This window comes from Ammospiza nelsoni, chromosome 7 (assembly GCF_027579445.1).
Source record: "Ammospiza nelsoni isolate bAmmNel1 chromosome 7, bAmmNel1.pri, whole genome shotgun sequence".
In the NCBI taxonomy this organism is placed as follows: Eukaryota; Metazoa; Chordata; class Aves; order Passeriformes; family Passerellidae; genus Ammospiza; species Ammospiza nelsoni.
In genome coordinates this window covers 19,850,623-19,913,699 of record NC_080639.1, presented here as the reverse complement: position 1 = coordinate 19,913,699, position 63,077 = coordinate 19,850,623, and the positions used below count along the sequence as shown (strand labels likewise).

General features: G+C 43.1%; 3 protein-coding genes across 3 annotated transcripts in view; 2 read left to right on the top strand and 1 right to left on the bottom strand.

Moving 5' to 3' along the window:
* Window positions 1-5,663: 5,663 nt before the first annotated feature.
* On the top strand, window positions 5,664-49,475 carry METAP1D (methionyl aminopeptidase type 1D, mitochondrial). Its single transcript, XM_059476028.1, has 10 exons — window positions 5,664-5,699; window positions 27,636-27,802; window positions 30,324-30,473; window positions 33,836-33,984; window positions 34,653-34,695; window positions 38,423-38,586; window positions 46,912-47,009; window positions 47,700-47,747; window positions 48,630-48,708; window positions 48,844-49,475. Exons 2-10 carry the CDS (start codon window positions 27,773-27,775, stop codon window positions 48,920-48,922), a joined length of 840 nt encoding a protein of 279 aa, XP_059332011.1. The 5' UTR covers window positions 5,664-5,699; window positions 27,636-27,772; the 3' UTR covers window positions 48,923-49,475.
* Window positions 49,476-52,741: 3,266 nt separating this feature from the next.
* On the top strand, window positions 52,742-56,012 carry DLX1 (distal-less homeobox 1). The gene is made up of 3 exons (XM_059476027.1): window positions 52,742-53,227; window positions 53,740-53,939; window positions 54,291-56,012. The coding sequence occupies exons 1-3, from the start codon at window positions 52,915-52,917 to the stop codon at window positions 54,543-54,545; spliced, it is 768 nt and encodes a 255-aa protein (XP_059332010.1). The 5' UTR covers window positions 52,742-52,914; the 3' UTR covers window positions 54,546-56,012.
* Window positions 56,013-62,349: 6,337 nt separating this feature from the next.
* Window positions 62,350-63,077, bottom strand: part of DLX2 (distal-less homeobox 2) — a 1,998-nt gene continuing 1,270 nt past the window's right edge. The window contains exon 3 of the mRNA XM_059476251.1: window positions 62,350-63,077. This exon is cut by the window's right edge and continues 287 nt beyond it. Within this exon, the coding sequence (XP_059332234.1) occupies window positions 63,050-63,077 (28 nt within the window). The 3' untranslated portion in view covers window positions 62,350-63,049.

Sequence of the window (63,077 nt, the reverse complement as noted above, 5' to 3'; positions counted from 1 at the left end):
TTGTATTTCTACATTAACATAACTAAGAACAAGGACCTCCTACTATATTTAAACACTTTGAGGTGTAGAACACAACTAGTGTGGTTTGACTTCAGCGTGCTGAGAAGACCGGTGAGCTCCTAGCAGCTGTTTGTATGGAATTGCAAGTAGGTACTGGAGGGGCTCAATTGTGGATTTGTGAGCTGACAAATTAACACTGAGGCTTGGTAGCAGCTCTTTCACTCTAGGCTGGGGGCATGAGAATTGGATAGCTGAAGCTGAATGCTATTGGTGCCCTCTCCTATTCTGGGCACAATATGATGCTAAAGTAATCCTGGATTAAAAATATTTTTGTTCAAATACTTAATCTATTGTTCTAGGTTACTTTCCCTCTTTTCAGTTATTACTAGCTAACAGAAACTTAAAGCAAACACTAATAATAGTCTTATTAATAATAGGTTTATGTGACTTTTTTTCTGCATTTTGATAAAATCCAGATACTTTAGTCACTTCACTCAAATTTCAAGTGAAACTTTACACAACATACTGGTAAAGCACTTTGGAGATTTTTTTACATTTGAATTTTCAGAATGTTCATAAGATCTCTGAGTATATTTATAAAGTTTTTCTTTGTAGATGCTTCTGGCATCAGGATACTGGTATGCCCTTTCATCACTTAAAAATCCAGCCATGGCAACAGTGAATCTACTTCAAAAAAATTCAGTAAAATAGTGAATTTATTTCAATTGACAGACACAAGTTTTCTTCCAATGTAAAGGTATTGTCAGCAGAGCTAATACAAGATTTTGTCCTAAGAGGTAAATAAAGCTCTGAAAAGTGTTTTATGTTCAGAAACCTAGGTCAAACTGTTCCCTTTCAGGTATTTTGAAACATAAAAGTTACCTACTGCAGATACTAGGAAACAACTTGTTCAACAACTAATAATCCCAAGAAATAGAACAGAATACCTGTAGCTTCAGAACTGAGAAAGCAAACTGCCAGGATCTGCAGGATTTGAAGGACACTAACTGCTGTAGTTGGAGGAATAAAGGTCTGTGTGTTGCTGAAGGAGTGTCTTGGGCAGCAAATGTCTTTGCCTTCTATGAACCAGCACACAAAGCTGCTATGTGGCAGTTTAGGCAATTCAAGACTGACCTATTGTCTCTCTCTGCAACAGCAGCAGGAGGGTAAGCAGCCCATAATGTCTGTATGAAGGATTTGTGTGTGCTTATATAGATTTTTTTCAATTCCTTTTTTTGTCTCTCACTGAGACTTTGTTCTTTATTCTTCTCCTTTATCATATTTTATGCTGTCAGACACTAGAAGGCTTGAAAATCTTATGTTGCATATTTTGCCATTTTATCTTTCCTCACAATGTCAGTTCTGACCTGCTTTCTTCAGTATCAAACTGTTGGAACTAGAAATACCTGTTACATTGGTAAGCCTATCATATAAAATCTTGGAGTTTCAGTTTTCAAATTTAAAATTATTCTGTAATACTACTGCTTTGTAAAACATTGCTTACTAGGATAATTTGGACTTGAAGTTGAAAAAAAGACAGCATAATAAATGTTAACAACCGTATCTCATAAGCAAGTATGTGTTGCAGATATTTCCATTTTCTGGAAAAAAAAAAGCCTAAAGTCATCAAAATATTTTTCCCCAAGCTGTCATTCATGATTTTCAATAATTTCAGCTGGTTTATACTGCTAGCTCTTTTCTCCAATGATCAGAAAGATTTCACTCTAACCCTGGGTTCATTCTATTAAAACATTCCATTTACAAAAGGCAGTTAACTACACCAGTGACAATATTTGAAATTGTGATGCTAAAAATTTAGTGCAGCCAGTAAAAATGTAAGGCTATTACACAAAGCAGTACAAATAGATGCAAGCTTGGCTCAGGCAGGGCATGCTATCTGCCATCATACTGGCTTACAACTGGTGGGAAAATTGTAGGAATGACTTTGCCTCCCTATCACTCATCTTTTTTACAATGTAAAAAGAAAAATATTACAACTATCAATTTCTACTCATAGCTACTTATTTAAATACACATTTACCAGGTTCTTAGTTCCTTGCACTAAAGCCTTCAGTGATACACACTGCAAGAAACAAGATTACACACTGTAGCTGAGCTTCTTTTACATCTAGAATGGTACAAGCTAGGTACAAAGGATCATTAATCTAACAGTTTTCATACTTTCATGTTCAAAATATGTTTAATTCTCCAGAGCAGAGGCAGAGAATAAAGGTTGGAAAAATGTCCTACACTGACTCTTCAAAGTTCATTTCAGATATAAAGCTCCAACCCAAACTGGAGGAATCTCAGGTAATGACACCAAGAAGACAAAGCCTTGGGAAGAGGATTCAGAATTCCCTCTTTGCCTGTACAAAAAAATCTATATAGCAGGAGCAGTACTGTGCACTGGTTTTTTTCTGAGAGTAGCACTAGCTTCTTTCTTCAGTAAATAAAGAACATGTAATGCTGCAAACATTCCTCACACAGGAGGTGTGTGCTCCATTTGTGGTTGTTGCACAGTTTGAGCTGAAGAGATAAAACCTAAAGAAAATCTAGATCAATGGGAAGAGCTTGACATCCCTTTTTTGTTTCTGAATGGTAGGGCAATAAGGGAGATATTCCATGTTCAATAGCTGTTATTTTTAGATGCTTTCCTTTTTTTCTAGATAGGCTTTTCTCTGAGCTGTTATGGGGTGTTCATGTTTTAAAACTTCATAGTTTCATAGTAAAGAGTAAATCTTTGCCTAGAATGAATTTAGTATGATGGGGATCTGTAAATAGGTTATTTTTCTTTCCCTCAAGGTGCAATGTAAATTTTATTTAGTGTAGCTTTACCTGGTTATATATATTTTGTATCACTAATGTGGGAGATTTATGGGTTTTTGCAAGTTCAGGGCTCCAGACTCTCTCACCCTGGATCAGATGAACATCAGTGCTGAAAAAAAGAAAACCTATTTGTGATTAGAGCAGGACCTAAACAGCATCAGTCTCATCAGCAAAAGCTGCTGTGGAACTAAATCATCTTTTAAGACAATCTTAGATAGGAAAATCTAAGCCTAACCTCAGCTTCTGTACTTAAACTAGAAGTGTGTTTCTATATTGCTCTATAAAAGAATTTGTGTGTGCATAAAATACAACTCTGTTGCCTTACAGTCTGTTACAGACTGCTTTGAAACTTGCATGTAAAAACCTAGCTTTATGTCTTCTTTAGCACACTTTTACTTATTTTAATATCAGCCTACCCAATTTTGGGAGGAAATAAAGTTAAGATTCTACATTTAGTGCTTGGTGACTTTCACAGCACAGAACCAATGCAAGTGAGATGGGATGTGAAACATTCTTCAAGGACAGTCTTTCATACATATGTGTTGAATAAACCCTGAGCTGAAAATTAATTTCTCCAAAACTACCTCTCAACCTGACATTCAGGCTGTCTTGAGACATCACTGTCCATCTTAAATATTTCAGGGGGATTTGTCAATTGTAACCAAAAGATAATTATACACATGAAGAAGAAAGTGATGTATTTGCTTTGGGTGACCACTTGAACGTAGTGGAGTATGATTTTTTTCAGGTTTGCTATGTTAGGATCTGGTCTGTCTCTCTTTTCAGAAACACTCACCCCCATTTTACTGCTATAAAGGTCCTAAAAATGATATCTGTTGTTTCTATTTCTTAGCAAAAGGAGAAAACCTGCATCTAAGCATAAATTAGAGACTACTGACTGTTACTGACTGAAGATGCATCCAGAGACTGCAAAAATTACACAGTTTGCTTGAAATGTAATTGATCGTAATTTGATTGATCCCCTCTTATTTTCTGGCATGCAAAAATAATTGGTCCAATCTAACCACTAGTCAGTACCTACAAGTATTTGTGAAATAGCCTGACACTTAAGGACAAGGTAATTACAAAGGTGGTAGCAGCATAACTAGAATTGCCTCCATTTTCTTATGCCATCAACCAATTTTCAGGCTGTTACAATAAAGGAATTTAGGGCTTACAGCTGCAGAAAAAAAGCTAAGCATTCACTTCATTTTCTCTAACAGTGGCCTCGTTCCACTGAGTAGGAAATACTTGCTGACTCAAATAAGAAAGGTGAGACTAGGCTACCTTAGAGGTCTCTGGTTTTTTCCTTTAGTGACAGTTGAGGAAAATGTGGCTAATTACTCATCATACATGGATACTTTCATGTGAAGTGTGCTGTTCTCTTTAAGCACACACAAGGACACCCCCTCAAGAGTATATATTGTTTATATATATATACTATAAGTATGTAGTAATAATAAATAAGCAATTATATATAGTTGCTTAGGCCAAGCAGCAGAATGTGTGATTGCTTTACACTGCACATTGATGTTACAGAACTAGTGGTTGAGTGTCTGGATTCCTAAAGCCTTGCCAAGATACAAAAGAGGATAAAATGATGCTCCTGAAAGACCATACTACATTGTAGAATTAAGAGCAAAGTGAAGACGTGCACATTCGGGCTCTGCAAATGAAATGTGTGCATAGCTGTCACCAGTGAGCAGAGGGTAATGGTGCTCACGAGGTGTAACTGATCAGCCTAGCAATGCTTTCTCTATATTTATTCCTATAGCTTTATTTCTGAAAATCTTATAATTCTCCCCCTACTGAATAATGATGATGAAACATGTCAGTTCATCCAGAATGTGGCTATAAGAAGTGGAATATTTTATTTTTTGGAGGCAGTGTAAGGTATTTGGGCTTTGAGTCTATTCTTAACTAAATCATAGAACTTGTACATGGGAAGTTAAAAATTACTTATGGCTGTACCAGGAGGTAAATAAATCTGGAGCTAAACAGCCTGAGTTCTCATTTGACAATTTACTTACTTATCCCACAATTTACTGCTGCGTGTGTACCCATGAATGTATGTAAGGACACGAAGATCATTACATGTGTGTGAGGATGTAAGAAAGGAATACTTGGTTTATTTCCATATTTTGGAATGCATCCAGGTGAGTTTTGAATGTCTGCAGAGAAGAATGCAGCCCTTCCCGGGGCAGCCTGCTCCAGTGCTCTGCCACCCTCAACGTAAAGCTCTTCCTCCTGCTGAGATGAAACTTGTGTTTTAGTTACGGTCACTGCTCCTCATCCTGTCACTTGGCGCCACAGCAAAAGGTCTGGCACCATCCTCCTGGCACCTGCCTTCCAGGTTTTCCTTTGCATTCATTAGTTCATAAAGAGTAGTTCCTATTTTATTCACAAAAGTACAAGCTGAAGGGAGGGTGGTGGTGTTTGCTTGCTTGGTTGGGGTTTTCTTTATTTTTTAATGGCAAGAAATTATGAGGCAGCTCCAGCCCTCATGGAATAGTACGGCTGCATTCATGCGGGACCGAGTCCCGCTTTCGGCAGTTCTGTCCCGCTGCGGAAGGAGCAGTCACCACTGCAGCTAGGGCCGGTGAGCAGAGCAGCATGGGGCCGTACGGAAGGGCAGCCAGCAGCACCCCGGGGCACAGGGAGCCGCGGCCGGGCGGACCGGACCGGACCACAGACGGGAGCGGAGCGGCGCGCGGCCCCGGCAGGGCGGATCCCGCCCGCCGCCCTCACACCGCGCTCGCGCCGGCCGAGGGCGGGCGGGGGGCGCTCCCGGCCGCCGCCACACGCGGCCACGTGACCGCCTCACATGGGCAGCATGGCGGCGCCCAGAGCCGCCCGCGCGCTGCGCTGCGGAGGTGAGTGCGCGCCGCCGCCGCCGCCGCCGCCGGGGTGAGGCGCGGGCCCGGCCCCGCTCTGCTCTTCCCGCCGCCCGCCGCCGCTCAGTCGGGGCTCGCTCTGAAATCGAGGAGCGAAAGGTCCCGGCGCCGCCGCGCCTGCCGAGGGCCGCGAGAGAGCGCTCCGCCGGGCGGGCGGGGGGCGGCGTGTGGCGGCGGGGCCCCGCAGCGGCGGCCGCAGCTGTCAGGGCTCGGCTCCTGTTCAGGCGAGTTCCCCCGGTGCCGTGCTCGGCCTGGGGCCCACACACGGCACCTCCCGGGGAGCCCGCGGTGCGGGAAGGCGGTGGGAATGTTCTGCTCTGCTTCTGCTCTGGTGACTTTTGCTGCTGAAGTAATGTGACATGAGTGTACGTGTTTCTTTTACCAAGCCGTTCAAGTGCAGATTCCTTACCTGCTGGCGCGCCCGTCTGTGCAATGGCTTGTCAGGGCCCCTTGTCCCCCGTGCCTTGAGGTTCTCTGAGCCCTTTCTCTACCACATAACCCTTCACAAGCCTAAGTCTTGTGCCCATGTCCTACACCCGTCTTCAGCCCCGTGCGCCCTTAAAAGCCCGATGTCCGTCATCCAGTTAAAAGAACCTAGCGAATTACATTTGCTAAGCCTTCCTACCTTCCGTTCAGGCATCAAACCTTGTTCAGCTTCCCTATGGGATATGCTTTTACAGATACTTAAGAAAGTGAAACTGTCATAGTTAAGACAAAACTGATTAAACAAAGTTCAATTTTCCCCGAATGGGACAGTTCAGTATAATTTAATTTGCAAATACCGAAAGACAAAAGTAATTTAAATTATGTTTCTGTTCATCTAAGGCTATCAATTCCATCTTAATTGAACAAAAATTACTTTTTTATAGCCTCTTATTCTTTTTAATGTATCTGATGTTACATTTTTATAAATGATGAAAGTTTTCTTTATTATGGAATTGTTTCTGCATAAGTGCATTTGAGCAGCAGGGATCTTGGAAGCTGTATACTGATTAAATGCTTTATCCACATATCAGAAGGACTTAGGCTAGCCTAAAAAAACCCTTTATTAAAAAATAAAATTGACTGGAAAATACTAGGAAATTAAAAAGTACTTTTCAGTAATCATATAGGGAAGTTATTTGAGTAGTCTCTGCCTTGCTAATGTCAGAATTCAGTCCAAGGAGAGGGCACACAACTCTTTAGGGTGTGAGTGGTTTCCACCAACCTTTGTGAAATTCTGTGTGCTCAAATGCTGCATTTCAGAGTGGACTAGCAGTGGGTTGACCTGCATTTTAGCTGGCACCTTTTCTTGAAGAATATTCAAAAACAATTTTACAGGTGATGCATAGGAGTGGGAATTGAATTTATTATTCTGTACTAGGAAGCACCCAGAGCACAGAGACATCAAGTCACTGTCACAGTTTGTAGTTAGAAATAGTATGGATTGTGTGCTGATTCACTGGCTTGTAAATGGTCTGATTAGATATTATCACAGTTTCAGGTATTATTGTAATTAAATCTGTGCTACTTTATTGGTAATAAAGTAGGACACATGAAAGAGCTGCATTTATATCTACAATTGTATCTTAGATGGTTTAAAGCGTAGTAATCTCTTACAGATCGATTTATTTTATACAGGTGAATTATTGTAGAGTAGAAGCCCCTAATTTCTTATAATGAAATTTCAGGGTTTAGTGCCACAGGGAAATAGTTGATGAGAAGGCATCCCATGTAAATTGAGTTACTTTTGTGTTCCATACTGATATAACTGATTCCTGATCTTGCTCCCCTAACAATGAATCAGAATTCTGTGCTAAGCTGTGTGAATTACTGTGGGCCAGGTTTTTAAAGTCAATTCAGTACAGACTGGTGGGGTGTGATACATCCCTTGCATGTGTAGTTTGTGTTCCCAGGCTGGCTGTTTGCTCAGTAAGGGGCTGGGCTGCCTTGTTCAGCCCCTTGTGGAACTGGGAATTTCCCCACAGGCTCCTCAGTGGGGAACCTGCAAACTGCCCCTGACTGGAACCATGGCTGTCTCCAGCACCACAGAATATGAGATGTTATGGGATCCTTCTTCTTCTGTGACTACAGAGCCTTTCAGAGATGTTTGTTTTCAAAATTCTTCTGAGAATATTACTCTTTCCCCTCTGTTAGTAAAATGAGGAGGAAATGCCTTAAACCTTTTTTATTTTTTATGGAAACAGAGGGACATAGCTGGAGTTGGTACTGTTGCGGTACAGCTTCAGAGCCTCACACTGTCAAGTTTGTCCAGAAGTGCCAAGTCTCATTAGAAATAAGTTGGGGTTTGCTTGGGGTTTTTGATTTCTTTTTCTTTTTTCTTTTTTGGGCTGTATAGGTCACAAGTTTGGTTCACAAGCCTTGTCAGTAATGCATGGTTGAGTATTTTCTATATTTTGTAGTTAGGTTAGCCAAAACTGTGTATAGAAGGAATACTAAACTCTTCTCCAGAAGGGTATTTATATGAAAATCATCAAACTGTCCTGAAGCACTTCACAAGTTACAAACATTAGTTGGACTAATACAGAAGGTGTAGCAAGGAACTGAGGCAGTGTGAAGTGATCTGGTTTATGTGCTCTGGATGGAGTGCAGACAAGTCATTTTACGTAGTTTTTTATTCTGGTCAGACACGGCTTTGACATTTAGGATGGTAAAACTGGTAATGAACTTTTAAATTGCCATTTTATGTTGGACTGTGCATGTTACTGGACAGAAGTGTGCTAAGGGGTCTCCATCTGGGAAGTGATTAAATAAATAAAGTACCTGCTTTACTGACTCTTTTACTGAGCACTGTTTCTGATACAGTTCATTTCTTGCTTTTTTTTAATCTGCAGACCTTGGTAATGCTCATGGTTTTACAAAATTCAAACTTTTCAGTATTTCTAAGAGGAAGTAAAAGGACTCAAAATTAGATTTTTTTTTCCTGAAATCAAAGTATTCATTTCAGATTTTTTTTTTGCTGCCATATGCTACTGAATCAGTCTGTTTCCATCTTTCTGATGGGGCATTTTGAAACAGGAGTTATATTTCTTTTTTTTTAATTGTTATAGCTTGCTCTTTGATAAGCATATTTAATCACAAATTTCAGCATATTAGATACCATTCTCATGTTAAGAATGAATCATAAAAGTCTTCTTAGCACTATTAATATTCAAATGGTAGAACTATCACTTTGTATTTTTCTCACTGTTAAAAAGAAGTTCACAAATGTACAACTCAAACAATTAATACTCACCTACAGTAACTTCCAGTACTTCTAACCTTTTTTTTTTTTTAATTAACCATTGAATGTACAGATAACAGTTTTGGGGAGACTTGACTGTTTCCTGGTATTTCAGACTTACAATTAAATATGTCCTGTAATTCTGATTTTTTTGGCAAATGAGAAAAAATGGTTTAAAACTTGTGCAAGGGAGTTTTCAAGATCTAATCTGCTTGGCTGCGCTGTGCCATATATGCATTGAGCAATTAGCTGGAAGAAAATGTTAATTCACATTTTCCATTAATTTGTAGACAGACTCGTGTCTCCAGAATTTAACATTAGCATTATGAGCTGCAAGTGATGCATGGTGGAAGTTCAAACCATTTGATTGTAGTACACTTTCAACATTTTTTAAGTAATCCTGAGGTAGTTTCATCTCTGTCTCAAAACTAATCAGGCAGGCGAGGAATTATTCCCATTTCAACTGTGCAGCAGCCCTGGGGAAGACATGCACTTTCATGGTTTGAGGCATGAGAGAAAAATATTCCCCTTTCAATAAAGTGTTCAATCGCTCTGTTCTCTCAGTTGAGAGGTAATGTATTGTTGGCAGCACACTGTGGCTTTTTTTCTGCCGAGATCTCTCTCTTCTGGCTGTGGGTGGGTGTGTAGGGTGTGGTTTCTCTGTGAGCTTAGGTTTCTCAGCATTAGCTAGGGTTGCCTTTAAATGAAGGAAAGTCATTAGCAGATGTCCTGGACAGCTGCTGAAAACCAACATTTTCTGCCACATCAACAGCTTTAGTGACCCCCACCTACTCTCATAGCCATGCATTTCAGACTAAGAAGTCGTTTCTCCTTCGTAAGAAGGTGCCCATTGCCCTGGCACCAGAGTGTCACCGTTGTGGTTGCAGCTAAAACCCTCATGGAGACAAAGTTAATGACGCGTTCCTGAGGAGTACTTAGGTTCAGATTTTTGTGAATGCTTTCTCTGCTCTGCATGCCTTACGGCTTGGGTGCCCAGGTCCCAGGTAGTGTCCTGTATCTGCCAGTGTTTAGTCTGTGATAAATGTATTGCACAGGTACATTTTCATATGCCAGAAGTTAAGGAAAGTAAGCCCAGCCATAAGCCTTCAGACAAAATTGACCTTGTGTGAAACTGTATTTTGTCTGTATCACTTTTAATTTTGCAGAATTCTCCTTAAAGCTCACCTGGAGCTTTCTCTAAGCAGAAAAGAGCTACTTCCTCTTTCCATTCCTATGGCAGAGCTCTGAGCTTCTCCACCATCTGCAGAAGCTCACTGCCCTGGTGTGGTGATTTGCTGAAGGGCCATTGTCCACCTTTGTGCATAGGCTGCTGACCCTGAAGGAAAATACCATGAAACTCTGGGAATGACTCTAGAACGAAAGTGGGATGCCCCATTGTAGGGAGTTGTTGCTGCAGTGCTTCCAAAGTGGATTTTCCAGTGCTGTCTTCACAGTGGGACATGGGGATGTCTGGAGTGAGGATTGTTGGCATGCACAACTTCTACACTGCCTGCCAGAGCCTGCTGTCATCTGGCATTTCCTCACCTGCCTGCAGATGTAGAAGCAAAGGCTCAACATAATACCATGTAACAGGGTAGAAAGTCTGAAATGGAAAGTCATGTCTGTGATTTTAATTCAAGATACTCAGTACAGTGCTGCCTCTGGGCAGCAAAGAAGGCAATCTTTGTCTCTCCTTTAGGTGTTGCTTTAGTCTTTTACTCTTCAGGCTCACAAATGCAGTGTTAACCAACACACAAATTCCAGCGTTGTTCTGCAAAGAACCAAATAACTGATTTAACCTCCTGTATACTCATACAGCAAATCAGTGAAATAAAGAATACCACTTCACAATCTTTAGAGATTAAATTCAAGGGAACAAAAATACAGACTCCTAAAATCTATACTGGAAGATGATCCTGCCAAGGCTATGTGCAGGATCAAACTGTGAAGTGTCTGGCTACTTGGTCCTTGCATGTTCTGTTACTTAAAACATCAAGAATAGTGGTAGAGTTTAAGACAGGTCTCTAGGCTTGTTTAGAGTAATATATAGCATTTGAGGAGAAAGAATGAAGGATTGGATCATTCCTGAAGAAATTCTGGACCTCAAATAGTGAATTGCCTTTTATTTTAGAGTAGATAACTTCACTCCCTGAAATCACAGGATCAAATGTCCTGTGAACATATAATAAAACATTTTATTTTGCCTCTGAGAGCTCACAGTGCAGATAGCTAAGCAGACAAAAGGGGCTGAAATCATGAGCACTAGCTGATGGATGGAGAAACTCTAGCACTGAGGGAGTAATTTCTGGAGGGTTTTGTGGCAGCACAGCATCAGCAGGATGAAACAGGGCCTGAGCCTGCCCTGGTGCCTGCTGCTCCCAAGTTACCAGGCAGACTTGCAGTTCAGCAGTGGACATAGGTAAAGTGCTTTCTAGATTTAGATACAGAACTTCCTTCACTCAACTTTTTGCACTGAGTTACCCTGTGTAGACCAGAAGCTGAATTTAAGGTGCACATAAAAACAACATACCACATAGTCTGTAAAATTTGGGGTTTGTGTGTTGTGGGTGTTCTGTAGCTGTGCAGGGGGAACCCTGCTGAGCCAGTTTGGCACACTTCACCTCATTTCTTGTGTGGCTTTCCATGTATAGCTGTAGTCGGAGTGTAAGGTTGAGGATACAAAAAAATATTTCTGTGGTGTTATGGTATTCTCTTTTTTTTTATTCTGAAGATATGTGGATTTTGGCTGAAGTCACCTTGAAGACAAGCTGCTTCTGGTGTTGAACCTGTTTTGATGCTAAAGCTGCAGTGGAGGTCTGTGTCATGAAATCTAAGCTGGTTTTCCTTTCCATGATATTTGGATATATTAGACATGATGTTCTGATTGTGACAGTTATGAATCAAGAGGAAACTTAAACAAAAGCTTAGGAGATGCTTTTGGGCATTCTCCAGTGACAGTCCTGCTGGTCCACTGCAATTTGTGATTTCAAAACTTTATGGAGTACTTGATCATGTATGCAGTCTGAAAAGGCCTTTTCTGTGCTAAGACTACCTTTAGGACACCCAGTTACAATGATCTTACCAACTGGGCATTGGTAATTTTCCTTTTTTGGTTCCTCCTTCCTTCCCCACTCCCAAACAAGCATATTCCTGTAGCACTTCAAAATGCACATCTAGTGAGGGTCTTGCTGCCTCTCCTTCTCTTTTGACAGTTTGACATGATGATGTGCCGTGATGGGTAGCTTGCAGTGCTTCCAGACACCACATCCCAGTGCTGTTGATCTAGCAATACTTATTACCATGAAAATTTAATTTGAAAATATTTTGAAGTAATGTAGTGGGAGGGGGAGTGGGTTACAGGGCAATGACTTCTTTTTAATGTTTGTTCTATTCAAGCTATTTGTATTTGTCACAGTGGTTTCTTTCCTAAGTATTTCTATTTAAAATCAGTGTTTGTTAAAATATGCTTGTCTGCCCAATCCAGCTTTCATATTATCTATGTGAAGAGGCAAAAGACCATATATAAGGAGCAGTCTGTATGTTGTAAACTCTTTGCCTTGCAGTTATTGCATCCTGTAGAAAGAGGCTGATTGGCTACAGCCTTGTTTTAATTTCATTTTTTAGTTTTCAGTTACACATTTCTGGAGTCTCCCCAAGCACTGCTGTTACCTGATGGCGCCTATATTTCATCAAGTTTAGACAAGCAGTCTACCTGGACTTAGGCCCAGAGGAGCTGCCATAGCTGATGAACATGATCCCCTCTGCCTGGGAATTCAAGACCTATAGAACCACGATTCCCAAGGGAATTGAAAGAAAAATGTGTTCAGACCTTGCCTCTTGCTTTTTTATTTTCTTTGTTGTTTTTATGGAGCATTGCCTTGTACTGATGGGTAGCATACTTTACCACAAGTGAAATCTGGTACTGGTTTGCTGATGATTAGGAGAAAAGATTCTTTTTAACCTACCCTGAAAACAGGAGCAGGAAAGAATGGAGCACACAGAGACAGACACGAGTTGCTGTGACATCTCTTCATTACTGCATACAAAGAAAGGGATGAGTTATTAAACAAAATAGCAAAAAATGTTGCGGCATTACGGTTGTGATGTTGGGTGGTTTTTTACTGCATCATCATTGTTAGGCTTCCAGAGTTTAGTGGATACAATTGCAGATTTAAATTTTGTTCTTGCATGCTGCTCTTTAATCTGTTTCCTTCTTTTGGAAAAACTACATTATATAAAGATTGCATATTATTTATAGTGGAGTTTTTAATTTAGAAAATGTTTTTAGAATTTCTTTGTGATTGCAGAATTAATGTTAATGTTCAATGTAATTAAATCCAATTTTATTTCCTGTATGTTATATTTTTAATTTGCTCTTATCTGTCCTTGTTTTCATTGGGAGTTGTAGATTTGACTTCTTTTTTAAAAGCATGATGTTGGCAGTCAGACACAAGCTCACTTTAAATCAATGAAATAATAAGCTTAAAAGTCTTCTAAATGTGGGGAACTTGTCGTTTCTGTTTAATGATCAGGAGTTGTTTCTTCATTTTGTTTTGGATTATGTGGGCTTGTTATTTTTTTTTTCTTGATAAGTTTAAAACACTAAGGTGGGGAAGAGTATTAAAGGCTGCTTCTTTCTTCTTATTTTGCCTTTTATATCTAGTTCAACTGGGCAGGCTGGCTGAGCTCTTTTATCTACATACATTTTTGCCATTCATTTATCTTTTGCTGCTTGTGTTTGCTTATACCTTTAATTGTAGAGAGACTTTTTTCTTCAATATCTTAAGAAAAAGTGGGATTTGTTTTTCTGTTATTGTAACAGTTTGTCTGATTAACCTATATTTTTAAACATGAGTGGTTTACCCTGGGAGGAACTACAGTGGCTGGAGAACTTGCTAAGCCCTGGGCTCACAAATGTGAAGAATGAACAGATAAGGATTGTCAGATTTATATATTTAAATTTAGTGACTAATAAACATTAGAAGTAAATATGTTATTACTAAAAGGTCATTATTCATTTTCTCGGTGTAAGGGCATATAAAGACTGTTGTAGCACAGTATGTGTATTGTATTGTTCACGCTTTCCACGTTTCTCATCTGCTCCAGATTTGACATTCCTGGTATTTCTGAGGTTTAAGAAAAATCATATCTGATACTTTTAAAACTCAGAAAGTTAAAAGTACAATCATGCAGTGCAATCAGGTTCAATTTTTTTTTTCCAGTCACCAACAGGGAAGAGAATTACAATTCTTGAAGGCAAATTTCATTACAAGTTTTTAATAGTTAGAGAACACCAGAGGAGTGAAGCTGTTTTCTTGAATTGTGGCAGTACTCAGAGGCCAGAGACTTCAGGGTTCTGTTGTCTGACTTGTAGGAATCTGCTGCCCTGGAGTCTGTGCAGCAGCTAGAAATAAACAGGGAGAGAGGCAAAGGCTTCTGGCAGTGCAGAGGCTTTTCCAGCTCACTGCTTGATCGTGAATCAGTTTGAGAATCTATATTGTGAGTCTCACTTTAGTGTCTCATGGACTTCCCTCTTCCTGGGGTTGGTGATCCTGGTGGGAGCTTGCAGTCCTTGGGAACTTACCAGCTTTGGGAAAGGGAGGGTCTCCAGCCAGGCCAGCACTCTGCCAGTGCCTCGCAGTAAAAGAAGTTCTCCTGCAGCTCTGTGGCTCAGGAGAAGGTGTGAGCTCAACACACAGTGGGGCTCAGGTCCTTCACTGCACTAGGGGCCAGGAGCTGGGGATATTTGGGGCTGCTAGTGATCATGGCTGTGCATGAGTCAGTGAACTTTCAGTCTTTCTCCACCTACAATGCAGATATTTATCTACCTTGCAGGTGCATTGGTTGAGATTAATGAGTTGTTTGTAAAGCACTCTGAAGATGAAAAGCTCTATCAAAATGCTGAGTATTCTTACGTATGAGCTCTTGAGTGCATAATGGCTGTTTGCCTGCCAGTATTTAAAGCAATTTATAACACACTAAGTATGAAGGCACTGTATGAAGCCAAGTTCTAGTTTCCATTTAAGAAAAGTAATATTTGGTGTTCACTAGTTCAGATCATGCCACTGGCCTTTAGTGTTATCTAGGGTGAAAACAGACTCTAGAAGATTTTTTAAGAGGAACTGTTTCAAAACATTAAAATTGTGTTGTTGTATAATAAGGGTTTCTTCTCAGTTGATCATTTTTTACCCTCTTTGTATGACTTGAAGCAAGGTATGGAAAGTTTGTCCATTGTTCTTTTGGAGATTATGTCCTTTCCAAATCAATAATGTCTTCCCCTTCATAATTTCTGAAGAAAAAGGAGAATGTTAAAACCCAAGTGCTCAACAGGCTGCTCTGCTGCATGAAAGCCTTAGAAGGAAGAATAAAGAGCTCTTCAGAGCTCCTTGGAGGTCTTTTGGCAGACATACTCTCCAGTGTGCAGCCTGAGAAAACTTCCCTGGGTGTTTTTGAAAGTCACACTGTTCTTTTGACTTTAGATTATAAATAACCAGCCACTAACCAGCTCTATAAAGTCTCCAGCTTTCACATTTTAAATATGTTTATGTTCAGGTATTCATTGTTAAAACCTGTTTAAAGTTATGCTTCATTTTAGATCAAGCTTATTTTGAACCATAAAGAGCTATTGCAGTAATAACACAGTCTGAATGTATACATTATTACTTACAGCATATCAGATGTTCTATGTAGAAATTTGTACACTTCTCAGATGATCTGTTTCATGCTTTCTTGTACATAAATTTACATTGCATCCTGCCTTATGCATTTTTTTAAAAAAGAAAGTCAACAAATGTGGCATAACATTGAAAGAAAATGGCAAGTTTGTTTCTCATATAAATTCCAGCTGTTCTGGAAGTCTCAGATTTACTGATAGACACAGGTGAAGATGGAGTTGGGCAGAAGCAAGAGTAAACTTCTAGCTTCCCTCCATGTAAAGTGGACATGCTTTGTGTAAGAAATGGTGCAGTCACTGCAGATCTGCTTGTATTCTGCTTGACTTCTCTGCTCTGGAGTGTGCTTGTAAACTCATCTAGTGCTGTTGAGTTGAGGTCCTTTTCCACTGGACAAAGTGGATAGACATCTCACAGAGACATGCTGGGTTGATACTGAGAGGAGGTGTTGCCCATGGTCATTTGTGATCTGAGCATCAAATCACACTCGTGCCTTGTGCATGAAATGGTAGGTGATGACAAGGCTTAATGTCATTGCCATGTCCTTTTTGAACTCGCTCCTCTGAGGTGGCTAGGCAGGTCTGACCTCTCCAAGCCATTTCTGGTTGTTCTGCACTGATTATTATTATTAACAGAATTCTGTGAGTCATGGTAGAAGTGGGTGTTCTTTAAAGAAGTAAATACAGTAGCGGGTCTTGTCTGGGTTTATAAAAAATTATTCATGCTCTAACACACCCTGCTAAATCAGCAGAGGCTCATCTCATGAGAATAGTTCTCTTCTGGGAAAGCGTAAATCAAAGCTTGCTCCAAAAGATCAGGTTGTACCAGCAAGAATTATTTTACTGGTATAACTGTCCCAGCAGCTCTCTGAGTAGTACCATTATGTTGTCTAAGAGTTTTGAGTTGTAGAGTACTCTCCTTAACTAATACATGTTTTCTGGCAAGAGTGTAATTGCAGAGCAAACCAAAGATTGCTCTGAAGTGGCTGTTTCTAAAATCCCCTTGATAAAGGCAGTCTTGTTTTTGTTCATTTGGAGGTTGTTTTGTCCAAATAACTCTTCTCTAAAAGCTGCTTCACAAAATCAGGTATAGAGTGAGGTAGCTGATGGAAAGACTTCGGCAGAGCTGCTGCAGCAGTATCCCCAGCTGCGGAAACCAGTCGCGTGTTGCAAACAGGTTGGTGGGGTGTTGGGAGCTGGAAATTCGGCCTGATGAAAATAATCTGCTGGAGTGTCTGGGGAAAGGGAGCAGTTCTCTCGTGTCTCCTCCAGTGTGACACGCGGTGACAATGGACTACCAGCCACTGCAGGAGGAGCAAACGTGGCCCAGGCATGGGCATAGCACTTCCAAGGACTGTGCCTTTGCCAGGGGAACAGCCACTGCAGAATCAGCTTCATTGTAGCTCTTTGCCTACCGAATACAGATCTGGAGCCTTGACACTTATGAAATTGTGGCCAGGGCTGTAAGACTCAAATTCACAGTCACATCACTTTTCAATAGGCCATGAGTATAGACTGAGATAGACTTCACATTTTCCATGTGAAAAAAGTATGCAGCAGGATTTTTAGCATGTAATTCACTGAATCCAGAAATTCTGAGTTGAGTTTACAGATTAGTAATTGATTAAGTGGATGTCCCTATAGAGAATTTCATAGATTACTGCCCAGATTTGCACACAAGGTAGTTAAACATGCTCAGGAGAATTGCCTGTCATATTTTGCTGGCAAGTTAGATTATCTTCATCTTGTGGAGAGCAAAACACTTATTATGGATTTACTGTCTGTGCAGAAAAGACTGTGTAAACCCTTTTCAGTCTAGAAAAAGGAGTTTGAGACCTAAATTCTTGCAAAGACTCCTTGCTTACTCCGTCTAGCGTAGAAAATCAGACAGTAGAATAGTCCAATAAACCATACAAAGTGAGTGAATAACCTGGTGAAGATAGCTCAGAAATGAGGGTTTTGGTTTTGTTTTTCTTTTTGTTTGTTTTGGGGTTTTGTTCATTTGTTTGGGGTTTGAGGTTTGTTTGTTTTTTTAAATAAATTAGTCTAAATGTTTAGTACACAATAATTCTTTTCTTTTCTGCCTGTTTTATACTTATGTTCTTCCCCTTTATCATCTATTAGAATAGCTTTCCTTTCTACAGAAGGGCCATGTTAATTATAAATAGCCATTTTATTTGCCATATGCCATATATGAAGTGGGCCGTAGATGGTGGTTACATGGCTTGAGAATAGAACCCTTAATTTTGGTGTGTTTTATAAACAATTGGCAATAAACGGCCTCATCCTGTGTCCTTTGACTCCAGCGGGAGCCCTGGCAAGTGTGTTTGCGCCAGGAGGAGCCGGCTGCCAGTGCAGGGAGCGGGCAGCGCGCCTTTGCTTTCAGCGCAGTTGTGTGTGCCCGTGCCAAGAATGAATTTTGCCGATTCAGATTTGCTCAGTTTGTCAACACACAGCTCCCATTGAACGTGGCGGGACGAGAATCATTCTTGGCACGGGGCCGCGGGCAGCGGGGCCGGCAGCGCCGGGAGCCGAGCGCGCCCAGGGGAGCGGGGCCCGGCCCTGCCGCCCCTTCCCGGGGCTCCCTTCTCCCGGAGCATTGCTTGCTGCTGGTGGAGTGGGGCGAAGAGTCTCTGATAAAAAGGGATTTCCTAGGTTAGTTTTCAAGGCTATTTTTTTTTCTGTGTGGCTGTCTGGATGATTAATGTGAATAGGAAAATACTGTTGACCCATTTAAATCATGTTAGACAACTTCCATTGCTCATCTACATAATGAAATACACACTGAACATTACAGCCTAAGTATAAGAGCCAGTGAACTACAAAAATAATATTTTACTCATTTAGATTATGAAGTAAAATATAGGACATTAGTACTAATGATAGTATTAAATTTTAAGCCATGCAAATTGCAATTGTCAGTGAAAAAGAAGTATAAGTTGAAAAGGCTATTAGCATTTCAGTTTTAACAGTTAATTTCAGTAATTTCTTTATTCTGCTGGTGTGCAGCTTAAAAAAGTCCATGCACAAAACATTTCATAGTAAGTGCAGAAGTGTTTGTTTTATATTGTTATTTAATTTCAGTCATTAAAGAAATGTTAGAAATTAATTTGTGATATTAAAATATATTAACATTTTGTATTACTGAGAGTAAACTGCAATTTTTGCTCAGGTAAAATCAAATATAAAAGGCAAATTATTAGTAACCAGTAAATGAAATCATTTTAGGCATTTATTTAAGCACCAAAGCAAAAACTGAATCCTTTAAAAATACGAATTTTGTCAAATAGAAACAGAATTGTCAGCATTTTAAACTAAATACAAATTTTAAAGTGCTGAATTTAGGCTGACAGGTTTCTATGGTTACCTACCTTTCCAATAGTTTGGTGAGATGTGTAAATAGGCCTGTGAGTCACTAGTAATTATTTGGGTTTTGTTTGTTATAGTTGTAATTCTCTGTTCAGTTTGAGTCTAATACAGTTCATACCACATGCTTTGGTTTATGTATATTTTAGTGTGTATGATTGACAGTGATTGAGCATTTCTTATGGAGTGCTTGGTTTTTTTGTCATAAGTGATGTATGTTGGTACTTCTGAAAATGTAAACAACTTCTTCCTGTATCACTGTTTGAGAAAGAGATTTTTATGCTAAAAAGAGGTCTTTGTAAATGTTAAGCAAGGAGATAAGTGAAAGGTGTTTAAAAACATTTAAAACGTCTCCCAAACACTATACTCTACTCTTTCAAATTTGATCCATAATTCTATCATTATAATTCACTCAGTGACCCAAATGTCACATATTTATGAATAAACTTCCAAGTAACGCATAAATAGCACATGGTAATGACTGACTGGTTTAAAAATAAATGTTTTAATCAGGATGCTACAAGTTATCTGCAGCAAGCTCTTGATTAGACATCTTCTTGTGCAGAGCATTTTCTTGAAATAAAAATAAGAGCTTATTTCTACCACCACAGCAGTTTAGCAGAAGAAGCTGTAAGCTCTCAGACCCCCGTGCTCCTGTATTTTGAAATCTGGATTACAGGATGTAATTCCCCAGCCTTAGACTCATCACCCTAGCAAAGGATGTACACTTGTTTTCTCAGTAAACACTTACTGTCCTAACAGAACTTGTGTTTTCAGGTGAAAACAGGACAATACACGTAATTAACAACTTTTAACACAAGGCAAGAAATACTACTAGTTGTCAATTTTACCAAATGAGTAGTAATGTAATCTTATTTTATTAAGGTATTCATCCCAAAGTTGTTGGCCATGTGCACTTTTTTCCTTAATTTTAAAATAAGATTGACCTATGATTCAGAAATCATCTTGTGTCCTTAGAGATTTGGCTGTAGATGCATGGAAAATACTGCAGAAAAAGGACTGACTGCCTGTTCTCTTCCCATGTGTCAAACTGCACAGAATGTGCTGATACAATGTACAGGAGCATTCCTAAATTTCCTATGCAAAGATTACTTTTACTTCAGCAATGTTGCTTGCCTACTGAAAGGGTGGAAAATCTTTTAAGGATTTTATGGTGATCCAGACATATTTTTTCCATTCCAGGTGGAAATTTTAGAGGTTAAAGTAGGATTTATTTTTCACATTTAATATTGTGTCAGGCATGTGTATAGGACATAACCATGCCAGTTGGAAAACAGTTGTTTCACAGAGCACCTGAAAAGATTTTAACCCAGTAGGATTCAGTGAATGTTAGAGCTGTGGGTGGGTGCATATAAACAATTAGATTTGGTATTGTGATGTATATAAGGACTATTTGAATAGCTTATTTTTTTAATCTGAAACAAGTGCTATTTTTAAAACTAACTTGTTCCAATAGTTGTTTCTTCCCTACAAAATCAAAATCATGAAGACAATAACCAGTCTTTCAAGCAAAAGTAATTTCTCTAATATTTTAAAAAAATCTAAAGATAGATAGAAAGTGCTTGGAAAATGTATTTAAATATGGAAGCCTGAACAGATATGTTTCTCATTCTAATTTATTCATTTTATGATAAATTAATTTACTCAATAAAGGAATGCAGTAACATAAGAGGAATGTTTCTCCTGCTAGTCAGAGAAGTTGAAACTTGCCAGATGCTGTGATCTGGAGCCTAAATTCCCTTGATAGTAACTGTGATTGAAACCCTTAATATTGCTTTGTGCAGCTTTTGTACTGGACTTATCTCATTTTGCAGTGATATTGCTTTAGACAACACTGTCTTTTTATTTTCTTCTTGCGTTTTTCTGTCAGAGAGGGAAGATGTAGTAGAAATAACAGTGGGAAGGAAGGCTGTGCTGGAGGACTGCGATGCTCTGTTCTCTGTGTCTGCACAGTTTGATCCCCTGTTCTGTAACAAACAGTTCATTTCCTTTGCTATAGGAATGAATATCACTTAGCTATAGTTAGATTGTACGCTGTATTTTAAGTCCTATAATAAAAGGGAGAAGTACTGTTTAATGATACCAGAATTTTACTCAGTCAGTTAATTTATTTTTTACGCTGCCTTGGTGTGACTGTGTGTTTGTGTGTATACAGTTCTGTAACTGCTCAACTGGTCAAAGGAGATTGTAAGGATATAATACTTATTTTTTTCTTCTTGTTTGTTGAAGTTGCACTGTCAGTTGCTGCTGATAAAAGGTGGCATCAAGCCAGCTTCCTGAAGGAGCTATGGGGAGGGTCATGGCTTGTCATGACCTGGGCACCGGTACTTGAATGTTGTTATTATTGGGATGAAGTACCCTTAGGCTGTCATCCTTCCTGTAAGTAGAAGGGGTTCTGAGTCTCTGTGGTTTCCCAGTTTACCAACTTGCAGAACAGCTATTTTGTTGGCCCTAAGTTTGACTGAATAATGAATTAGAAGCACAGCTCTATTCCAGAAGGCACTGATTCATCATTTTAGTCTGTTAGTCTAGACTAAATCGTAGTAAGTAAAGCAAAACAAAATCTGTTTCCATATAGCTTATAAGCTTACAAACTCATTTATATTGGCATGTAGCCAACAAATTGCCCAGTTCCACTCTGCATGAAGTAAGGGCAGAATTGTAATTAGCAAGGAGCATAACTGAGGGCCAAAGCAGACTTTTTTCAGTGACACGGGGGAGTCACAGTGATGCTGGCACAGGGGCTGACTCTTCTCCCCCGGAGTCAGTCGCTGTTCGACCATTGCTATGCTTCGTTGCCTCTTAGGAGAGTAACAAGAGCAGTTCTGTTAATGCCTCTATTAACTAAACAAATTCTGTTGTTAATTTCCAGAAAAATTAAATAAAACCATACCAATTAGAATATAATGTTTTCAAGATACTGGCCTGTGTTTCGGTTTATCAGGGTAGGGTCATAAGCATGCTGTTGTTGAAGTTTCACCAGTGTGTTGCTGTTGTAACTGAAGTCACATCTATCCTGATGAATATTTCATTTCCCCAATCATGCTGTTAAAAACAGAGTGTTTTTACCCTTTCATTTCTGCTTTCTCTTTTCCAGTACCATCGTGACAGCTGTGGCTGCGTCCTGTTTACAAATTGCTGCTAGTCACATTTTCAGTAGTCCTGATGGGTTTTGCTTTCCCCTAATACATCCAATTAGGAGGAAATATTTCTCACAAGCAGGGACTTGCTCTTCTCCTTGTAATGACATAGTTCTGCAATCCAGGAAACAGTCCTGCATGGTGTCCATGTCCACGATTTCCTGATGTGGGAAAAACGTGTGGAAAGCATCTGGAGAGGAGGAGACCCCCTTTACCAGCTTGTTTCCTGTAAGCGAAATTGGAAGACCTTGTCTGTGCAAATAGATTTCAAAATAGAGTCTGCCCTTTGACTGTCTCCATAATTACACAGCGCTCTCTGTATTTTATTTGGCTGCCAGAGCAGTTAACCCCTGGAAGTAAGGGGCTGATGATGGCATGACCAGCACGGGTATGCAGACATGACCATGTGAATACACTCTTGTTTGGAGAAGCCTGTCATTAAGACCTTCTTATAATATAATTTTACCAAATTTGAGAATTATCATGTGTTGGATTATGTTGATTAAGATACGTTATATCCATAATGTACAGAAATGTGGAGGTATTAGTTGCAAAAAAGGGAAAAAAAGAGAAACAAAAAAAAAGTTCTTTCATGGCTTTGATGTAATCAACATCTGTCAACAGAATGAATTTGCTTTTGTTTAATTTCAAGGGCTCTTGTCCTTCTACTTTGCCCAATCAGTTTCAACTTCTGCCTCAGGCATTTCCCTATGTTGTTCTTGGAGGTTTTTTCCTTTTTTTCTTTCTTTTTCGTTTTTTTTTAGCAAATGCGCAGGTTATTGCATGTGAAATGTGAGCTGGTCTTCTGCTGCACAGGTTACACAGGGCTGGAAAGAACCTTTAATCTTTCCCATCCTATTTTTGAAGCTTGGACATACCTTTGCAACAGGGGGGTTACAAAGTCAGTGTTTTATTAGACAGTTAGAGTTACAATTACAAGTAAAGGTCTTTCAAACCACAGCCATTATTTTGGATTGAAAAATGGGAACATTTAGTAATTAGCAGAAAGAAGCTATGTATTCTTACCTAGTTGCCTTGGCTGGATTCCACATATTGTTCTCCTTAGTGATTTTTAATACCTCATTTTAAGCTTTAATCCTCAGAAGTTTCAGCAAAATGAGTATTTGAAGAAGCTAAAGAAGAACCTAAATTATGCCAGAGTATTAAAATTACCTGACAAGCCAAATTAAAGATCTCTAGTGTTTTACCTCCAAATGAATATATATTAAGAAAATCTCTGCAGTCATTCTTTTTTTCAGTTTAAAAAGAAAGATTAAATCACATAATTTGAGAAGAGTTGTCAGAACAATGCTTTTGATGTTGTTAACTTTATCAAGAGCAAGTTGATTTTATTTCCTAAATAGTTTTGAATGTTAATTCTTTTAATCTTAAATAATTTTGGTACTCTGCTTCTGTTGATACTGTGACTAAATTATTTAAAAATATGTTAATTTATTTCTTGTCTTTTTTAAGAGGCACCCTTGTATTTATTGTAGCTCAGAACTGTCATGAAGTTTATCCATTGGTAATATTTTTGTTAATTGCTTGGAAAATTGAAATCTTTCATTAATAAATACAAAAAAAGGTTGCTAACAATCACATTTGATGACTCATGTAAATGAGCAGGTTTTTGCCCAGCTACTCCACACTTCATTCATTGGAAACATAGCTTGAAAAATTGCTGTAACTGTTAAACAGGAAGCATTAGAAAAGGGCTTATGTGAGAGTTCATTCTCAACATCTCCTGTTAAAAATACTTCTTGACCAGAGGAAAATCACATTTAAATTACTAAAATCAACTTAATTAAGGGTCATTAATAGAGATACACATAAAAAACTCTCCACTCTAGGAGTGAAATGAGAGCATTTCATTATATAGTGTAGCATGCATGAACAGATAACAATTAAAATAGCCCTAGAGTAAAAGGCTAATAAATATAGGGCACACTGTGCTGCAAAATCAGTCACTTAAAAATGCTCCCACCCATCATAATTCTAGAATGCCATATTCAGCTGCTCTGACTGACTCATTTAAAAGGAAAAGAAATGTAATTTCCACACAAGATAAATTCATCTGGTAATTCAGAAGAGCTCACAGTGCTTATTGACACTGTTGGTGCAGAGGCAGGTCTGGAAGGTGTGCTGAGGAATGCAGCGGCTCGGGCGAGCACACGGATCGCACAGAGGGATTCACTGACGGAGCCGTTGGCAGGGATTGTCTGTGCTCCTGCACCCCAGCTGCTCATGGGATTCGGGCATGCTGCTGATCATTCTCTTAGTGCAGCTCATAGTCAGTATTCTGTTGTTCCTGCGGGTGACCTGGCCTTGCTCTTGGGGTACAGGATAAACAAATAAACACCTAAAGGGGTTGACTTTGTGTCCTGGCTGTGCTGGTCTGTTACCAGCCTACCCAGCTTCACACACCAAGCTCTGCTGTGGCTGCAGTTTCTGCTGGAAGATGCATAAATGCCATGTGTATGAACTGTCTTACAGTAATTAGTATACACAGAAAGCTAACAAAAGGATGTGCTTGAGCACCAGTGTTGCAGAAATAAATAAAGGCACTGAGAAAAGCTTTGATGGGTGTAAGGGATGGGGAGGAGGGAACCTCTGAGCCAGACTTGGAGAATACAGACAGTTGTTCCTGTCTCAGGTGATTGATGATGTTGCTATATCAAATTAGCTGGGAATACGGAGCTTGAAAAATAAAAGGCACTGTGGAGGCATTAGAAGGCCTTCTTAAGGAAGGAAGTGTGTGGATGGAGTCCAGATTTTCATTATAGACCAGTAACTTCATTGTATTTTAATGCCATTTTATTTAATTTTATTTTTACTTTGTAGAAGAATGTTTTCTCTTATATTTTTTTATATTTCAAATAAAGGTTTAGTTGCCCTGTGTTTATAATTCTTGTAATATAATTTAGGAATTGTATTTTAGAATGGTGATACTTATTTGCTTGTCTCATTTCATCTGTTCAAGTAGTAGATAGTTTTGTATGCATCTGGTTTATAATGAGTGGTTAGTAGAATAACAACAGGCTACAGTACCTTATTATCCTGTTATTTTGTGACAACACTTGCAGTGTATCTTTGGGAGAATAGAGGTAAAAATTTTATTCGGAATAAAAAGGTATCCCTTCTGATGTGAGCTAGTGGATAGACATGCACCCATGAATATGGTTTAATGTATTTAAGAGTGTGTATTTGGGGGAGCTTATTGGGAATAATTGACAAACATACTTGCACCTTTTCTTCCCCAGTTAAATTGTGATACAATCTACAAGGTGTCCGGGGAGCATTCTGGGCATCAAGGAGAGCATTTAAAATACATGTTCACATATTGATGTCCATGTGGACTTTAGCTAACCGCATCAGTGAGTGTGGGATTTCAATATATTTGTAGTACCTTTAGCTGTGCTAAAAGCAAGGTACTTCAACTGCACTTTGTAAAAGAGGCACCTTGGCTTACACTGTCAGAGTGGTTGCTCTTTCTGATGGCCCAAAAGTTGCTGCCTTGGCACATTCTGTGCTTCCAAATTCCAGAAATGAGTACAAACCAGACAGGGAGTTTGTAGGATGCTTTGGGCTTTTAGGACATGCTTACAGTTGCAGTTTAGGTGACCCTTTCTGGGTTTTTTTTGTATATTTGGGTGATTTTTGTTAATTGCACAATGATATTTTTTTTCTTGTGAAGGAGACTCTAGGAAAGCAGATTATGAGTCTGCTGTTTAAATCCTAGTTACAGTTAATAGGGCTGCCACATCAATCCAGCCCTCTGTTAACTGAGCAGCTCCACTTCCTTGGAGATACTTTCTTCTCTTTTGAAGCAGGCAGCTTCCATTGGGTATTTAGGCTATACTGAGAGCTTGAGGTGAACCTCACCCTTCAGCTTCACTTTGTTATTTGTCAACAAATCAAACAAATAAACCAACCAACCTATCAAGCTAAAAACCCAAACAATACAAACAAAAAACCCATCACCACCACCAAAAAAACCCCAACAACAAAACAAACAAACAAACAAAAACAACCCAGTAAAAATTGGCTTGAGTGTAAGTTTCTACATCTAGGCTTTAACTTTTCAGACATTGGTATCTAAATGTGACCCTGACCAGTGCAAAGAGACAGTCGGAAACATTTCTAATGCAAACCCAATGAGACTCTTTCAGTCTGGGTTTGGGGCTCCAAAACTGAGCATGACTCAAATCTTCTGTATGTCATGGAGTAAAAGGGCTCTCTTTGAAAGACTGCACATGTGGAAGGATACTTTCTGCATCTGAACATGATAAATGCATCCAAAGGAAAGGAAGGAAGTACAATAGAATAAAAAACATGCAAGATGTGAAAGAAAGTCTTCTGGAAATAAACATTTTTACATAGTTACAAAATATGCAGTAGATTAATTTCTTAATTTCTGTGATATAAAAATGTTTAGTTGCTTCTGTTTAAACAAAAACTTTTTACTGAAGAATAATTGTTCATCTGGATTACTTGCCACAAGATTGCTCTTGTATTTGTATACTTAATGACATTTTTCAGAAGCAGATCAACTGTTATGGTAAACTTGTGTTTCAGGAGAAAAACTCTGTTTATATTGTAGAACATTTGAGTAGTGGAAATACACACTGTCTGTAATTGTGATGTAATTGGGCAGTGTCAATAATCCTTTTGAATCTCCTGGTTTTGATGCTAGCATTGTCTTTTGTGGTGGATTATTTTGGTTTTGATGTCTCTGAGAGCCTTTGGGCCTCAATTGCCCTTTCTTTTCCCTTTTTTTCTTTTTTCTTTTATCCTTTTTTTTTTTTTCTGGGGGCAAAATTTGTCATTGCCCAACAACTAAGTTTGAGCTATGAAACTTTCCAAATGCCCATGAGAATTAAATGGAAATCTGATTCAAATACTCCAAATAAATTGCACTTTTAATGCCTTCAATTACTTCCGGCCAAGATAAAAATATCTCCTGAAGTTTCTTCTATTGCCCCCCGACCAAAATGAACTATTCTTTGTGTCTTGAGCAACAAGACAAAGATCAACATTATCTTTGTTATGCTCAAATCTGTGACCAATTCTGCAAGAATACAGCTGAAAATATTGTATGAAGTAACATTAAATCTTCCTTTTTTGTCTTCTCTTTTCCTGCTGTTGTGTCTTATCAACTGCTTTGCCAAGCCTTGGACAGTGCAAATTGCTCCAAGCAGAGGCCAGTTAGAGCATCACTCCTGTCTGTAAACTGTGGGGAATTTACCCACACTGCTTTTTAATGCATCAAGCCAAAACAGATTTGATATTTTATTAAGCTTCAAAGTATTGTTTGGGAAAGTTTTTTTTTTTTCTCCGTTTCTACTTGTTCTTTCTACTCTTTCTTAAATGGTACAAGATTTGAATTACCCTCAGCAACTACATGACTTCTGTGCTCTGTTTTACATTATGCCCTTCTTTTTGCATACTTTCCATTTTGTAAAAATGTTAATATTTTTAAATTTATCTGTTAACAGGTTCCGTGACTGGCTGCCATATAATCTTTTCTTTGTGCAATCGTAACTACCTGCACAGACACTCAAGCAATCATCAGCAAAGATGCTTCTTCTTTCAGGGACAAAGAAATGCTGCTTATAGCGTAGTTTGGCCAGCCATGGTTTCTCCAGCTCACCAAGTTCCTAAGGTACTGCAATTTCTGTTACCTAATCTGTTCTTCAGCCAGTGTAGAGTTTGGTTGCAGTCATGATCAAGTGTATTTGTTGTCCAACAGCTGGGGGTTGGATCACTGTCCTGTTGCTTGGTCTGGGATTTGAAATAGGAGAGCTGATGTCCAGCTGTCTTCCATGTTAAACACAGTGATGTATTTAGTTATGGGGGAGTTCAAACCTGGGGCTTGTTTAGTTATAGTAGAATAAATGTGAGTATTATAATCATCTGTCAACAATTCTGGGTCCAGATTCTGGTTTGAAGCAATGGTAGACTGTCTTACCAGAAGTCAGTAGGAACCATTCATGATCATCTAAGTCCCCTTCTGTATAAATCTCTAGCAAGCTAATTGTAAAATGCTTATATTTTGCTGATGGTTTTATTATTTGGTTATGTCAGAAAAAGAATGTACAATACCTGCTGGTAGCTGTCCTGCTGCATGTTTTAAACTTGTCTTTTTTGTGTCTGAGTGTTCTTATTCCTTGCAACATATATTTTTGGTTTTATTTACTTTAAAGCCAAAAGGGACTTTTTGATGCAAATGCAAATTTAACATGTGCTCCACTTCTTGTTTCCTTTTTTTCCGTTTCTTTTTTCCCCCTGTTTAATTACAGCATACAGATTAACTGTTTAGTATCTTTCCTTTTGCCAAAGGAAACCAAAATACCCTTTCTAAACAGTGCTTCTCAGGATGTGCATTAGTACTTTATACAATTCTGTTCTGTATTTTAATATAGACTTCTTATGCCAAATGTAGGACATTTCCATGAGCTAGATATACTAAAAAGTTGTTAGATAGAAAAAGAGATAAGAATGATGGAAGTAGGGCTCTTAGCCCTAAGAGACTGTGGAAGCTCTGTGTGCAGGGAGAACATAGGGTTACATGCTCTATTTATTTTCAAAAGCTTAAAATCATAGAAATTTAAAACTTTATTTTCTGTATTTAGATGCTTCTTTTAGGGTAAAGAGGAAGAAATACATTGTCATAATGAAAAGTTGTTTTCCCAGTTCAGAGTTCTCAGACATCTAAAAATCAGTCCACATTTATGAACTCTGAAAAGTTGAGGGCAAAGTTTTTACTTTTATTCAGAGCATGGCAAAATCACATTGAAATAACAGTGTTTTTTTGAAATAACAGTGTTTTTTAAGATGTTGGTGTGAAACTGTCCACATGGGCATTTGTATGTACTCTGCTTTGGGCTTCTCCCTTCACAGTTCTTAGAGGTCAGTAGGATCATGTCTCAGTTAATAGGTGAGTGCCCTCCAAGGGGACAGCAGGGGTGATGCTGTGTGTGGAGTTGCTAATCTAACAAATGGCATTGTTTTGGTTGGCTTTTTTTGGACTAAGGCCCAAACTACTGCAATAGGAGGTTGTTACAGTTGTTATGGCATTCGTTTTAAAGAAATGGGATCTGAAATTCTGTTGACATAAGTTTGTTGAAGATAATTTCATCATTTTTATCAGATTGGACATAAAATACCTGTAACAGTAACAGTAGCCTTCCTATTTCAAGTCCCAATAGAGTTCATCAGTTGCCCCACTCTTTGTTACTCCTACACCCTGTTGTTGTATGGTTGTTTTGTAGCCAAAATGCCTACTTTGTTTTCTGCCTGCCAGCTTGACTGTGTACTTTGTGAAGTCAGTGCAAAACTCACCCTGAGGCCAGCATGGCAGAAAATCAGTCTGGCTGTCATGGGCAAAGGGATTCTTCCACAGCCAGTGAAACAGCCCAGGACCCTCTGACAGAAAGTGCATTTCCAACTCTGTGCAAGACATTACTGTTCTTATTAGCTTTCATGTTTATAAACATTGTTAAATTGATGTGAATTAAAAAAAAAATTCACCTCTTACAAGGGCTGAGAAGTTCTTGTGTGGAAAAAATGAGGCTTGCTACATTTTCTTTGGCAGCAAATTGGGATACCTTTGTATAATGTTGTAGATGGACAAATTTAGACACAGCATATGAACTAGATTAATGTGTAAAAGCCTCTAAATTAAAATCATTTAAATCCTAAGGTTCTTAGTCAAAAAGCAATCTCATGGATTGTTCAATAGGTGTTTTGTTTGAATGAGAAACGCAGGATTTGATCAGGTTTAATTTTGAGAGTAATTCTGTATGTTTGTCCCATCACTTCCAGTGTTTAGATGCCTTTTGTAGAAATGCCCCTCTTTGCAAAAGAAAATGAAGAGTTTTAAAGTCTTTCTCCCAGTTTCTTAACTTGAGACTGTCTGTGCTGGAAGTCAGCTGCAATATCTGGGGTTTCAGCACTGGAAGGCTAACAGACTGTGTAAGTCAGTAGTAACAGGCAATGTTAAGTTCAAAAGGGCAGTGGAAGAAATACTGAGGCAGCCTTGAGGGTTTGCCCTGATGGCTTAGGAAGGTCGATACCACGACAGAAAGGGCAAGCTGCCATGAAGCAGGAGGCAATATCTGAGAAAATGATCCCATTGTCATGCTCAGTTTTCTGATCTTCATTTTCAATCCTTTTTCTCCAAGCACATAAAGAAGCCAGACTATGTGACGACAGGCGTTGTACCAGACTGGGGAGACGACATAGAAATTAAGAATGAAGATCAGATTCAAGGGCTTCGTCAAGCCTGTCAGTTGGCCCGTCATGTCCTGCTTCTGGCTGGAAAGGGCTTAAAGGTAACAATTACAGAGGTCCCAGAACAGCTTGGGTGTTTTTTATGCTTTCACTTATTTGGGTTTTGTTCCTACTTTTTTGTTCTTTTAATTTTCCTATTATGTGCATCCAACTTTAAGTTTGATTCTGAAAAAATAAGGATTTATTAACCTTTGATTCAGTTCATGATATGCCTGTTGAATTATTTCTGTACTTTGGTCCTATGTAGTGCGTAGTTAGTGGCTCAGGTGTAATATCTCTGTGTTTGTCATCTCCCTCTCTTCAGATTGTGTCAAATCATGTGAGTTTCTCCTAAGGCACATGCTACATTTTTTTCCTTTCATTTCATGGCCCATCTACCTCATATGTCATGTTTTCCAGCTCTGCATGTGTACAAGCTCACACTTGGTCTGCCTTCTCCATTCCCATCCATCCTTCAGCCCTCACTGTCCTGTGGCTCCAGTGCCCCTCATAGAGCTGCCACAGGAAAAACAGCTGCCAAATTCTACACAATTTTCCAGAGTGCATTGATAGTAAAGCCTCATGATTTCCAGAAATGTTCCTACAGTATGCTTTTTAGGATACCTCCCAAGAAGAAATGTAGAGGGAGGAGTCTACTACCAGGTTTTGCAGATGAAGAAATGCTTTTTTAGCCTTGCCTTGGTATTTCATGTAATAGCATATTGGATAAGGTGAAATGGGTTGAGTAGCTATGAGATGCAGAGATAGATGGGGACTGTAGGTCAATGCCATTGACTTAAAAGGGGATTTTTCTTTCGGCTATCATCACTCTTTCACAAAGGTATAGTTCTGGAGCTGGAATAGCAAATAACAAAATTGCCTGAAGCTTTAATCTTGCATAGCCTTGTGCATGTTTAACTTTTTAATGTTCAATTGTTTTCCGGCACAATAAAATGTACTCATTTAAAGTTAAAGGCATATGCACGTTTCCAAAGGATCAGGGTGCAGTGTGGGTTTTGAATGAGAGCAGTTTTTCCACAAATACTCTTTTGTTGTATTCATGTGTGAATACACATGTATGCAGTCTGGTGTAGTTTATGATGCAGTTCATAATATGAGCTAAATCATATATAATAGCAAAATACTACTCATGCATAATGAATGCTTTGGAGCCAAAAGGTGTATAAGGTAATAATTACACAACCAGGACCTGTGTACAAGGGAGAGCTGATATTTGGAGTTGCAGTGCTAAAACCATGGCTCAGGTCAGTCACAGACTGGTGGTGAGCTCTGTTTTACACAATTAAGTGTTTGTTCAAGACTCCACTGACTGGGAGGATGCTCCAAAACCCTCCCTTATTGACAGTGAGCATCTTCTGCTTTCCAGCCTGTTGCTGCCTGTGGTCAGTTTATGCCCATCTGTTCTTGTGCCAACACTGCTCTTTAATTTAAACAGCTTCCTGCCTTTCTGTGAATCTTCCCCTTCATGCAAGAATAGAGCACCAGAATAGTGCACCAGAACAAACCAAGCTCTTTTAGCCTAGTCTCATAAGCTAAACTCTACATTCCTGTTTTACTTGGAGTCCCATTCCTCCACTTGTTCCTGCTATCTTGCTGAACCCACCTTGTTCACAGTCCTCCAAACTGGCTCTTGCCTGTTCTTTAGCTGGTGGCAGTTAAGATCCCCCAATATAACAAAGGTGCATTATAATCCATGGATACAGAGAGATAGAGTTTGAACATGGTTTTGATGTTGCCATTACCACCTGTGGGATTTCAAATTATGATACAGTATTATATATGATAGCTTTCCTGAGTTTGAGTTACAGATTTGGGAATAAAACCACAGATTCTATGACATGAAAATATTCTATACCATTGAACTGCCCTGTTCCGAGTAAGGGATTAGGGGCACAGCAGGTGCCACCCCTGACTTGCCCAGCTAGCAAAAGTATCTTTAAAAGTAAAGCACATACTGTTAAAAGAAGAACTTTTCACAGTGTAAGCCATGCAGAGACCAGTGACCTGTCTGCTGAGTATCCAAAAATCACATCAAATTGCTTGAGCAGAGAAGCAGTTGACAGCAGCCAGTCAGGTACATAGCAGTTCAGTTTGTCTGTGGGCTAAAGATGACGATGTTTGAGCAGAGGCAGAAACAACAAATCTGTATTTATCCAGAACCAACAGATGCCCTATCCAATCCAGAGAGCCTGCCAAGGCTGTGTCTGCAAAACAGGGAGCATGTGCACTAATCCCAAATCCTGGTCTTGAACCCACGTTCATTGCTCCTCACCTGCCCAACAATGTTTCTGTGCTGAGCAAAATTCAGCTGAGTAAACAGAGCTGATTTTATCCTCAGCACAGCACACAAGTGCACTCTTCTGTGTTGGCTGTGCATGGCCACACAGAATTTCAATATGTAACTGTCTCCTGCACCACAGCCTACCTGTATTCCACGTGTTCCTTCCAAATCACAGCCACTGAGACATTTCCTTCAGTGTGCTAAGAATGATACTTGTATCTGTACAAAGTATGCTTTTCAAAGGCTCAGAGCTCATTCAAAGCAAAATCAATTTACAGAGGAACCCTCAAAAGTACTTCTCAATTAGAGAGGGTTCCCTACCAAATTTCAGCTCAAACCATTCCAGAGACAGAGCTGATCCAAAAGAAAAGCAAGAGTAATATTATTTTAAGCATGTGCACTTTGCACTCCATGGATACCCAGAAAATGGCTGACTGATTCATGAGAGGGGTTTTTTAATATGTAAAATCATGCAGAAAATATGAATCTAGAAAACATCAAGCATAAAAATGAAGATTTCTAAAAATGATGGTCAGTACTTGTAGATTCATTATGATCATCCAGGCTATGACAACTTTAAGTAAAATATCCTTAAAATTTGCATCTAAATATTTCAATGTTTTATAAAATTTAGGAATACCTGGAAAACAATTTCCTAAAAATGCTTAAATACATTATGATGAATGTACTGGGCAATTACAAGACTTAATATCCTTTCTTTTACAAATAAAAGAGGAAAGTAATGTTGTGTTTTAAGGGACTGAGAGCGTTGAAACAAGACATTTCTATAGCAGCTACGGAAACAATGACATGGGAAATTGGTGTCTTTGAGAAAGTAGATATGGAAAAAAGAACAGAAAAGAAGTAGACAGGATTTTAGGTTTTCTAGGAACCTTTGAGTGCTTATTTCTACTGCATGCTTTATTTAAAATCTCTTTTTCGGAAGGTTTTTCAGAAAAAAAAGCCCGTATATCAATAAAGTGTATCAGACAGTATAGTCTTGTATCAAAGCAGCATATTTGAAACACCCAATATTTCATTGAAGCTTGGCTGCAATCACATTCAGTAAATATGAGAAACTCTCTTTGCTTTTTTAACAGGATGTTATGTTTGATATTTTAGGTTGGCATGACAACTGAAGAAATAGATTCCATTGTTCATCATGAAATAATCAGACGGAATGCCTATCCATCACCTCTGGGCTATGGAGGTTTTCCAAAATCTGTTTGTACCTCTGTAAACAACGTGGTATGTCATGGTATTCCTGACAGGTATTTCCTCAATAATGTACATTTTACAAGTGGAAATTAAAATGTTATACTGTAATTAATAAATTGTATTTAATATTGAGTATACTTCAGTTAACTAAATGTCGTTCTTAAACGCGTTGTAGATGCAGAGCATGTTAGCCTGTGATGCTGATAGCTGTTACAGAAATATATGTGAAATAGGAAAAAAATATATTATCCTGGTTTTCCAGACACTTAAAGAAAAATAGCGTATTGCATTTTGAGTTTTGTGTTTGTGAGGGGAAAAAAATGGTCTGATTTTTTGTTCATCCGGCAAATTAAGTATAGGCTAAGGAATAAATATATTTGAATTTATGTGGGATTTTTTTATATTCTCAATACATTCAGCTACTCACAAAGTAAAATATGAACCCTAGTGAGAGAAAAAGAATAAATATAATGGTAGATTTTTCCGGTGTTTATATGTTTTTCTGGTAGTTGTTTCTCATTATTTTATATTCAGCTACACTTGTTCTCTAAATAGTCGGAGCTGAACATTAAAAATGGTTATTCTGTTTGCTTCTGCCTTCCTCCATCACAAACTATCTACCCCTTGATTTTTTATGTATGTGTCATTAGGTGTTTATTCTTATATTCCCTTTGTTGGGAACTGTCTGTCACCATTATTTTTTTTTCTGTTTATGTTTCAGTCGACCTCTTCAGGATGGAGATATTATCAACATTGATGTCACGGTGAGTAATTCATATAAAAAATAGTCTTTGATCAACTTTAGAATCACTAGTAGCAACAGGAAGAATAGTGGATTGGAGATGGGGGATGCACAGATGGATGTGCTGTTTACTTCTGAGCCAAGGCACAAGCAGCTGGTTTCCTTTTTTGTTTTTAACTGTGTGTTTATTCCAGCTAGACTCAGGCCTGACTTGAATTTAGGACTGGAATCAGATGCACTGAGATCAATGTTGGCCTAAGTGAAATGTCAACCCAATCCTGCTATGTGTCGTGTTTTTGAGAAGGTGTAATTGTTATTGATCCACTGTGTAGTTAATGCAGAGCACCACAGTACTGGGCAGCAGCTGAAGATAGATATGTATGAGATGAGCTAACATGAAGAAAGCCAGCATTTTTCCTTCACTCTGCCAAGATTGATCTTCCTCTTCCTGCTGATTTTGAGTGGGGCCTGACATTATCTTACTCTGTCATTAGAGGCTGCATTGGCCTGGGTATGTCAGTCTATTTGGACAGCAACTCTTTTGCTAGCAGTGTTCCCTACATTTATTAAAATCCCCGAAGGTAGTGTTGTGTTCCATTTCTCTATGGAAGCCCTGAACCTTTTGAGCAGAAACAGAAATAGTGTGATATAACTGTGACTTAATATTTCCAGGGAATCATCAATTATAGCTATTTAAATAAACACAGGCTGGGTTTTCCTAGGAGCAAGAAAGCACAGGACCTGGAAACCTAATTCTCATTTCATTTAAAAACAAAAAATTTGTGTCTTGCAGGAGTTTTTTTTCTTTTTACTGTGCATGTTTTTATTTTTCTGAAGTGCTGTTTATTTCTAGTATGGACACAGATTTTTTTAATCACTCCATTATTTTGCAATAATATGTCACATACAAGGAAGTAGAATATCATAAAAACAAGGTTTTTAAATCATTAAAGAACCTATTGGTAACCTGATACCATGTTCATACTGGCAGAGTGAAGAAATCTTCAGCAGACCTACCTCTGAGCATGAGATTCAAGATTTCTAAAATATTTTTTCTATTAAAATAAGGGTCAACGACCTTTTTCCCATTCTATACTCATATGTGATCCAGAACTGGATTTGGTTTGGCTTGGGGTTTTGATCTTTTTAAATTCTTTCCCATCTCTGTACTTTCTAATTGTAGAATTCGGACTATCAGGTTTACACAGTACAATCTAGCATTTTAAAACTTTATTTTTTGCCTTCATTTTAACTTTTATGAACTGGTGTCACTTTGCTCAGTTTATTATACTAAACCAGTTTGCAACAACTAAGGATTTAAATCATATTTCTTTGTACCTCCTTAAGGTTCATTTTACTTTTTGTTCAGTCTGTCAGGATAATAATGATACCTTAGATGTAAAAGAAGTATAGAGTCATATCACAGATACTTTCCATGATAAACTAAATGAAATAATTTTTATATTAAAATAGTGTGTATGTCTTGTCCACTCTGCTTTACAAATGTCTGACTAAATGTTACTGGCCTTTTTGCACACATATATTTATTTGTTTTTAATTTAATCTCAGAAAATAAATCTTGACATTTCTGTGAATATAAAGATTCCTGCAAGGATGGGAATTGCTGACTGTCTTTGTAAGAATTTTTTTTTAATCATTTAAAACTAAACTGTGCTATGTGTGATAATTGCTTAGTCCAAAACAGCTGAGGAAAAAATACCACTTTTCAGCATTATTAACTGATCTTTTAGCTTATTTTTAATGTGCAAAACTGGGACATTTCACTGCTGGACAGAATAAAAATCAAAGTAAATATTGCACAACAAATTGTTTATAATTGTGTACAGGTTCTATAAAGTAATTAAATAATACTCAGGTTGTTAAGTTTAAATACCTAGCAATGTGTACAGATTATCTGAACAAAAAAATCAATTTTAGCACAATTAAGATGGTAGCATTTCATAGATGAAATACAAATTTTATAGGCTTGAAACATGGACTTGAAAATGTGTTTTAGTATAGAGACAATAGTGTTATCCGTTGCTGGATCCTCAGCATAGTGCAATTTTCAGGCTATTGTTACCTTACAACTTGGTTCTTTCACTGAATTTAAGGAAATAGTATATTACATTTGCTGTGGTTGTAGTTTATTAACATCAGAAATATGTAATTGCAGCTGATGGTCTGCAGTAAATATTATTATTTGGTTTGTTGTTGGGTTTTTTTGTTGTTGTTTGTGGGTTTGTTTTTTTTTTAAATTCTCCCGTGTTTTAAATCTGTGTTTGCTTTTCCAGGATGATGATGCTTAATCTTGGGGGTTTGTGTGTTTTCCTTCCAGAGCTAAAAACAAACTAGTTTAGTCTAAATATGAACTATCTACTTTAAAACCTGCCCAATAGGTATTAAATAAAAAATAAAAATTATTTTATGGTAGTCTGAACTGGCTGAGGAAGGTGTAGAGAGGAGGATTGCAGCTGCTTTTTGCCAGAGCAGTAGCAACACAGTTGGGCCCTTGCTGGCACTCACCTTTCTTTAAAATACCCTTATTTCCTAATGGCCTGCATTTTCTTTATATCTCAGCTTGAAGACAAACCTGGCCTTGAGATAAACTGTCTGTATTGTGGGGTTTTTGGGGCTATGGGGTTTTTTTTACTTTGGAATCAACCAAAAAGAATGTGAGTCTGTCTTTCACAAATAGCTTGCCAGTGGCAAAAGTTCAGTGGTTCGAGCTCGGTGAGTAATTAGTTGTAGAAGGATAGTTGCCCACTGTTTGGGGGAGAAAAAATGTTTTAGAAGATCAAAACTGTGCACCATTATAATTTGTCTTTTTGTAGGGAAATATGGCTTGGTCTTAGAATTACGGGCCTGCCTGCCATGTGCAGAGCTGCAAACCCCATTTTAATGGTGTGTTGCAGAGCTCCATAGTGCATAGCCAGGATTTCTTGTGCTCAACAGAGAATTTCAGGAGGGCTAACATTTAAAACCTATGACATTTCAAAGGAAAAGAAAAAAAACAATTTGTAATTAATTCAACAGCATGTTCCATTTTCAGAACATGAAATTTTTCAGTGCCATGGCAGTACATTTATTCTCTCAAAATTCACCTCTGGAAATCAGAAGTAAAATTCAATGTTAATGCCACATTGTAGCTTAAAAATTAGGTTAAAGAAAACATGCAACAGCTGACAGTAGATTTGGTCCTGGGGGTCACTCTGGCTGTTGGTAGCAGGGCATGGCTCTCACTCAGAGCTCCAAGGGGGGCTGCTCCCTGCAGACACTCACCTCCCTGGCCGCCACCAGCAGGTTCCCCCAGTGCTGGGGCTCAGGCCCTGCCCCTCAGGGTGCAAGCAGGGCCCTGGCTGCAGGGCAAGGGGCCACCATGGGTGGGGTCCAAGAGCCCCCAAGGCCCCCTCAGCCCATCGACGGCCCCCACCCATCTTCTCCCAGTTATCCTCATGGTCTGTGGCTGAGCAGTGTCACTGCCTGGTGCACTGCTGGGCACTGATGCACAGCTTCTGCTATTCTTGAATTTTTAATTGGCAGCAATGGCAACCCTTAGGCACCTTGCAGTCTTTCAAGCTTTTTTTTTTCTTTGCAATGTTTTGCTTTTCCAGTCTTGCAAATATGACTTACCTGTCTATCTGTTGCAATTTATAGCTTGTTGCTAGAAAGAATGGATTTAATTAAGACCACGTTTTGTTTCTGGATGCAAAATGCGAAAATGTCTTTGCATTTCTGTATATGTTTAGGTGTATTACAATGGCTACCATGGTGACACTTCTGAAACCTTTTTGGTGGGCAATGTGGATAAATCTGGTAAAAAGTTAGTGGAGGTTGCCAGGAAATGTAGAGATGAAGCAATTGCAGCTTGCAGACCAGGGGCTCCCTTCTCTGTAATTGGAAACACAATCAGGTAAGCCTTATATTGACAAGTAAAAGGAGGGCTGGCAAATGGGACAAAGGTTATTGGTGGTTTGGTATAAAGCTGATGACATGTTTTATGATTCAAAACCATCATTTCAGTCTGATATCAGTATGTGAACTGCCAAGCTATAATGTTGTTCCTTGGATAAGAGGTGTTTTTTTTAAGTGAATTACACTAGGGTCAGCAAAGATAACTGTAGAAAAAGAAAAAGATATTAATAAAGTAAATTTAAATTAACAGATGTAATTTGCTGTGGGCTTTTGTTTATTTTTTATTTTTGTATGACCACACCACATCTGTCTAACGGTGTAAGACAGTTAGAAATCATTGTTTTCATTGACTGTTACAAAGGAATTAGTCAACATAAATAAGCTCTTTGTTTAAAAACTACGAAAATATTTAACTCGAGAGCTTCTGATCTTACAAAGAGCAGTGCCTGCTAACGTCACAGGGAAAAAAGGGCTGACATTCAGAGATTTTTCCCCATTTTGCATCTCTTCTAGCCTTCACATAAATGCAGTCATGACTCTTCTGCTGATGGCTTTAAATAAAAATGCGTCTTCGTTTTTTGAAGGTACCTATGGATTATTTTAAAATGTTTGCCAAAAGAAAGAAATAGACATATATCATATACATTTCATTAAGCAATACTTCTTTGGACTACTAATGGTCCCAACAAGCTATTGAATTCATTCTGATTACTTAAAAGCTGCAAGGCTTAGTCACCTTGAAAGGATGCTGCCTTTTTTTCCCTTTGTAAATCTTCAAATACTTTAAGAAAAAAAGAGAACGGCAAAATATCAGTTAGATGTATTTATAGCTTTAAAAATATTGTAACAGAGTCTGAATCAAACTTTAGTAAAACCTCTTTGGGTTATATCTGAGAAGCTTTTATTGAAGACTTTGTATAAAATTGTGTTTTTGACAGTTTTAAATTATAGGCTAACTAGCCTGGAGAAAAAGGATAGTGTCTTTCTGTTCTTTCATAGGAAATGTTGAATCAGACCCCTACTGGGAAAAGAAATTTAATGCATATCTCACTATCTTACTGTCCATGAATATAATAGAAGTGAATTCAAAATGTAGTTTTATTTTTGCAAATGGGATGAGTCGATAGATGCACCTCATATTTTTGAACACCTAGGGTTCAACAAATTTACTGGTGGTGCTCTTGCATTTTAACAAAATTTATTCTTGAGTAGAAGGGGGCACAGAACACTGGATTCTTATTCAAGCATTCTATCGAGCTCTGCATTCATGGCTGTGTCTAAAGGGCATGTCAGCCTTTGATTCTCTCTGAGAGGTAATTATCCTTTTCCTGTCACGGAACAACAAATGATAGCTAACTACAGAGGCACATTTGCAGTAGTCACATTCATCAACTGCAGAAAAAAAATTCAATTTAATTGTGCAACACAGCTGCACATAGGCTTTTTGAGCATTTCTGTTGTTCTCCCTGTCTTGCTATTCCTCCCTCCAGATCTATTTTTTAAACTTTTTTTTCTGGTTATTTTTTCCCCCTTTTTTGTCTCTTCTTCCATTTTTACTCTCTGTACTTTCTTGTTAAAGTAATTTTCTTTTGTGGCTCTCATTCTTTTTTCCCCATTGAAGGCTATGAATGTAGAAAATTATCACAATTACTCATATAATTGAGCCTCTTTGTAGCAAGTGCAACTCCAGTAGCCTTTCTCCATCATGAAAATGGTTTCATTATAGGGTTTTTCATATTCTCTGACACCATCTACACAGAGGAACAGGCGTGCAGATGAGATGTACTAGGAACAGGGTAGATCAGTAAGGTCACAGTAGGAATAATTAGCTCTGCTATGGAAAGAGCATCTAGGCCTTTTACTGCTACATAAATGTACTGTCCATGGCTTTTAGTCACAAAAAAACTTACTAACAAATGGAGCTCCCGCCTACTACTTTGAAAAAAAGATTTGTATCAACACTACAATTTTCCATCATTAAGACTAATAACACAGAGCCTAGTATACATCAAGGGGAATAAAAAGAAAAATCTCACATTCAAGTGGCGGCTGGGTGCTGACCTTTGTTCCCTTTTTTTGTGTTCAACTTAACTCTTTACAAAAAAGAGCCACACGCCACACCAACACGCAGGTGAACTCCAGCTAGTGCTAGCAAAGCATGGCATTCAGTTGGAAAATCTGATAAATCTCCATGCAGGATAATGCATTTCATTACGGATTCACTACATTAATTCTAGCTGTTTTTAAAAAAAAAAAAAAAAGGAAGAAGAAGAAAAATAAGAGTTGAATGTGACATTGGATTTTTGCTGTGTTGTTGCAGAGGTCAGTTTCCTTGCAAAATGTAAATATATAGTCAGTGTCCCCTTTGCAAGGCAGATTAATTGAAGCTAGTAGCTATTCAAAACTGCATATGAAATAGCAGGTCATTAACTTTATTTCTCAAGATTTTATCGTGTTGGTGATTTAAATGCGCTGATTTGTTTAGAACTGCTTTAACACTCCCTTTGCTGAAAGCTCATATATATATATATATATATATATATATATATATATAAAGTTTCACAAGAATTAGATATTATAAATGCCTGAGAACAAGCACCTAACCTAGAAGCTGAAAACATTTAGGTCCATCAGAATGGAAATGTGTCTAGATTTCTTTCATCAGTTTTTCTGTAAAGGTGCTCCAGTCATATCCAGAATGCGTCTTCTGCACAAATAATGAGAATATTTCCTTTCTACAGTAGGTTTCAGAATAATTATATCTCAGAGTAAGTTTGCAGTCAATATTCTGGCATAGTCTTTGTCATGGAAGCTCAATAGCTGACACTGAGTATTTCCTTGATAGCAGCTCATTCTTCCATCGGCTACAAGTTGCAAATAAAAGATTGCATGGATTCGTGAATTACTTTGCTTAGAAAAATTTGGGTCATTGCTAACCTCTTTCTACTGGAAGGCATATCAAAACTATTGGTCAGTTCCAGTGTAAATGGAGTTGGTCCCTATGGTCCATTTTCTTCTACTGTTTCTGACATTTTCAGACAAAAATGTATCTAGTTCGAAATCTGCTTTTTAGACAGTGAGTCTCAGTGCATGAAAGTGTTATGAGTGTAGAGAGCTAAAGAACTTAAAAGTGATGTTGTTAAATAAACTAAATTTCAACTCCTACAAAAAAATAGTACTGATGAAAGTATTAATAGATGGCTTAAAATGTTTAACTAGTAAGTATATGTTTTGATATTAATTTAGAACAATATAAAGCAGATTTTTAAAAAAATCTGTTTCTATCAGATTATGCACATTTAAACAATAAGTGGCTCAGGCAAAATAAGTCATTTTAATGTCATCTGTGATAGATTTTCCTTGACAGCTACTGTAAATTACAATTACACTGCTTCTCTCTGCACTTGAAAGTAAGCATTGCAATAAATTATCTTTTATTTCAATCCATCATGTCTGCTTTCAGAAACGGAGAACCTCAAATAAAAGTTCAGCACTATTGTAAGAAAAATACAGTAATTTGTGTTCCAGTTTGAAACTAAAATGTACCTTTCTTTCAAAAAACAATTGTTGGCTTTCAAAAATATTACTAATTATACCTCAACATTTATTGTCATTATAGGGAATCCCTGAACTTGTGCATTCCCTCAGTCTAGGATTACTATTTCAGAAAATAAACCCTACTTGAATATTTTCCCTGTAGAATTTTGTAATTTCTCAAATTAAATACTATGGTACTATTCAAAATAGGTTTTTATCATAAATAAATAAAGTTTAGGATGAGTCTGGTTTCAGTACTTAAAAAAAAACCAACAAGTATGCCATTCAGTGGCCGTTTTGCTACTAATATAGCTAAGACAAACATGATTACTTCTAATTAAAAAATAAAATCAGATCCCTACCTAAGAACACAATTATCATGGGGCTGCTACCAGTTTCAGTGTTTCTCATGTATTTTCATTGCCAAGAAGTGTAAGACAAATTTGTTTAACAACTTCAGCCATTCATGTCATGCTGCTCTGCAGGACTGTTTTGGATAAGGTTTCATCCCTGGTAAGAGAATCTGGCAGTGTGGGAGAAGGATCCCTGGCTGAGGATCAGATCACCAGGGTACTTGTCCTTGGCAGCAAAGCTGTCTGTGCCATCTTCTCCAATCAGTCAAATTCTTTCTTCCCTTGTGCTACCACAGAGCCCAGAGAAGCAGTAGCTATCAATGCTGAAAATGGGATTGTTTCACTTTTTTTTTCTCTTCAATGAGTTCTAAGAATACTAGACCAGACCCACCCTGAGGAAAAAGTGACAACATTTGGAAAATGCTTCTCTAGGTGCACCTACAGGATATCTGTACAGGACAGCTCCCTAAGGAAATTCTTTCAACCTACTTTTCAGCTTAACAGGAGGGATTTATCACCCAAGAGTTCCTTTGAGGGGAAGCTTGAGTATAAGGGAAAGCTTTCTAGAGAGTCAGTCCTGCCTGTTCCTCCTTTGTGGCAATTTCCCTGTTAGGCTGCTGTCAGGACAGCAATGCATGTCTCCACACTTATCCCTGCTTTCAGAGAATTAGCTGTTGTCTGGCAACATGGGAAGAGGATGCTCAGATGGCAACTGACACCTATCTCTCCTGCCTCCACTCTCTGAAGCACACCACCTTATGACAGGCTCTGACAATGGCTTCAGGAGGATAGCTTGGCCCTCAGTGATGTTCCTTTACTGCTGATCCATGCCAGTGCCAGACACTTGGCCTGGCTTTGCCATCAGCAAAAGAAAGGCAGCACTGCAGCTCTCTTGACTCCTCAGCCACTGGGCTAGAACACATGGCAGCAAAACATAAAATCAAGTACTGGGCTCACTAAATAATTATGCTTTTAATCCTGCCCAATTCACCTCTGCCCAAATATGCAACAAAGATCAATATGTGTGATAATAAATGTTGTCAATGGGTATTTTTAACAGTGATTATTCTGAAGAAGCTTTTTTTTCTCTTGATTCTGTCTTGTGAGGTGTACCTCTGCTGCCTCAGCATTTGCTCTGAAGATGATTTGCTGGGATGTTCCCCATTCCAATGGGAACTAGCACATCCTTTCCCACAGCAGATGCCAGGCAGCCCAGCTCAGCCATGCCACCCTCTGCCTCCTGCCTTCACTGCTTTCCCACTTGCAGTCAGGCCTCCTCCAGCTGTCTAAACTTACTCTGCCTGTCTGCAAGAAGCATCTGATGAAGCTGGAGCTGCAATCTTGTAAGATTGTCTCATGAGACAGCTGCAAAGAAAGGCCACCACTGACAGGTCCTGACCTGGGCAGTGAGACCAAAATGTTGAGCTGTTGTCAGCAAGAAATGGTAAATTGTGTGCAAAAATGCTCTGCTCTCTGGCATCTTGATTTTTTAATCAGATTCCACAGCTTGGGAATCCTGGAGACTGGAGAGGCTAACCAAGACCAATAGTTCAATTCACTCTTCTCAGAGCTGTCTCAAAGTTACAGCCAACATGTACATTTACAGGATTACCTTTGCAAGTTGTAGCTAGGATTAGCAGCTTTGTTTTGTTATGAAAGCTGGGTGTTTTACTGTAACTCCCAAAGGATGTAAGAGTACACTACTAGGATTTATTAAATACTCCAAAGTAAAGCTAGTAGTTGTGGAGAGAAATGCCTGAAGTGCATGCAAATACTAAAAACAGATTGAAAATGGTTGAATTTCATACCTGCAGCTTATTTTCTGTGTGTTACTGCAGGTCTGTTGACCGTGTTACATTTTATGTAGAGAATACCAAGGCTCTGGATGTAAACAAGAGGGAAGAAGGAGGGGCACAGTGTCTGTCAGTGTAGATGTCAAAGCCCTGTGAGCTCTGGGATCCCCTCTTTGATCACAGACAGTAACCACTGAAGTACTGATGCTAACAGAATTGTTCTCAAGCTGTTTGGCAAGAAAGTGGTAGAATTCACCATTGAGATGCATATGAATCATTACTTTGACTGCATGAGGACAGGATACTGTTGTAACACTGCCTTCTGTGTGCCCTGGTGCTTGTGTGCTTGGTGCCCAACACACAGCTCCTGCTGCTACTGCCACCCTCCTTGGCAGCAGCTGAATGCTGAGGCTGGAGCTTCCCCTGCTCACTGCAAAGTATGTAGCCATGGTGCTCAGAAGAATACATGCACAGAGAAAAACTATTTCTGTTTTGCTACAGAACATGGATTTTTCTGGAAGAAAAAAATCCAGTAGTAATACAAAAAATTACCATGCTCTGTCCTTGGTCAAGATACCATGTAAGGACATCAGCAAAGCTGAACAGTTAGTGTGATTGTTTATGATTTTGCTAAAAGACTAGCAGAAGAAGATGAAAGAATACCTTATCATATGTTGCATGAATGACTTCTCCCATCTCTCCTTGGAGAATCACTTCACTCATATGGGAATTATCATCTACATTGCTCTAGGCTTGGTCACTGGACATCTTGGATTTTGTGTATGTTTCTGAGGAATCTGGCTTTCTAACTCATCACCATTCCCTGTACTTCTTGCTCGACCTTCAGTGGCATCACAGCCAGCAGGCCAAGTCTCTGACCCAGATATGGGGAACATGATAGAAAGGCAGGGGAGAAAGTATTTTCCATCTCTAGTAGGACTTCCCATTGCATAATCCTTCGTGATTTCTTTTCAAAATAATTGACGTATAAAGTTTGTGTATACATAAATTATTTATAAAGCCTGGACTTTTGAGTGCAAACAAATTAGGGCCCAATTTCTAGCTTTATCAGTAATCCTCTTTGGAGTTTGGGGGTACCTAAACCTGAAATTTCTGTTCTTCTCCAGAGCTAATGAAGAAATATGATGAGTCCTTTTATCAGAGCAATAAAAGGGTAGAAATTAACGAATCCTGTTAAAACATGTTCCAAAGTCTGAACACTGCAGCATTAACCAACTCTACTCTCTCATTGCCGTTTAACTGTGGTGGAGCAGCATGTCCCTCAATTGAGTGGCATTAAATTCTGGGACGATGACCCATGGGCACTGGAGCCAGCACTGCAGAGTCTGTGGAGCCTGGTGTGCAAAGGTGATTACTTTGCACACAAAGTACAGCAAGCTGAGGCCACTTTGCACCTGAATAAAAGCTACTCCATGGGGATTAACAGGCTTTAATTTCTGCAACAGCTTTAGCTTTAGTTGAGTTTTGTAACTTTTCCAGCTTTCCACCTGTAGTGAGACTGTGAGACAGCATTTTCTAAGACATAAATACAGACAACTTGAAGTTCTTCAATGCCTACCTTCATTCAAAAAGAAGCAAATGAAGCTTTTAATGTTATAGGCAAAATCTCTTCAGGCTAAGTGTATTCCTGTCTTGCTCCTGTTTGATTTTAGAAATAGGATGAGGGTGACATGCAGGGACAAGGGCAACTTTCTTGGCACTTCTAATCCATCTCCAGATCTTTGTGAATCTCTGCATTTTTCCAGTTTGGAAACAAGCCTCTTGGCTGAGCTGCCTCAAATCACTGTGTCCACCACTGCTTGAGTACAGGGTGACCCTGAAAAGTGAAGCCTGCATACATGGGGTGGGCCAGCAGCCATGTATCTTCAAGTCCTCCAGTTTCGGGGAACTGGGAGAGGAATTTTCTTTCCTACCATGGATAGGGATCAGTGCTCAGCCATGGTCCTGGAGGCAGTTCTCAGAGATGCTTCTCCCTGAGGCAGGCCAGATCTCTCAGGCAGAACTGAAATACTGTAATTGTTATGATTTGGTTTTGCCTCTGTGGCAATATATTCATTAGAAATACATTGTTATTTAGCATACATCTATTTGCTGAACTTTCAATAGGTTTTTATACTAAATGTTTGAAGTATCATGAAAGCAAAGTAGTAAGGCTCCTAACTCTCCCTGTTGGCAGCAGGAGCCCCTTCTGCAGGAAACCCAGTGCAGTCCCCTGGGTATGCAGCCCAGCACAGACTCTGCACTTCCAGAGAACTCGGCAGAGGCTGTGCTTTGGTACTCTGCTGAGGCCTCGGCTGCCCAACTTGCCAACTTCAGCTGTGCCATCTTAAAATGAGTTCTCTCGTGTGCTTGTGGAAGAGGTTACCCTCCATCGAGCAGGGAGACAACACACTGCTGTTTTACTTAGAGGGCTGGCACGGGAACCACCAGGCTCTGTTGGCAGGCGTGTTCACTCTGAAACCTAACAATGGCTCAGCCATGCTCCCTTCAATGCCTGTCTTTCGGAACGGTGGCAAAGTGGTGACCCAGGGTCAGTAGCAACGCGTAGCAGGGCTGGGGCCGTCTAGCGGGGCTGGTGGTGGGGGCACGCACCCTGACAGGTCCTCTTTGCCCCCGCAGCTCCCTGGCATGGCAAGGTGGCTTCCACGTCTGCCCCTTCTTCGTCGGCCACGGCATCGGGTCGTACTTTCACGGGCACCCCGAAGTGTGGCACCACGGTAAGCGGCCCCCGCCCGCCGGGCCCGTCTTCCCCCGCCCGCTCCGCCCGGGCGATGAGAGGGCTCCGGGGAGGGGGAGAGGGCGGGCGGTAAAGCGAGCAGAGCCCCACACACACACACCCACACGCACACACACGCACGCTGCCGGTCCGGCGGGGCGGGGGATTGCCGGTGGGGAGATTAAATCGCTGGGAAGCTGGAGGGCATCCCCGGCCCCATTTTCTGAGGTCGCGGGGGTATTTATGAGGACGAGCCGCTGGTTAGCGGAGTTGCCGGGGCAGCTGAGCGCCGCGCACCGCCTGCCCCGCCCGCTCCGGGCCGCAGCCGCCCTGTCCCGCGCCTCCGCATCCCGCCCGCGCCCGAGCCACGCCGGCAAAGTTTGTCACGGGGCAAGGAGAAATCCCTGCTAAAAATCCCTGCTAAAACGTTAAAGCTCCCGGCCTGGACGGAGCCGCCGTCGGGGTGGTCTCACTGCGGCCGTGCGGCCGGGGTGGGATCGCTTTCGGCGGGTGCTCCGGCTCATAACGGGGCTCGGGTGCACAGTACCTGCGAGCTAAAAAGGGGTTTAAACAAAGGACTTGTTTGCGTTCTCTTAAAAAAAAAAAAAAAAAAGAAAGAAAAAAAAAGAAAAAAAAAAAAAAAAGACCCAAGATGCATAAACGCGGTTTGTTTTTTTTTTTTCTTTTGTAGCCAATGACAGTGATTTGTTAATGGAAGAGGGAATGGCGTTCACAATAGGTTAGTAACTCTCTGCTATGGCTTTCTGTTAAAAAGCACACACGAAGCAGCCCAGATCTGTAACATTTCTTTATTGGGATATAGAAATAACCGTGCAGACAGGGGGACGTCGGTGAGATTGACCTCTTAGGAAATAGATTAAAATATCATTTTAAAAAATGCATTAGGAACTAGTTGGATTAAATAATTTTCAAATTACAAGATTTAAAGAAGGAAATGTTAATTATAAATTTTGCTAATATTTGACTCCTATTTCTGGCAAGGCAAAGACTCTGCCAGGACGCTTAATTTGAGGAGGGTGGGAAGGATGCGATCGTGTCCCCGAAGCCGAGCAGCCTGGTGGCACTTAGTCATTTGCTGCCTTCCCGAGCTGCTGTTGGGTATGGGGACTGCGGCTGCGGTAACCAGCCGGAGCCTCGCCCCGCAGACTGATCGTGCTCACTTCCAGTCGTGGAGAAGTGCTGGGGGAAAAGCCTTCGTTCTCACTGTGTGGCTAAATGGCACGGCAATTAGAAGGAAATAAGAAAATTGTTGTTTTGCTGATTTAATGAACATTTTAAGCCTGTTTAAAAAATTCAAATATTTAAAACTATCTGTTGTTTATAAATGTGGTTGGTGCTTTGGTTATTATCCACACGGTCTTAATTAAAGCTTGATTAAAATTCCATGTTTTTACAAAAGAGGAATGGGCAACTTCCTACCTTGCTATTTTGTCTTCCTTTTTAGTTCACATTTTAGTCTATCAAGAGAATGCCAGCCCAGGGAGATGGGACCTGTGTGGATGGGGAGCTACCTGCTGAGATACCTCCTGTTCTTGATTGTTTCATAATCCACACAGGAGTGCAACTAACTTTAGAATACATTTTGTTTTTCTTGATACAGAGCCAATAATAATGGAAGGATCCCCTGAATTTAAGATTCTGGAGGACAAATGGACTGCGATTTCTGTAGACAATAAAAGGTGCCTGATTTTATTTTTTTTTGTATTTCCTAAGACATGGAACTCATCACTGCCAGCCCAAAAAACCCAAAGAGATGATTTTCCAGGCATGGTGAATGTGTATTCCCCCTCATAACTACTAAATGTGAATTTCAGATCGGCACAATTTGAGCATACCCTGGTGATTACCTCAGAGGGAGCAGAAATCCTCACTAAACTGGTGGAAGAAGCCTAAAGATGGAGCAAGGAGTGGAGAGACTTGCTGTACTTCTGGGATTTCAAGTTTCACTCGGGACAGGGAAGAGGTTTCTGTAATTTCTGAGGGAAATGACTGTTGCATAAGTCACTCCAGGGGACAGAAAAAGCAATTTGAGGTGTTGGCTCTCGACATTTCTGTGTATTACCTGGTGAGTATTTAATAAAAGTCTTTAGGTATTTTGTGACCCTTGGAGCAGCCAAGCATAGTCTGCAAGTGGAAAGGGTTTGGGTTATTTGGGGTTAGGTGCAGAAAGTGGGGCCCCTCTCTTCCAAATCCTATGTGGGGCAAATGGATATATCAGATTATACAGTCTTTAGGCAGTTGAGAGGACAAAGAAACATAGCATTTTCCCTTTACAGCTGAGGTATGGAGTCAATTTGTCTTCATTGAGATTAACACAGTGCTGTTTCTCAGGCTGTAACTTCTACTAGGATGGAAAAAAGTTTCCTGAGAGTGTCAGGCAGAGGGAACAGACTCTCCCCAGCATCATTCCCAGCAGCAATCCCCTGCTTCTTGCCTCTTTTTACACAGCACAAAAAGTGATTAAAAATGAGATGCAAAGCACACCTCTCTGGGGATCAATAATTGCCCTGCTTGAAAAATTAGCCAGTTTGGGGTAATCACTGCTCTGTGGTGCCCATGTTAGTTAAGGGAGAGGCACTCTACAATTTAAGCATTTTATGGAGGCAGAGGAGTTTGCAGTCTGGAAGATGAGTCCTGACTCCTGCCCAGAGTTTGGAACCGATGGACCTCACGAGCTGCGGTCTCACTCAGCCCTGTGCTCTCTGCAGTCCTGTCCTAGGCCTGCCGGGTGTGCAGGGCTTGATTTGCAATTTAGCCACTTGCTGACCACCCTGTGGGATCAAACAAGTCTGGCACTGGTATTTGGAGGCTACCAGAGCAGGACCTGGGCCTGTGGAACGTGGAGTAGCCTTGGAGATAATTAAAGGACTTCCAGAATTTCCCCAGGCCCACGGCAACAGCGGTGCTGTTTGGTACAAGTGACTTGGCCCTCATTGCAGGCAGATGGGGTCGCATGCTGAGGGCTGGCCAGTTGCACATTCAGGCAACCAGAGTGGCTCAGCACTGGCTCCCTCAGTGGTCCTGGGCAGAAGTAAGCTGCTTTATTACAGCTTTACTCTGCTGTTTGGTTTCATTCAGGTACAGTGAGCTCTCAGCTCTAATAGTTTCTAACAGCAGCTTTTCAAAAAGCAGGGACCCCCCTCCCTGAATACGGCTAGCACCGCGGGGCAGCCACTCAGCTTCATCCTCCCGAGAGGAGCTTGGAAGGCCATAAAACCTGCAAAACAAACGATGCAGCCAAGTTTACAAATACGCAGAGATTAAACATTGTGAAGGACAGTCGTCATTGCCTGGAGGGGCATGTGTTTTGTTCCCTTACGTTCCATCGCCCAGCCGCGCTGCCCCTTCTGAGGGGCACTGGGGGCAGCAGGCTGTCCGGTGCGTCCCGGAGGCGCAGCAGAGGTGCCTTCCGTGGATTTTGGCCACGCCGGGAGCCCCTGGATAGCACCGCAGGTGCCATGTTCCTCACCATCGTCTGCCCTTTGCCTCCTGTCCTGCTCTTACCGCGGCGTGGGATGAGGCGGGAACGGGGCGACCGGGAGCGGGGAAACCCCGCAGCCCGCCGTGGGGGGGGCTGTCGGCAGCTCCTGGTAATCAGTGCGCCCTGAAGTCCCGCCGGTAACTCTGGCGGGACTGCGAGTTTTACTCCGCGGCGGAGCGCTGGCGGCCAGACGGAGGCATTGATAGCGCACCTTTTTAATCCTAATTACGAACGAGACTGGAGAGATGTGTCGGCTGTTCGGGGACAGCCAGCACAAGCCCATCATGCAGAAGGTGTTGCCGGGCCAGCACCATGAGAGTCCCGACGTGGCAGTCGCTCCCGCGGGGTCGGGACGTCCCGTGGCCGCGGCCCCTCCGCGCCCGCCGAGGCCGCGCTGACCGGGACCGCGGAGGGGCGGGGGCCCTGCTCTGCAGGACGGGGGCGAGCGGAGCCTCACCGACCTGTCCGCGGGGCTTTGGCGGGGTTGGAGGGACTGTGGTTCGCCCCGGGACTGCCCGTGTCCGGCCGAGCGGAGCAGAAGACCGCAGTCCCGGCGGACGCGGAGCGGCCTCCCCTCTGCAGTTGTCAGGCTGAGGCCGGCGAAGGTGCCGGAGCTGCCCGGGCGCCCTGTTGCCTGCTCGGTCAAGCTCGCTGACCCGCCTCGGGTGGTCACTTCCATGGCCAGAGGGGCAGAGCTGGCTGGCGGGGGTACCGTGTGCGTGCGGAAACACCGTCACTGCCCCTTCTGCGCCAAGCCTCGGAGAGTTAGTGAGAATGAACTTCGCGCATTGCGAGCAAAGAAAGAAAAAAAAACAAAACCCAAAACATTGAGAAAAAAAAAGGGGGGCGGGGGGGGGGAAGGAGGTAAAAGCGTCGTTAGGAAACGGGCAATTAAAACCGACAGAGCCACTAATGAAAGGAGAAAACAAAAAAAAAAAAAAAAAAAAAAGGGAGCAGAGGGGCTCGGTTGTGCCAGCTTTGCACAGTTAGGGGCCGGCTGCTTCAAAGGCCGCGCTGTCCGAAGGATCCTGAACACTACGCGGGCTCTGCCGGGGGTGCCCAAGCCCCGCTGCCGGCGCTAGTACCTCTAACGACATCAACGCTGCGATTTGTTTTGAATGTTCATTTTTATTGGCGTTCTCCCTTTGCCAAAATGTGTTTGATTACATAGATGTAGTGCAGTGATAACTGCGCACCCTAGACAGCCTAGGTGTAACCGGGAAAGTTCAGCCCAGGCCAGATCAAATCCCAGGCTGTTTAATGCTGGAAGGCTGCATGTTGCTATTAGTGTTAAATATATGGCTAATTATGCGTATGAAAATTAAACATCAGTGTTATGCTAATGGGGCCGCCTTCAGCTGTGGATCAGAGCACTTGAGACTAGCATTTAATCAAATGAATCAGTAACTAATACATCTGCACGTGTGAACTTTCACAAGATCATTTTCCTGTTACAGTCACACCGCAGAATTATGAAAGAAATAATTATCAACACTTTCTAATTATCTAGCAAAGTAATTTCGGATTCATCGTGAGCTTTCTGGGGAGGATCTCCTAAGTCCCACCTCATTTACCGCTCACGCACGCGGAAGTTTTCATTTTGAGCTCAAATGCGCCGTTGGGCCCTTTCAGGGGGACTTTGTTTGGTTGGATCGCTTTTTCCCCTTTACAGCAGCGGCGGCAGGAGCCGGGTAGCGCGATCCGGAGGTGCGGGCGGCGCTGGGACCAGCGGGCCGGGGCCGAGAGCCGCTGCTCGCCCGCGGGGCCTGGCGGGCGGGGGCCGCTCGCTTTGTCCGCGGGCCCCGCCGCGTCTGCCGGAGCGGGGCGGCAGCTGCAGGAACCCCCGCGGCCCGCCCAGCCCGGCGGAGCGCGGCTGCTGCCCCCTCCGCACCGCCTTCCCGGCGAGGGGCGGACAAGGGCGGAGGGGGTTGCGGTGCCTTCCGCCGAAGTCCGGATCGGCGGCGGGAGCGGGCGGCCTGCGATGGGAGAGGGCTCCTGGGCGGCTCCGCGCCGGGGCTGGTCGGGAGCGGGGCGGCCGTGCGGCCGCCGCCGGCGCTCGGGCAAGCGCGGCGCTGCCAGCCCGGCTCTCCGCGCTCACCGGGGTCCGGGCGAGCCCCGAGCGCCTCGGACCAATCCGAAGCGATTATGCAAGACGGCGGACCAATCAGCTCCGCCGTCTCATGAATATTCATAGACTTGGCTGAGTCAAAGCTTTTAGGCGAGTTTGTGTAGATCTACAGCATCATGCTTAGACTTTTCAAAGAGACAAACTCCATTTTCTTATGAATGGAAAGTGAAAAACCCTGTTTCGCTTAAATTGGGTTCTTTCCTGTCCTGAGAAACACAACAGACCCCAAAAAGGCAAGCTGAAGAGAGAACACACACACAGACCAAGCGACAAGAAATGACCATGACTACCATGCCAGAGAGTCTAAATAGCCCCGTCTCAGGGAAGGCTGTTTTTATGGAGTTTGGGCCGCCCAGCCAGCAAATGTCTCCTTCTCCCATGTCCCACGGACACTATTCCATGCACTGTTTACACTCCGCGGGCCACTCTCAGCCTGACAGCTCGTACAGCACAGCTTCGTCCTTCTCCCGACCGCTGGGCTACCCCTATGTGAACTCGGTCAGCAGCCACTCGACCAACCCCTACATCAGTTCAGTGCAGTCCTACCCCAACAGCTCCAGCCTGACTCAGACCCGGTTAGAGGAGACAGGTAGGTGCACTCGGCTTTGGGGAGGGGGGGAGGGGAGGAGGGAAGGCAAGGCGGGAGGGAGGGTGTTGTATTAAAAAAAAAATCTATCGGGGAAAAAATTAAATTAAATTACAAAATATTAGTCAAGAGAGGCTGAGAATCACAGAGGACCAATACACAGAGGGCACAATGCTTGGCTGGAAAAGAAACCAACCCAGATGTGCACGTATTAGTCTTCGTAATTATTTATTGCGTAGCGCTATAAACAATGTATGCAATTAAGGGTAATTAAACCTAAACTGCAGCCTGTAAAAATAGCAAACTTTCGCTGGGAAGAAGCCTGGGCTGCCATAATCGCCCGGAGCCTTTGTTAGCGTTACTCGAGCTTCACTTTTCTTCCTTCTCATTATTGTTATTGTCGATGTTGCTGTTGTTATTGTTACTGCTGCTGCTTCTGCTGCTATTACTGTTACTGCTATTATTGCTATTGCTGCTATTATTATTATTTATTCTGCGTCGTTTGTTGTTTGTAGGGGCCGAATCGGAGAAAAGCACTGTGGTAGAAGGAGGGGAAGTTCGCTTTAACGGGAAAGGGAAAAAAATCCGCAAACCCAGGACTATTTACTCCAGTTTGCAGCTACAGGCTTTGAACAGGAGGTTCCAGCAGACTCAGTACCTGGCTCTCCCCGAAAGAGCCGAGCTCGCAGCATCTCTTGGACTCACCCAGACCCAGGTACAGCTCCGGCCCCTCTCCCGTGTCCCCTCCGTGTCCCCACCGTCGGTGTGGGAGACCACGCGCGTAAGGCGCACGGGTCACAGCCGTGGGCAGCGGGGCCCGGGGCGACAGCCGTCCCGCCGCGGGGCGCTCCCGGTGCTGGGGAAGCCTCCGCAGAGCCCGCTGGAGAGGGCCCAGGGGCTCCTGCTGGGTGCCTTGGAGTCACAAAATAACACAGCAGTCGCGGGGGGAATGAAGGAGAGAAGCTGGGGGGCCGCCGGGTGCGGGGGTCCGTCGTGCCCTGGGAGGGATGGAGGGATGCTGGACCGTACCGAGGGATGCTGAACCCTGCTCCGTTCCCCTTTGCAGGTGAAGATTTGGTTTCAGAACAAGCGTTCCAAATTCAAGAAGCTGATGAAGCAAGGAGGGGCCGCCCTGGAGAGCAGCGCCTTGACCAACGGCAGGGCTCTCTCGGGCAGCTCGCCACCCGTGCCTCCAGTGTGGAACACCACCTCCGCCTCCGGTAAGGCCTCGTCGGGGACCCCGGGCACCTACATCCCCAGCTACACGTCGTGGTACCCTTCGGCCCACCAAGAAGCTATGCAGCAGCCGCAACTGATGTGATTATATATACGTTTTCCCCTAATGCAAGCACCATCGGTCCCGAAAATAATTAAAATTGTTACAGGAAAAAAAAAAAACATACAAAAAACCAAACCAAACCAAAACAAAACAAAACAAAAAACTAAGTAAAATAAAAAGAAATTAAAAAAAAAAAAAAAAAAAAGAGGGGGAAAGAGAGAGAGAATTAAAAAAAAAAAAAAAAAAGAAAAGAAAAGAAACCGGAGCAAACAAACAAACAGGAGGTCTCTTGCCCATCCAGCCATTAGGACGCTGCACGGTAGCTCGGTGCAGGAGAGCACAGATGTGATGCGGGCCGGTTCCCACCGCTGACAGCTGACGGAGCGGCCCCGAGCACCGCACAACAGCCTGGGAGCAGAGCGAGCGCCGGCCGCGGCTTTGTGGGACAATCAGAAAAAGATGTCTGGGGGGCGGGGAAGCCCTCTCCTCTGTCCTGTCTGTCTGTCTGTGTCTGTTGAAATGTAGGTCATTTATTTACTACTCCGATCTGACCGTTTCTTAAATTGCAAGGGGGAAGGAAGCTGTACAATTTACCAGAGCTTCTTTCCCGCGACATTTTCTGTACCTTTCACTATCCATCTGTATATTTTTTGTTGTTGTTAAAAGGGGAAGATAGGGGGTTTATTTATTGATTTAAATTACCACTATGAGAGTGCTAGAAACAAACTCAGCTTGCTGAGTGTACTGCTTGGACGCACAGTTTAAACAAAACCACAGACGGTCCGTCGTCCCGTTCCCCCCCCTCTCCCCGAATAAATCACCGCGAGGGAAGGATGCGATTTTAACTTTTACAGTAACTTTTATACTTCGCTGCTGTGGAAAGTTTTGGTCCGAATGATTTGCATTTCTCGAGTATTTAACAAAGGAAATAAATGCGCATTGTTTGGTACTCTGAAGTGGAATTGCAGCAGCTGCCGGCGCTTTGCTGAGGTGAAGCAAGGCGCAGAGGACGGAACGAGAGCCCGGAGGGCGGCGGGGGGGACCCACCGGGAGGGCGGGCAGGCGGGCACACCCGCGCAGTCCCGGCGCGGCCTCCCCGCGCAAAGCCGGCCCGAAGGTGAAATGCACAAATCGACGTGCAGGAGCTACTCGCTGTACATATTTTATTCTTAATTATTATTATTATTGTTCTGTAAACATGTTGCACAAATTTAGCCTTTTTTAATTATTATTATAATTATAATTATTATTTCTGTTCTGTTTCGTGTGGCTGTAAAACATGATGCTTTGTGTACTGAGATCTTGACATTTTACTTGTGAAATTCGGAAAATGTGATAAACTGAGCTCGGCTGTGTTTAGTGTTCTATATGTCAAAGTTTAGTTTTATATTGAGAATGTTAACTTATTGCTTTGTATCTGGGGGAGAAAATGGAAAAAAACCCACACAAATCTTTGTACATAAGTTATAAAGTTTCTTTGAGACAGTAAAATTATGGTTTGGAAAAAGCGACACGCATGCTCCCTGTCCCGTAGCGCGGCCGACAGCGGGGTCCGGGCCGGGCTACGCGCTCCGCGGCGGGACGGCGGTGGCCGTGACCGGGAGGCGAGACGGAGAAGCGACGCGGCCCGGACAGGGCAGCCTGTCCCCGTGCGCCCAGCCGGGCCCAGCTAGGCGGCGGCAGCCTAACTCCGATGGTTAATCGGGGGACCCTCGGCGGAGGGGCCGCTCGGAGCCGGGGGGAACCGGGCTCAGCTGCTGGGACGGGAAGGGGATGCGCTCAAGCCGGGAGAGCCCCGGCCCCCGTCCCAACAGCCGAGCCGGCTGCCTGCCCAGGCGTTCCCCGGGAGGCGAAGCCGTGCCGGTACCGCCGCGGTCATCCCGCCCCGGACTGAGCCGTGCCCGCTCCCGGGCTGGCGCAGCGCCGGCACAACCGGTGGCTATTGCTGGGGTGGATAAAGCGCTGCAGAGCGGAGCAGCCGGCAGCTGCTGGGCTCGGCCGGCTGTCCGTGCGCGTCCCTGCGCGGGGGATCGGCCGTGCAGCCCCGCGGGGGCCGCGCTCACTCGGCCCGAGGTACGCGCCCACTGCCCGGGGCGCGGCGGTGCAGCATCCTCCCCAGCGCACAGGCGGCGCGGCGGCCCGCGGGGCGCGGGATCGCACACGGCAAACGCCCCGCGTTTCCCGCAGTGCCGCGGCCCGAGCCTGGTCCCGAGCGGCCCGAAGTGCCGAGCGAGCCGGAGGGCTCCGCGGCAGCGCCCCGGGAGCCACACAGCTCCCGCGGCGGCTCTGCCGGTGACCAAACGCCTCCGACCGGGCCAAAGAGGGGTGGTCAAGCAGCTCGGAGGGCTTTAAAGATATATCAGCTTCTCCTAATTCAATAATGTCTTGCTAACAGTTCAAATAGAGAAATTATCAGTTTTCTCTCAGCGAGGCGGTCTTGAGTTAGAGGCTATTATAATTGTACATTTGAAAATGTTAATCTCAATACAGGCCTAATTAATTCTGCCTTGTTGCTGACAAGTAGTTCATCAAATATCTGATTCGAAGATTTTCATAATGAGGATATTAATTAAACTATGAATAATCCAAAGGTGCTTATATTGAAACAATACCTCATTACAATGATTAAGCTCTGATTTCGAATATTATACCTTTACCAATTGTCACCCGGCAAATACAACCTTATGGATGTGCCGTAAATGGCAAAATGTAATTTTGGGATATATTTTTCCTTGTTGGGGAAAAAAAAAAGTGCCCCTCATTTTCAAACACTTCTGAAATAGGTTACACACAGCTTAATGATGATCAAAATGACTCTTTTCTGCAAAAAAAGACCCCAAAGTGCGCGTACAGCTGCAAACCCAAGAGGGTCAGCATCATTTCACTGTATTCTCTTCTTGATTACAAGCCGAGCCCATCAAACACAACATAATTACAGTAATTTCAGGTTTATTTATTCTAATGCAGTTTCCCCATCTCTCTGGTAATTATGAGCAATTTTTTCGCCCAGGGAATCTTTTTGCATTAACAAAAGAGATAACGCACTGAAAGCCAAATTTGCTGTGCATTGAGAAAAGCGAAGAAAAAAAAATAAAATAGGTGCGAGCTGCCATCTCTGCAATTCTCCTATATTGGAGCTCTGCAAATTGCTTGCAGGTGTATGGAGCAGAGCTGTCAATAGGAAGGGGCTTCCAAATTAGCAAATGCACAATGTTGAAGTAATGAAGACAGACTTAGCAAAATTGCCAAACAACAGATACCTCTTTAATATCTTCCACCCAAAAAGAAAAAGGGGAAAAAAAATCCCCTTGGAGTGTCCCTGCGAACCCCCTTGAATAGCTGGGGATGTTGTACATGTGTCAATCTAATTGCAGAGCACAGAGCGGCCCCTGAAACTAGAAAAAAAATCAAATATCAGAGCCCAAGCCCGTTTGCATTGGGAATTTGCTCCCTTCGTTTGACAGAGGGGGATAAGAAATCCCCGCCGCCGCCCGCTCCGCTCTCCCCGCTGCCGCCCTCCTAACCCCGCTCCTGCCGCCACCGCCACTCTCATGCCAGTGAAAAAGTGCCATGTTCCCCTCCGCACCGGCGCCTTTCCCGCCCGCCTCCCGGCTCGGGACCGGGCAGTAACGCTCCCCTTCGCAAGGGACCGACACACGCACACCATGAAACCACGGCCGAGAACGAGCGCCCGCGGGCGCCGGCAGCCCCCGGCAGTCCCGGGCGGCGAGTGCCCCGCGCCGCTGTGCCCGCGCTGGGCTCCGCGCTGCGCCCGGCTCGGCCCGCGGGGCGCCCCGGCACGGCTCGGCTCGGCTCGGCCGAGCGGCATCCCCGTCGCCCGGCCCGCCGCCCCGCTCCCTTCCTCGCCCCGGTGCCGCCGGCGGGCAGTTTGCGGGGAGACTGGGTCGGCAGAGCCGCCGCCGGTAATTCCCCCCCCTCTCCCGGCCCGCGCCCCGCACACTCACCTACCCCCGCGAGAAAGGAGCCTGTGTCGCCGCCCTTACCTTCCGCCTCAGTCCCTGAGGCTCTGGGCACAAGTCTTTGCTTTACAACAAACCAAAGGACCGAACGCGGCTTTTTGCTACGAAAGTTAGAAGAACGAGAGAGTGTGAGAGAGAGGGAGAGGATCGGGGAGGGAGAAAGAAAGCGAAAAAAAAAAAAAAAATGAAGCCGAGCACAATAATAATATCCTGAGAGTGCAAATGTGGATTGAGATCCCCCAGAGATGCACATGCCTCTGAGCGCAGCAGCCTTTTTGCAGCTCTGCTCTTGCAGAATATGACTGAAATTTTCTGCTATATAGCCTCTGTCTTTATAGCTGATGAAAAAAATTGCAGATTATTAGCATAAATGTTTACTCTTCATTACGCTGATGACATTGTGCACTCGAGATCTTGGTAATCTTTGGGAAAATTATGAGTAATTTTTAAAAATTTTAAAGCAGCAGCAGTTACCATGCAATTCAGGCTAATTCTGCGTAGGCTCCGAACGGATATAATTATCGAGGAGTCAAGATGTTATGCTAAAAACTATGCATTGATATTCCCATTTATTATGTACATACAACTTTGACAATGTTGATGCTTGAAATAGCAGGAAATTGTCTTGCGCAAAAATTACAGTCCATATTAGGACATGTGAAATTGCGAAGAATTATATAGTAATTGCAGGCTTTCAGATGGGAGAGCCAGAATGCTCAAACTAGTGCAAATGTGGATAAAATTACAGATCAGAGCAAAAATTAGGGAAAAAAGGGGTCTGGGATTTTTCAAGTTGGCTATAGGATTCCGGAAGTGTCTAATGCCACATGATTGCTGCAGCTTTAGGGGAGACATTCATGCCTCAAATAACTCCTTTTGCCAGAGCCGCTTTAATTGAATTTCTCGTGCTTTCTCTTTTCACCGGGCAAATGAGTAAATTGCCTCCCCACGGTACAAGCCCGGCCGGCCCCGCCCGTGCTCCGGGGGGGCAGAGGGTGCCCCCTCGGCCGGGCGGCTGCCGTGCCGCCCTCCCGGACCAGGCTGGTGGCGGAACCGTCACTTACCCCGGTCGCCCCCCGGGACCGGCCCCGCTCAGCCTCTCCCCCGGCCCGGAGCCGGGACCAGGCCCGGCGAGGGGCGGCAGGGGGAATCTCGGCGCTGGGACGTGGGGTAGAATGGTCTCAGAACCCCCAGCAGGCCCCCTCCCCCGCTCAGCGGCCCTTCCCGGAGGGCTGCGGGGGCCGGGGCATCTCTCGCCCCCCGGTTATCCTGCTCCCTGCGGCTTTGGCCGGCTCCGGGAGGCCGGTCCCCGTGCAACTTGTGAGGGGGATCGCGGTTCTCAGCGGTGCCTGCCCCGTCCCATCGGACGGGAAAAGAGCAGGAGAAAACAGGTTACAAACAGACGCATATCTCTATACGTGTGCATCTGCGGGGCGTGCGGGAGCGGCACCGCGCTGCTGCATCCGCCGCCGTCGCCGACCCCCGCACGGTGTGAGCCGCATCTGGGATGCGAACAGCGGGGGAGATACGGACCCTGGGAGGGCTCTGGGGGATACGGGGACGAAAAACCCTATCGCATACACTGGGTGCGGACAGCCCAGAGAGGACTGTACCAGCAGAGAGCAAATAAATAGTAATAAATAAATAAAAAATTACTAAATAACAGAAAGAAAGCGCGGAGGCTCCCGTACTGGGTGTGGTGTGCTCTGCTCCTCTACCGCTGGTAGCGTTCCCCCGTTGGGTAGGTCCCTGTCCCAGGGACGCCACGTAGCTGTCGGCATCCTGCCAGACCCCACGGAACCGAGCAACACCCCGCACCGCAATGCTACCTCGGACTGGAGACACCGGGCCAGGAGAGACCGGGGCGCAGATGTTTGGGGGGAACTTTATTTAACTGCGAGAAGCGCCTGTGGAAGCGGTGGGGGACAGGGAGGGAACGGGAATCATCCGTCCCGATCGTGGCCGGCGCCCACGGCTTCCTCGTGCATCCCAGACGACTGATTTAGCAAAACTTGTCACCTGCCAATGGCGTGTATCCCACTTTTCTCCCCGTCCCCCCCCCCCCCCCAGCCGTAGCCCGCGGGAACACCGCGCTGCCGGGAGCACAGCTCCTGCGGGACCACGGGGCCGCGGGGCTCCACGGTGCTGCTCGCCGCGCTGCCGCCCCGCTCCGGGCTCGCCGCCCCGGCGCTTCGCCGTCCGCCAGCGCGGAAGTTTCTTCTCCCCGGTCCGAGCGGGCGACTGAGGCCACTGCCACCAGTGGCCCGCGGCCGGCAGGAGGGTGGAGGAGGGGAAGGATACGGGATGAGTCGGCCCCGCTGTTTCTTGGGACGGTTCTGGACTCTTGTCCCCATCCTCGCCGCCCGGTCAGAGTCGGCACTGGAGGGCAGATCCTCTTTCCCCTTTGTCTCTCCCACTCCCTCCTCTCGCTTTCTTTGCACCCGACTCTCCTCTTCCAATATCTCCCCGTCATTCTTCGCTTTTCTTCATTCCTCCTTCGACCCCCGCCTCCCCTTGCCCCCAAGCTTTCCCCAAGCTCTCAGAAGCAATCTGCCCTCCCGCTTTCCCCCCTTCTTTCCCCCTCCCTCTTTTCCCCCTTCTTTCCCCCTTCCTCCCGAAGTGTCTCCTTGTGAGGCCGCCCCCCTCCGCCTTCCCCGGCCCCGCCCGAGCTCCCCATGCCAAGGAAGAGCCTCGGCCAGGCTGGCCATTCCCGACCCCGGGCAAGCTGGCCTGAGCCTTCTTGTCTGCAATGGGATCTTCATCACGGCTCTCTCTCTCCGTGTCCCCTCCAAGAATGGCGGGGTCCTCGTGGTAATGGAGGCCAGTGATCCCTTCCTTCCGCCGCTTTTGCACCTCCAGCAGCAGCGCCTCCAGGGGTGCAGCCCATAGGGGTGTGCCCTCAGAGTTACAGCTTGGGGGGCACAGCCGGGAGGGGACATCCCGAGTGGGGCGGCCCCAAAGGGTGCAGCAAAGGCCATCAAAGTGAGGTTCAGCTCAGAGGGGTGCAAGGGAGCGTTCCAGAGGGGTCCAGCCCTCGAAGGATGCATCCCATGAAGCTGCAACTTGGACGGGGTGCTGCCTGGAAAGGGTTCAGCCTGGAGGGATGCTGCCCTTACGAGGCACATCCCAGAGGATTTCGGCTAGGCGGGATGAAGCTGAAGGGCTGCATCCCAAAGGGGAACATCTTGAGGTACATCTCAGAGAGAGAGGTACAAGGGGTACATCTCAGAGAGAGAGCAGTCGGCGCCTCCAGCCCTCGAAGTACCCCAGAGGGGCTTGGGGCAGCCACCAGCTCTGGCCTTAGCAAAGATCCCGTGCAGGTTACCGGCCTGGTTGCCATTGCCGGAAGGGCAAGGCGAAATGCCTCTGGGTCGGGGCTGCGCCCGAGGTGCGGCTCCGGGCACGGCGAATCCCGGGCACGGCTCTGCCCCAAAGCCCTCCGGACAGCCACGGGAAGCTGTGAGACGGCAGCAGTCTGTCCCGGGTGAAATGTCGCTGGCGCCAGCAGGCGGGAGAGGGGGAAGGGGGGCGGCTCTGGGCTGCTGCAGGCAGCGCTGAGTGATTCATAGCCTCGCCAAGAACACTGTCAGGGGCGAGATTTTATTGTAGACGGGAAAGAGGGGAAGGAGGAGGGAAGTTGCGGGCTTGCGGCAACTGTTACAATGGGGAGGGGGTGGAGGGGACGCGGCTCTCCCTCCCTGCGAACGCCCGGGTCCGAATCGACACCCTCAAATTTCCCCATCCCCCAAAAACTCAGCGTGGGCACCGTGGAAACAATAATTTATTTAAATACTCTCTGCTTATTGTAAAAGAAACATTAATGAGTGTATAAGTTTTCCATAATAAATAACCAAAAATACTTTTTTTTTTCTTCACGACGCTAGACATCAAAGAGATCAGGGGCATGTCAGTGGCTCGGTTGCCGCCGGCGGGGGAAGAGTGGAGGGGGGGCTGGAGAGGAGAGCTGGCTGCGGCTGGCGCCCGACGCGCGGAAGCCCCGTCGGGGCACGAAACCAGCCCGGAGGCAGCGCACGGGCGGGAGCCGCACCGGCACCGCCGCCTGCGGCCGGCCCCCGCCCTCGTTTCGTTCACGGCTAAAACGGATACCTCAAACACGGGAGGCTTCTGTTTTAAATCTACATATAAAAATTATTTATCTTTTTTTTTTAATCGTTTTATTCTTTTAATCCCCAGCATCAACGTGAGGTTATCCGCAAAGGCACCTGTCAACTTTAAAAAAATAAAAAGTAAAGTTAACCAGAGTTCTGCGCCGGTGGTTTGATGAAAATGCCGGGGAAGAGGAGGAAGATAGACGGAGAGGAGGGAGGGAGGTGAGTACTCGTTTCGCAGCGTGGTTGTTTTCACGGCGGGAGGGAGGACCCCACGGGGCCGAATGCACACGGGCCCCGCCGGCGGCGGCAACGGGACGGGACGAGGCGCGGAGCAGTTTCCTCTCCGTCGGGATGGCCGAGGCCGGAGCCAGGCTTCACCAAAACACCAGTGCTGCACGTCGGTGCCCCGCGGCTGCCGGGTGCGGCCCGCAGGCTCAAGTCTCTACTAAGGCGCCTAGAAGATGTTGCCGCTGCCGTGGTGA

What these genes read in the sequence shown, in the direction of transcription:
- METAP1D (XM_059476028.1), top strand. Translation starts at nt 27,773, where the DNA reads ATGGTTTCTCCAGCTCACCAAGTTCCTAAG. An exon ending in CCCCGAAGTGTGGCACCACG is followed by an intron (nt 47,010 to 47,699) that starts GTAAGCGGCCCC and finishes TTTCTTTTGTAG; the next exon opens with CCAATGACAGTGATTTGTTA. An exon ending in GGGAATGGCGTTCACAATAG is followed by an intron (nt 47,748 to 48,629) that starts GTTAGTAACTCT and finishes TTCTTGATACAG; the next exon opens with AGCCAATAATAATGGAAGGA.
- DLX1 (XM_059476027.1), top strand. Translation starts at nt 52,915, where the DNA reads ATGACCATGACTACCATGCCAGAGAGTCTAAATAGCCCCGTCTCAGGG. An exon ending in GACCCGGTTAGAGGAGACAG is followed by an intron (nt 53,228 to 53,739) that starts GTAGGTGCACTC and finishes TGTTGTTTGTAG; the next exon opens with GGGCCGAATCGGAGAAAAGC. An exon ending in TTGGACTCACCCAGACCCAG is followed by an intron (nt 53,940 to 54,290) that starts GTACAGCTCCGG and finishes TCCCCTTTGCAG; the next exon opens with GTGAAGATTTGGTTTCAGAA.